The sequence below is a fragment of the Linepithema humile genome, chromosome 7 (assembly GCF_040581485.1).
Source record: "Linepithema humile isolate Giens D197 chromosome 7, Lhum_UNIL_v1.0, whole genome shotgun sequence".
In the NCBI taxonomy this organism is placed as follows: Eukaryota; Metazoa; Arthropoda; class Insecta; order Hymenoptera; family Formicidae; genus Linepithema; species Linepithema humile.
This window is the reverse complement of record NC_090134.1, coordinates 13,739,190-13,811,278: the sequence shown is the minus strand read 5'-3', so window position 1 is coordinate 13,811,278 and position 72,089 is coordinate 13,739,190. Positions and strand designations below refer to the sequence as shown.

General features: G+C 29.3%; 5 protein-coding genes and 5 long non-coding RNA genes across 14 annotated transcripts; 6 read left to right on the top strand and 4 right to left on the bottom strand.

Moving 5' to 3' along the window:
- Positions 1-806: 806 nt before the first annotated feature.
- Positions 807-2,739, top strand: LOC137000992 (uncharacterized). The gene is made up of 2 exons (XR_010891134.1): positions 807-1,697; positions 1,816-2,739. It is a non-coding gene; the product is annotated as an uncharacterized lncRNA (long non-coding RNA).
- A 1,213-nt stretch (positions 2,740-3,952) lies between these two features.
- Positions 3,953-10,055, bottom strand: LOC137001106 (uncharacterized). Its single transcript, XM_067359206.1, has 9 exons — positions 9,999-10,055; positions 9,702-9,905; positions 6,129-6,450; positions 5,486-5,630; positions 5,324-5,412; positions 5,101-5,178; positions 4,806-4,970; positions 4,578-4,724; positions 3,953-4,491 (listed from the first exon to the last, which is right to left on the bottom strand). The coding sequence occupies exons 1-9, from the start codon at positions 10,014-10,016 to the stop codon at positions 4,196-4,198; spliced, it is 1,464 nt and encodes a 487-aa protein (XP_067215307.1). The 5' UTR covers positions 10,017-10,055; the 3' UTR covers positions 3,953-4,195.
- Positions 10,056-19,585: 9,530 nt separating this feature from the next.
- Positions 19,586-22,694, top strand: LOC137000973 (uncharacterized). The gene is made up of 3 exons (XR_010891109.1): positions 19,586-19,726; positions 19,807-19,986; positions 20,577-22,694. It is a non-coding gene; the product is annotated as an uncharacterized lncRNA (long non-coding RNA).
- Positions 22,695-27,431: 4,737 nt separating this feature from the next.
- Positions 27,432-32,123, bottom strand: LOC137001184 (uncharacterized). Its single transcript, XM_067359549.1, has one exon. The coding sequence runs from the start codon at positions 31,866-31,868 to the stop codon at positions 28,611-28,613; it is 3,258 nt and encodes a 1,085-aa protein (XP_067215650.1). The 5' UTR covers positions 31,869-32,123; the 3' UTR covers positions 27,432-28,610.
- Positions 32,124-45,505: 13,382 nt separating this feature from the next.
- LOC105677007 (putative nuclease HARBI1) lies at positions 45,506-47,116 on the top strand. Its single transcript, XM_067359553.1, has 4 exons — positions 45,506-45,818; positions 45,942-46,228; positions 46,306-46,870; positions 47,000-47,116. The coding sequence occupies exons 1-4, from the start codon at positions 45,580-45,582 to the stop codon at positions 47,007-47,009; spliced, it is 1,101 nt and encodes a 366-aa protein (XP_067215654.1). The 5' UTR covers positions 45,506-45,579; the 3' UTR covers positions 47,010-47,116.
- A 337-nt stretch (positions 47,117-47,453) lies between these two features.
- On the bottom strand, positions 47,454-48,897 carry LOC137001187 (uncharacterized). Of its 2 annotated transcripts, none has more exons than XR_010891301.1 (3): positions 48,498-48,897; positions 47,964-48,145; positions 47,454-47,872 (listed from the first exon to the last, which is right to left on the bottom strand). It is a non-coding gene; the product is annotated as an uncharacterized lncRNA (long non-coding RNA). The 2 variants fall into 2 exon arrangements; XR_010891300.1 differs by having other exon boundaries at positions 47,955-48,145; positions 48,498-48,638.
- A 2,012-nt stretch (positions 48,898-50,909) lies between these two features.
- LOC137001186 (uncharacterized) lies at positions 50,910-51,952 on the top strand. Its single transcript, XM_067359555.1, has one exon. It carries the CDS (start codon positions 50,940-50,942, stop codon positions 51,840-51,842), a length of 903 nt encoding a protein of 300 aa, XP_067215656.1. The 5' UTR covers positions 50,910-50,939; the 3' UTR covers positions 51,843-51,952.
- An 866-nt stretch (positions 51,953-52,818) lies between these two features.
- Positions 52,819-56,309, top strand: LOC105667589 (uncharacterized). Its single transcript, XR_010891299.1, has 4 exons — positions 52,819-53,360; positions 53,434-53,769; positions 53,841-53,921; positions 53,987-56,309. It is a non-coding gene; the product is annotated as an uncharacterized lncRNA (long non-coding RNA).
- Positions 54,520-60,254, bottom strand: LOC105669385 (uncharacterized). 3 transcript variants are annotated; one of them, XR_010891304.1, is made up of 6 exons: positions 59,203-60,254; positions 58,375-59,126; positions 58,103-58,220; positions 57,720-57,801; positions 57,076-57,466; positions 54,520-56,653 (listed from the first exon to the last, which is right to left on the bottom strand). It is a non-coding gene; the product is annotated as an uncharacterized lncRNA (long non-coding RNA). The 3 variants fall into 3 exon arrangements; XR_010891303.1 differs by having other exon boundaries at positions 58,103-58,593; positions 59,030-59,126; XR_010891302.1 differs by having other exon boundaries at positions 58,103-59,126.
- A 196-nt stretch (positions 60,255-60,450) lies between these two features.
- Positions 60,451-69,120, top strand: LOC137001185 (uncharacterized). Of its 2 annotated transcripts, XM_067359551.1 has the most exons (9): positions 60,451-60,743; positions 63,437-63,695; positions 64,633-64,836; positions 64,931-65,252; positions 65,328-65,472; positions 66,302-66,378; positions 66,610-66,816; positions 67,364-67,536; positions 67,659-69,120. In XM_067359551.1, exons 1-8 carry the CDS (start codon positions 60,451-60,453, stop codon positions 67,519-67,521), a joined length of 1,665 nt encoding a protein of 554 aa, XP_067215652.1. In that variant the 3' UTR covers positions 67,522-67,536; positions 67,659-69,120. The 2 variants fall into 2 exon arrangements, with proteins under 2 accessions (XP_067215652.1, XP_067215653.1); XM_067359552.1 differs by lacking the exon at positions 66,610-66,816.
- The last annotated feature ends 2,969 nt before the right edge of the window (positions 69,121-72,089 follow it).

The window sequence follows — 72,089 nt, the reverse complement described above, 5'->3', positions numbered from 1 at the left end:
TTTGTAACGGTAAATAGAGTATAATTTTATTATTTTATTATTTATTATTTTTTTAGTAATATTTCCAAAGCTCAAATATAAAGTTATAAAAATTAATAAAATATGGATTAGGTCGAATAAACACTGAGTTAAAGCCTATCCAGATAAACTTGCATAAACGCATAAGCATATATAGTATATAAGGTATTTAATTGGTCCATTTCTTTATGCATTTTTTTATGGACCAATCCATTTCTTTATGCATATAAAGAAACAGTTTCTTGCCATTACCTGCCACAAATGAAACTTATACTAAATGAAAACTCGCGACAAACTGAAAGATATTATGCAATACCCAAACTTGTCAGCAAAAACCTATCTTGTAAATCCTAAAAATTTATGGAATTCCTAAAAATCGGTTCCAAAGCTGGTTTCCAATAGATTTAATGACAAATTTTCATACTTATATTTTTTAACATTTTATTAAATTTTTACATGTATTTTTATTAAATTATTTTATTTTATATACAATAATAATTTGATATATTGTGCTGTAAAATAAAGTTTATAAATAATATCCAACATATCATATAATAATATATACATATATACATATTAGTGCATTCATATTATTTATTTATTTATCATTAACTCCTTGAACATTATAATTACTTATTTTATATTGTCTTTGTAATTATATAATGAGATTTGCTAGATATCTATACTTATATTTCTGAAATTTAAATCACAACTAAACATAACTAAATTCTATTTGTAAATCAAATATTCTCTATACAGAATCCGTTTATAAAATTTAAAAAACTTGTACTTGTAATGGTTAATTTAAGCAAATATAAAACACTGGCTTGATTTTAATTTATATTCTCTGAGAAAAGAAATAAAATAATATATCCAATAAAATAATATATCCAAAAAATTCACGTTGCAATAAACATGAAAAAATGGAAAAATGAAAAAAAAATAATAAAAAAGCGGGTAAATAAGAGAATATGAAAATCTCGTAAAATAAAGAAATCTAAAAAAAGCGAGAAAGCGTGAAATAAAAAAAGTAATAAAATAAAAATATGTGAAAAAATAAGAAAAAAAAATGAGAGAATTGCAGATAATTACTTTGTACTTTTAAAAAAAAATATATGTTAAGGCTTGTGCATGAGTGGAAAAGATTTTTTTAAGTAGAAAGTAAACACAGCTCTGAATAAATATTAATAATATTCATAAAAGGGCCCGAAGGTAACTATAGAGCGGTGACATTATCAACTGATCCAACTGTACTGGAAGTACACAAGTATTGTAATTTATCACTGTACTGTTTTATAATAGCTTCGTCGGTGATAGTCATCGGATCGAAAAGAGGTTATTCAATCTGAAAATCCAAATGTCTGCATGTGATAACAATGTGCAAGTTTGTTAAAAAGAAGACTGATTTCACGCGGATATATCCGATATTCTGAATTATCACGAATGTATTTAATAACATCGTGAAGTGCATAATTTAATTCTGATACAACGTGACTTATATATTGTACAGTGCATACGTAGTCACTTTTAACGGAAAAGAAGTTCAATGAATTAACAATAATTCTTGGTGTTAATTGTTGAATTATATGAACTTCAAATAAAAAATTTATTCCCAAATATGTGGGCAAACACCATCCTTATTGTATTTATCAGTATATGTACAGCGTTATTGGATAAAGGTAAAAAACATAAAAAGCAATATTTTCATAAATGTATTTATAAGTTGAAAAAAAAACAAAATAATTTATTTAATTTATTTATTTGTTCTAATATATTTATTTTATATATATTGTTTAGGTTTGACATGGTTAATGGTGTATAGAACTGAAAAATATCAAAAATTAAAGGCTGAAGTTGAAAAGCAGAGTAAAAAATGTAAGTCTACAAAATATCTATAAAGTATTCAAGATATTTATGAGGTATTATATGAGGAATTGTATATACAAAAAAATATCTGCATAAAGTGATTTTGTTTGCCAGTAGAAAAAAGAAAAGAGGCTCATGATGACTCTTTGGACAAGCAGCAGAAGAAGAAGATAGAACGCGAAGAGGAAAGATTAAAGAATAATAATCGAGTGGCCTTCACTTGGACACAGTTCAATTGAACACGTTGCATTTGGACACGGTTTATTTGGACACAGAAAGTTGCGCACGGTTCAATTGGACACAGTACAATTGCGCACCGTTTACTTGCGCACTGTTCATTTGGACACAGAAAGTTGCGCACCGTTCATTTGGACACCGTTCGTTTGGACACCGTTCGTTTGGACACCGTTCGTTTGGACACCGTTCGTTTGGACACCGTTCGTTTGGACACCGTTCGTTTGGACACCGTTTATTTGCGCACTGTTCAGTTGTGCATCGCTCAATTGTGCGTTCGCTTGGACACGAAAAGATACATATACCATTCGTTTTGATATGTAATATATGGAAATAAATTAAGAATAATTTGTGAAAAATATAATTATACAATGTTTTTATTGAATTTTATACCGGTAAATAAACGTGAAGTGTGAAATTGTAAATATACATGTGACATTAAAGATTATTAAAGGTTACTTCCCAGAAAGTGAAATAAGACGCATGCGATATATGTACCATTCGTTTTGATATGTAATATATGGTGAGAAATAAAGAACAATTTGTAAAAAATATAACTAAGTGTGTTCATTTAGTGTTATACCGGTTAATAAACGTAAAGTGCGTGAAATCAAAGAAAAATGACATTGAAAGGTTAGGTTAGGTTAGGTTAGATCTGTCAATGTAAAATGTAAGAAAAATTTATCGAGACATGAAAAAAAAAGTTTTATTATTTAGGTAGAAAAATGTTTTATTTTTAACAATTTCTGAACTTTTTAGCTTATAACTGCGTCAGGCATAAGCAGCATTCATATAAAATATTTATTTACATGTTACAAGAAATAAATGTTTTACAATATTTATACTTTTGAAAAAAAATACAGCACGAAATTACAGAGCAATTTACATTATTAAAAAAAGTAATAAAAGTATCTCGACATTTTGTACATTTGTACAATGTAAAATCTCTATATATTAACTTGTATGTCAATCGTAATTACTTAGAGTAATTATATCAGCGAATTTTTATAACAGTACGTTTCTGAGAAAATATAAACGGTTTTCTCTAATAAGACGTAATGAAGAAATGAATGCGAAATTGTGTGTTGCCAATCAACTTGTAGCTAAATATTCGCAACGATCGGATATAATAAATAGTAATCATCCCAGCTATGACAGTCAGATATAACGGTACATTTCATCGATTACATATGAATTAATTTGTGCAAATGTGTGAGATACCAAACGTTCTCTACTTATATTCAAATGAAAACGAAGCACTGATACTAAATATATAAAATGCGGCACACTATATTTTAAATATTTATTTAAACAATAGTTTAAAGTGAAAAATAAGAATTGAAATATCTTTGGCTCAAGAAACATACATTTGCAGAAATTAAATCTGTATCTTCATATAAATGACCTATATTACTTAGAAGTATAAAACTATCACAACACTTAGTACATATTCGTAACAGTATTACAGAAAAAAGTAAAAGTATCTTTGGCATCTTATAGCTTTGCACAAATTGGAATCTCTAATTACGTTATATGCGAAAGATACATTTTTCTTAGAATATAAAATGCTGCCATTTCTATAATGATACGTCTTTTGAAAGATATAACTCATAGTCATTCTTACTCATAGTTATAAACAGGAAAAAAATTAAAAAATTTGACGTCATCCATCAATTTGTAGCTAAATGTTCAATGCGATTGGATAAAATAAATTGTACGTACCATTATAGCAAAGACATTCCGGTACATTTAATTGATATCAACTTCTCAACTCTACTTATATTTAGGCAATAATCAATCTATAGATGTGTATATATGTATATATATATATATATATATATATATATATATATATATATATATATATATCTTTCCAAAGTAAAATTACACAAACATCTATCTCTATCACAGAATCTTTTTGTCATCAATATTGATATCATTCGAGTAATATTGATATCAGTGTTTTTGAAACTTAAATTCTCGAAACTCATCAAGTAATATTAATATCAGCAATTTTGAAATTTAAATTTTTTACGTGGATAGATATAAATGTTTTATGTAGATAGATATGAATGTTTTATGGTTTTCTAATTCTTACGTAATTATTATATGTTACGTTACATATCGGACATCGATCGGCTTCTAAACGTTCGATGCATAAAAAGCAACAAGCCAAATGACCGCAAGGTATAAAAGCATGTGTACGTTCGTTTATAAGACACACAATACATATGTCTTTCGTACATTCTTCTTCTGATGCAGTTGTATCCTCCAAGTTCCAGTCCACAGGATGGTACGGAATGCCTGAAGTAGCATCATTAGCGTCATTCAAATACGAGTAATCATCATAGGGTACTTCGTAAATCGATTCATCTAAAATGAAAACATTAATAATATATATATTTATGTACTTTGAAGATTAATGTTAATCTTCCTTAAAATATTTGAGCTGTAATTACCTTCATTTATTTCAATATTGTTCTCAGAAGTAATGTCGTGATGTTGTCTTACTGCTTGTGTATTTGCAGGGATTTCTCCTTGCTTATTCCTGGTATCCCATACTTGTTCTATTTCACTAGAAGGCGATTCTGTGTTTACTGGTTCATCTGCAAAAAAGAAGTGTAATTTTTACTATAGATCTAATAATTTATATTATTTCCCTTAAAATAGTTTGATTTATAAATTACCTTCTACTACAATTGTATTCTCTGTCTCTGTGTCAGAAATAATTATTTCATTCTTATTTATTATTGTCTGCATGTCTGAACTTTCTTCATCGTTATCTTCTAATGTATTATCCTCTCTCTGTACATTGTTATGTATGCGTCGAGATCTGCGTCTATTTTGTCTTCCTAAAACAAAAATAAAATAATTGTTTTTAAAACAAGTGTACCATAATAATTATTACGTAATTAAATTTTTGTATTTGTTGTATTTAACTGTGTTCTGTGTGAAAAAAGACTAAAGCAGTTAAATACTTACTTGTTTGTTGAATAGTTTCGTCCAAATCATCTGAAAACAACTCCATGTTTATTTGTTCATCAGTTGTTAATTCAGCATCTGCAAATAATAAACAATTATTAAAGTAGTTCAGAATAGATCTATGTAGTAATAAATTAACATAATTTTATTTTTCAATGTTATAAAAATTGTAACATTATAACATGTATTTATGATAAATATAATATAGATATAGCATATTTACCTTCCATTGATACTATTTGTTCCATTTGTTCCATTGGGAGGATATTATTGTTGGTGGTGAACATTAATAAAAATTCATTCAGTGACAATCTGAAAAAAATTGAAGTTTTAATTCATAATTCATCAAATTTTATTTAATATATAAATTATTACAAAATGTTACCTTTGATTTACTAGATCCTCTTGCGCATTTATAATTTTAGAATCTAGTTCTCTCCTTGCCCTTGTGCGAAGTCGTCGAGATCTAACACCATTGTTTAATCGACGTAAGTCTAATTCTTGATCAGTAATTAAATATGATAATTTATCTGGAAAAAGAGATAAAGCAATGTATAAAATACAAAGCGAGCTAAAAGAATGCAACACAGGAAGAGAAATGTATGAAATAAAGTGGAAGGTAAGAGTGATTGCTCGCGACAAACAAAAAAATCTTGATTTTGACTTACTTTCTGAAAACAAATCTATTAAATTTACTAAATCTATTTAATTTACTTAAAAAGTGGATATTTGAAATTTTGCACAATGTGGAAAAATGTTACATTTAATTTTCATATTAAACGCACGTTTAAAATATAGATAAAATGTGACATGTGTTATACGTATATAATGCAACTACTTTATAATAAAAATATTTTAATCCAGTATTATATATGTAAAATGATACATGTAACTTTTTTTTATACATTTTTATCGTTTCATACAATATACGCATTTCATAAATATGCGTTATTTCAAAAATATATAATAGTCGCGTACACATTATAGAATTTCATACTTGATATAAAATACTTTGACATAAAAATTACCTAGAAATGTCCAAACATTAATATTCCTTGTTCCCAATTTTTGTGCCGCAATGTTATGAAAACTTTCTACTATATTATTAGTACGCACAGGACAACGATAGGTACTAATTTTTAATGCCATGTTAGACCAAGTAAGTCTTAGATATGACATAAATTGTAAAATATCTGGATGTTCATTAGAAAGTTCATCAGCTTTGGTTTGTATTATTAATAAAGCTTCTTGAAACATATCTGGTGGTAATAAAGGCAATGCCATAGTCATTGAGAGTATCTTTTTTGGAACATTTGAAAGACGTAGTTTGCGCCATTTACGCAGTACAGCCTGAAATAAAAAATGTAATTTAATTAATGCAATGCAATTTTTCACATTTACTACGATTTTGATCAATGCAGAAACATAATATTTGTCACGTGTGATACATTCTGTCTGCATTGAAGAACTCCGAAAAAAGATAAACAATACTAACAATACTTTTTAATTTTCAATTTGAATAATATGGGTAATATGAGCACAATAGCTACAATAAAAGCGATATTACGACAAAAAAGCATTTCAGGCGTATATTTGAGCATGATTAAGAATAAAAGTTATGTATCACGTAAAAATCGCGAGGAAAATGCACGCATACGCTGTATTTGTCGGATAAAACACAGAATGATGACAACAAAAGTGATAATATGTTAGAAGCACATCAGACACGTAACGACAAGAGCATAGATAGAAAACTAAGCACATCGCGAGAAAAAGCGCGGGAAACGTGTATGCGTGTGCACGCATTTATCACGTGCCTAGGCCGACATTCATTTTTCAATAATATTATTGGCCGCATTCAGCGGATTCAACAGTTGAATAAGCAATTATTGCTATTGGGCTGTTCTATTATTAAACTTTTCACATAACATATATATATATATATATATTATACTTCAATCACAAATAAAATTTATCAAATATAAAATTTCTTATACTACCCATACATTACTTACTTTGATAATCGAACAATCAAACAAGACAAAAATATGTTTGGATAAGAACTATGTTCTTCTCGCAGAAATATTTTGATATATTTGATATTCTTCTAATTGTTACTTGGACAACATGACCACGATGGTTACGACAAAAGCGGTATTACGACGACAGCATTTCAGGCACATAATGACACGAGCGTAAGATAGATTAAAAGTTATGTACCACGGAAAAATCGCGAAAATCGAGCACATATATGTACTGCATTAATCACATACAAGGCGAGCACAGTAGTTATAAGAAAAGCGGTATTACGACTAGAACATTTCAGGCACATATATTGACAAGAGCATAATATGGACTGAAAATGATGTACCGTGTAAAAATTGCGTAAACGCGAGCTGTTTTATTAGATTTCTCACATATTTTGAATATGTGAGAAATCTAATAGAACAGTTTGCGTTTTAATAATATACTCCAATCAAAAATAATAATTATTAATTATCGATCTCTCATTCAATTGTTAACTCTATTAAATGCGATAAATATACTGTATATAAAGCTGATCTTACATTGTTCTTAATATTATTGTAGCATTGTGATAGCCTACTCATTTTCTTGTTATTCAGACACCCATAGAAATTTCGAAAAACCCATGCGGAAAACATGTTTTAAGTCAGCAGTGCACGTATAATACGTTTTTATCTATTAATTGCTTGCAAGATAGTAAAAAAAAAATTAAAAATGCACAGTATACAGCCTTGCTTTGTAACATACCATAAAAAATAATATTATCAGATGTATTCATAAACAAAATAAATTTTAAAAATGTTTTTACATGAAAAAATTCTTAAAAATTTTTTTAGAGCTTCGTATCTTTAAACTTTAAAATATATTTTTTTAATATTTTATAACAATATTTTTAAAATATCTTTGTATTTATTACTTAAAATATGCAATAATTTTATCAATATTTACAAAAGTATTGATTGTTTTATGGAAATTTTATATGTTCTAAACTCTGTGAAAGTTATGAAAAAATCTGCCCCTTTTCTAAAGATTAATTTCTAAAATTTTCTTTATATAATTATTTATTAATAGCAAATATATATACAGGGTGTCAATTAAGTCCCGGGACGGCTGAATATTTTTTCATGTAAAGTATTTTTGAAAAAGGTCAAGGTCATTTCTGAAGTAATTTTCAACGAGAAATTCAATGGTGACCTTCAATTTGACCTTGAGCTTGACCTTCAAGGTCATTTCAAGGTTAGGTTAAGTTTTTTAAATAGAAACCCCTATTTTTGATTCCAAAATCTAATAGCTGGTGTCAAGGGCTTTTCAAAACACTATAATGAAGTTATTTTTCATTAAGTACTTTTCGAGTTATGAGGCTTGTAAATTACAGTATTTTGACATAAAATACAAAATATCTTGTAAAACATTCAATTTTTGAAAATCTTACCTTAATACTTTTATGCATAAAATAATGAGACAAATCAATTGGTATAAAGAAAACACATAGTTGCTTTCAAGAAAAAGTATGCAATTGCATGTTGCAAACTACATATTTTTTCTTGAAAGCAACTATGTGTTTTCTTTATACCAATTGATTTGTCTCATTATTTTATGCATAAAAGTATTAAGGTAAGATTCCCAAAAATTGAATGTTTTACAAGATATTTTGTATTTTATGTCAAAATACTGTAATTTACAAGCCTCATAACTCGAAAAGTACTTAATAAAAAATAACTTCATTATAGTGTTTTGAAAAGCTCTTGACACCAGCTATTAGATTTTGGAATCAAAAATAGGGGTTTCTATTTAAAAAACCTAACCTAACCTTGAAATGACCATGAAGGTCAAGCTCAAGGTCAAATTGAAGGTCACCGTTGAATTCCTCGTTGAAAATTACTTCAGAAATGACCTTGACCTTTTTCAAAAATACCTTACATGAGAAAATATTCAGCCGTCCCGGGACTTAATTGACACCCTGTATATATATATATATATATATATATATATATATATATATATATAAACACTTTAAATTTATTAATAATATATTATATTTACTGCGTGCATGCACGCACGCACGTACGTATGCACACACAGACAAAGAGAGAGAGAGAGAGAGAGAGAGAGAGAGGGAGAGAGAGAGAGAGAGAGAGGGAGAGAGAGAGAGAGAGAGAGAGAGAGAGAGAGAGAGAGAGAGAGAGAGAGAGAGAGAGAGAGAGAGAGAGAGAGAGAGAGAGAGAGAGAGAGAGAGAGAGAGAGAGAGAGAGAGAGAGAGAGAGAGAGAGAGAGAGAGAGAGAGAGAGAGAGAGAGAGAGAGAGAGAGAGAGAGAGAGAGAGAGAGAGAGAGAGAGAGAGAGAGAGAGAGAGAGAGAGAGAGAGAGAGAGAGAGAGAGAGAGAGAGAGAGAGAGAGAGAGAGAGAGAGAGAGAGAGAGAGAGAGAGAGAGAGAGAGAGAGAGAGAGAGAGAGAGAGAGAGAGAGAGAGAGAGAGAGAGAGAGAGAGAGAGAGAGAGAGAGAGAGAGAGAGAGAGAGAGAGAGACATTTATGTGTTTTATATACTACTAATGATTATATGTAAAAATCTATATATACCTGATTGAAATGGAACCAACATCCAGTTAACTTAGCTCTAGGAAACTTTTTGTTCAACGATTTTACTGCAGCCATTTCAAAGTCGCTCATGATAAACTTGATATTTTGTTCAAGTTGTGGTATCAGTTGTGTAATTTTATCCCATAAAGCGTCATACATAGTTATTGTACGTACATCACATAATATAAATAATGTTGCAATACCCTGAAAAAGTCATGTTACTTATTTTTGTCATCTATTCCTGATACTTGGAAAAATTAAATAATTAAAATTTTAATTTTAATTTTAGTATCTTACCGTATCCATATATCGCATATGTACAAAGTAAAGCTGCGCAATGTGAGGTTTACATGGGAGAACCTTAGGCAAAATATGCAAAATAAAAGTTAATTATTAAATAAAATTAAATAGTAAATAAAAAGTAATTAGACTCTATATTGCTCTATATGTTATAATAACTTGGTTACTGTCACGATTTTATAAACACTTATAAAACTTATATACACTTATATAATTTTATAACACTTATAAAAATTTATATAAAATTTCTTTATTACAGAAAAAGATAGTCATATACTTACAGAAAAAGTTCCATCGACGTAGATTTCAGTAGCAGAAGATAATGCTTGTAATAAATAATTGGTTGATAAAATTATTGCACTTTTTCCATCACTTGTAATTACGTTTTCTTTATAGATATTTTGTATGATATCAGAATTTTGTAAAATGTCATATAATGATGCCAATGTATTAGGTACGGATGGCTGATTTTTTGTTCGTTCACGATGCATACTGCATCTTATAGCTGCAAAACTCAAATATTGTGCTGCATCTGGGTTGCTGAAAAGAAGAGAGATATTGTAAATATAATATAATATTGATAGAAAAACTTTTGTGAAAATACAATTATATAAATTGATTGATTTTTTTCATAATTGTTTAATAAATTTATTCTATTATGACTGATGCGCTGATAAAGTAAAATAGAAAAATTTGTATTTATATAAATTTTAATAAAATTGTTAAATTAATATAAATTGAGAAGCAACATTTGAAATTAGTAAAAAAAACGTAATTAAAGTATATTAGCAAAATAATGTTTCTAATAATATTAACAGAAGTATTCAAACAATTAAAATAAACAATTTAAGTTAACATAAGAAATTAAAAAATTTAGTTGAAGTTTTTAATTTCTTATTTTAACTTAGATTGTTTATTTTAATTGTTTGAATACTTCTGTTAATATTATTAGAAACATTATTTTGCTAATATACTTTAATTACGTTTTTTTTACTAATTTCAAATGTTGCTTTTCAATTTATATTAATTTAACAATTTTATTAAAATTTATATAAATACAAATTTTTCTATTTTATTTTATCAGCGCATTAGTCATAATAGAATAAATTTATTAAACAATTATGAAAAAAATCATTCAATTTATATAATTGTATTTTCATAATAATATATATCTTAATACAGTATCAACTGTTTGTTATACAATATTAATTTTTCCTTATAAAATTTCTTGTATTGTATTAACAATAAAAATGCAAATAAAACACATAAAAAAACAATATATCTAATATGTTAAAGCAAAAAGATAATAACATGAAAAAATATATTGTTAAATTGTACATATTAGTAAACATTCAAAATCATCATTTGAGTTGAAAAATATGGAACATGAAATTGTACTTATTCCAGCAAAATTATGATTGAGAAAACAGTAAATGTATTCAATAATATAATTAAAGAAGATGCAAAAGTTGTAAACAATAATTTAATACAAAACTGTATTAAAGAAGTTTTCTAAAAGAGTCAATTAAAAACTGTAGCTATTTATTTTTTCAAACAATTGTTCACTAGGGACTTATAAGTCAACAACAAAATTTACAAGTCAACAAATGGATTTTTATATTTTATCTTTCTATTAATAAGAAAACTGCTAAAAGTCTGAAACATTTAAATCAAAATCAAAATATTGAAAATCAAAGGTATAAGATATAATTGTTCAAGATATTACAAAATTATTGTGGGTTCTAATATAAAAAAAATTGCTAAGTCCAAAAAATTATTTTTATAATTTTTATAAATTGTTTTATATATAATAATATTTATATAATATACATAGATGCATATCAGACTCTATTTTAAATGTATTATGTAAAAAAGTTGTAGTAAATTATTTAAACTTTAAATGTTAATTATTATCATTTACCATTTAAAACAATTAATTTGGACTCAATCATTTCTACCTGAACGCCTATGTTATTCGATTCATCTAATACAAATAATTCCAATACAGTAATTATTCTTTTGTACAAAATACATAAAATCAAAAAATCTAAGCACATCAAAAATTAAAACTCAAGATGCTAAAGATGTCAAGTTTCAAAATAAAAATATCAAAAAAATTTCAAAATATCAGAAATATCAGAGATATTCCTATAAATTACAACATTTTGATGTAAAAGATATCTAAAAATAATAAAATTACAAAGTTTCAATTTTATTATGTTATAAATCATAAAAATTTCGATGAAATATATTGAAAAAAAGAAAATAATTAAACCTTCTGCATACTGAATCAAAGATTTCTTTTAGTGCAGTATGAGTTTCACGAGAGCGCTTTAACATTTCTTCTTTCATTTCAATTTGTGCTTTGATAAATGGTTTCTTAGGATGATTATGTTTTTTTAAAACAGTTACAATATTATCTTGAAAAGCAACTGAGCCAGGACATTTGGTTGTCCTCCGTGTATTGCATCGAAAGACATTGTTGTAGCGACTGTCTATATAGTACAAATAATCATCATATACGTAAAGAAGTGTCCCCTTCTTTTTTCCAGGAACAGTTTGCATCTACAGTGAAAAAAATATATCAGTTAAATCTTTCATATCGCAGAAATAATGTCAATATTCTCAGTTCTCAATTAATATGTACTTTTAAATTAAATTATTATAAAGTAACTTATTAAAGTTTTAAATATATAAACCTTCCATTAAAAATGAATAATGAAAATAAAAAATAAACAATATTTCTTTAAAGATGCAGCAAAATATTAATTATAATTTTTGCACATACAAATTCTTTATAAGTGAAATTTATATTGTATTGTACTATTGAGTAATTACAGAATCACATTATTTTTAATTTTTTTATATTTAATTAATCATGTTAACAAAAGCAATAAGTAACAGGTTAATAAAATATTTTATGTTGATGAATAGTTGATGAATTTAATCAACAAGAGAAAATTGCATAAAAGAAACATACTGTGTCTGTGAATATGTACATGTCTACTTTAAACATATTGATATGCATCAAATATAAAGTTCTTCATGCTACGGATACTCTATTACTTACTATGATAATCAAACAGACAAACAGGCAAACAGGCAAAATATGTTAGATAAAAACGATACTCTCCTTGCAAAAAATATTTTAGTATATTTTATATTTTAATTGCTACTTGGAGATACAACACGAGCACGATAGTTACGACAAAAGCGGTATTACGACGACAGTATTTCAGGCATATAACGACACGAGCGTAGGATAGATTAAAAGTTACATACCGCGAAAAAATCGCGAGAATCGAGCAATAAAAACAGTACACATGTACTGCTTTTATCAAATACTATACCAGCACAATTGTTATAACAAAAGCGGTATTACCACAAGAGCGTTTCAGACACATAACCACACGAGCATGATATAAAGTTATGTACCGAAATCGAACCGGAAAAACATCGCGAGAATGTTTCTGCACGCGTACGCCGTATTTATCGGATACAATATTAGCATGTTTTAACAAAAGCGATTTTACGACAAAAGCACATCAAACACTTAACGACACGCGCACAGGTAGAAAACTGTAGACAGGGTGAGAAGAAGCGCGGGAACGTGTATGCGCATGCACGGTTTATTACGGGTGCGTTCCACTTAACGCCCGCAACGACCGCGACCACGACTGCAAAATTGCGCGTTCCACTGGCCTAGTTTACACCGATTGTTTAGTACGCGTATCAAATACTAAATCTGCTTCTCCGATAGGTATAAATCGTTTAGTGTAAAATTTACACCAATCAAAGAAGCTGATTTAGTGCTTGGTCCGCGTACTAAATAATCGGTGTAAACTAAGCCAATAGCTCGCAAATGTTGCAAGCGAAAATTTTAGTGGAACGCATTAGACGACCACGGCATCTTCTGATAAATTTACTTCTATAACTGTGTCGCTTTCAGTATTGTAAAAAAGAATTATTTGCGACGACATTGTCAAACACTGTCAAACACCACGAACATTCTAGTTTAAAAACACGCGCGAAAATAGCTAAGATTACGACGACCCACGTTTGAACCACGGACGTCGTGAGCTCGACGCGGTCGCAATGACGTCATTCTATGACGTTTCAAGCGTGACCACAAAGTATTATAAAGCAATGAAATTAACATGTAGTTTACTGTAGCAGCGCCAAGTTTTTTTGCGTTTTTTAATAAATATCTTTTTATTTTGATTAAATTTTTTATATTTTTTTATTTTTTAATTAAATATTTTTATTTTTTAAATATTTTAGTCCCACTTGGTGCCATTTCCTGATATCATATTTTTTTGTAGAAAGTATATATAATAGCTTTTTTGAAAATTTTAATATATACAAGTTTTTTTTTAAAGGTTTTAATATATCTCTTGATAATATATATGACAGGTTTTTTTGAAAGGTTTAATATATACGACAATTTTTTGAAAGATAAAACAATACGGTTCTGTTTTAGTTGTGACAAGATTAGAAGTTACGTACCGCGGAAAAATCGCGAAAATCGAGCACATTGTATGTACTGCATTTATCACATACAAGGCGAGCACGGTAGTTATAAGAAAAGCGGTATTACGACTAGAACATTTCAGGCACATATATCGCAAACAAATATTGCTTCTTCCTAATTGGTCAATTCCCAATCTTCAATCTTTAATCTCAATCTTCAATGCGTCGTCTGATACGGGCTTTATGGAAGTATTGTAAATTGATTAGCTACCGCGTTGTCTTTTGCCGCGCGGCAAGCGTTGTCGTTTTGTGTGCAAGAGTCAATAAATATGGTTTGTTCGTATCGCGTGCCCCAACATGTTCCTACTTGCTTAAATGCGCTTCAATTTATTTGTTCAATCAATTGAAACGCGTTAATCAATTAGAAGCGGGTAAGAGCGTGTTAAAGCATGTAAGAACATTCCGACGCAAACAAACCTAAAAGATGTGGCTTTGTGGTTTGCTACAACAATAATATAACGCAAAAATGATGATTTCTTAGCAAGGGGAGAATAAAGTATAAACTATTTACTAATGCAGCCAATTCAGCCAAAAAAAACAGACCTTATGAAATTGGCCATGCAACGCATGGTCTATATATTATTACGTCTATGGGTTACGTATTCCCGAGTCCAGAATCCAGAATATGACATTGTTGTAGCATGTGTTGTATATTGCTTCTGTAGTATTTTCGCTCGTCGTTTTCGCTTTTGTTGTTTAATTTTCATTTTGTTTTATATATTAGTTGTCAGATATGTCATTTTATGGCTTAAAACAACGTAGGTACTTTATATTATTCATAAAATTTTATATTTTATAACACATTATATAGTATATTGATTAATATTATTTCATAAAATAATACACCAAAAATGTTTCAGAAAATGTGCAGAAAGCTTGTCGAAAACCCAATTGCGATGATTTGGATTGTGGCTTTGTTCACTCATATAAATATTGTTATGAATACCAAAATACAAAGTGTTCTAGACAGAATTGCCCGTACCTACATTGCACCAGCGTCGAGCAATTTCGATACACAGTGACGGGTAAAGCAACAGACAATTTAAAAAGAGAAGTTGGCCGAACGTTACAAAGCGTGAACATATGCGGCGATTTAAAAAAAAATGTATGTAAACGAGCGATTTGTAATCGTCGACATATTCGTCCTGATACACAGCCGCTTGAGTGTCCGATATGTCGAGAAACAATTACAATGAAAACTTTTGGTGCTGCGACGTGCGGACATATATTTTGTTACAACTGTGCCTTACAATTTATAAGTAATGACGAAAAAATAATTATACAATGTCCAATGTGTAGGTTACATGTAACGTACAGAGAATTTATATAAACTTTAAGTACATTCTTTTATTGCTATTATTTTCTTACTATTTACTATTATTGTTTTTTGTTTACTTACATGTTTACTACATTTTTGTTTACTTCTACTATTTACTTACTTTACTTGTTTGTATTTTTATTACATTTTCTTTCTTTTACTTTACAATCTTTATCTTATTTTACCAATTATACCTATTATTTACATGTATTCATCTATTGCATTTAATCGACTAGTTCTTATATAATATTTATTTCATATTAAATTTTTCACTATCTAAATACTTAAATTGGCTCTTTGTTTCTTATTGCACTCCTATTTCCTTCTACTTCTATTCTGTATGTTACCCTTACTCTTTCTCTTTCTTAAAATTCCTCTTCTTATCCTCTTCTTATCCTAATTCTATTGTTTTGTCTTTAATTTTTCCTTTTTTTCTTTTTCTTTCCATTTTAGCCTATTTAGAATCTTTCCCTTTACCTTATCTAACTCATCACTCCAAACCAAGTAAGAGACTGACTATGAAATTTAGGCGAAAATCAAAGGTAAGACATAAGAATGTGTTCTATGTACACTGAATAAAAATTAATCTGAAACAGATTATATTGATACACAGATTAGGAAGTGAACAAAAAGCAAAAGTAACCTTGCGATAACTCTGGAAGTTTTTTATTTCTTTATACAATGAAATTTTATTATTTTTTTCATACTCACATAATGTAACTTTAACTCTTATGTTATGCATTTAACTAAACATTGAAGAAATTATTCTTTATTGTTATCTAATTCTGTATTTCTTTATCTAGAACCATAACAATAAGATGCTTTTTGCATATTTCAAATATCTTGTTTCGTAAATATTAAATTTGAATACAAAGATTTAGACGTAAAGTTTTTATAAGATTTGTGCAGTATCAAAAAACTTATGCTTTGAATATACAAAACATCTTTTGAATAGATATAATATATATTACTGTATTGTATTCTTAATTTTTATATTAAATAATACAAAGAAAATAATACAATAAGAAAAAAATAGTTTAGATATGATATGTAGAACATATATTCTCAATATTATATATTTCTTTTGAATATTTAATTTGTGCAAATAACTGTTTCTTACATAAACAGTATATACAAAGTACATAAACGCAAAAAAAGGACAAAAATAGTATTGATAAAAGATTATACTTGAAGTTCATATAAATTTTTTGTACTTTACGTGTAGCTCACATATTCGACATTTTATGCTAATTCCTTCCTCATCAGGACTTATAAATTGTAAGGCACAGTTATAACAAAATATATGTCCGCAAGTCGCCGCACCAAAAGTTTTTGTTACAATTGTTTCTTGACATATCGGACACTCAAGCGGCTGTGTATCATGACGAATATGTCGACGATTACAAATCGCTCGTTTACATAAATTTTTTTTGAAATCGCCGCATATGTTCACACTTTGTAACGTTCGGCCAACTTCTCTTTTTAGATTGTTTGTCGCTTTACCCGTCACTGTGTATCGAAATTGCTCAATGCTAGTGCAATGTAGGTACGGGCAATTCTGTCTGGGACACTTTGTATTTTGGTATTCATAACAGTATTTATATGAGTGAACAAAGCCACAATTCAAATCAGCGCAATTCGGTTTTGGACAGAAAGCTTTCTGCAAGACATTTTCTGAAAAATTTTTGGTGTATTATTTTATGAAGTAACATAAATCACTATATAATGTGTTATAAAATATAAAATTTTATGAATAATATAAAAGCTATAATTACCTTGTTTTAAGCCATAAAATGACATATCTAACACCTAATATATAAAACAAAATAAAAATAAAATATATTTCCGAAATATTCTCACAATATTTGCACAAAAGCAAAAAAACGACAATAATTAATAACGAAAACAATAAGAGCGAAAACAACAAAAGCGAAAACGACAAGAGCGAAAATGTTATATCAACAATATGCAACATACGCTACAATATGTCATATTCCGGTAGCACCATAGACGTAATATAGACCACGCGTTGCATAGCCAATTTTATAAGTTTGTTCTTTTTGGCTGAATTGGCTGCATTAGTACACAGTTAATAATTTTTTTCTCTTCTTGCTAAAGGCCATTGCACGTAAAAAAATTTTAGCATTATCCGTAAGAAATAAACGAATCGACCAATCATAGTGAGCAATAACGCGAGCGCAATCTTAATTGCTCAGTGTGATTGGTTGATTTGCTTATTTTTTACGATTAATACTAAAACCTTTTTTGTGTGCAATAACCTTTGAGAAATCATCATTTTTGCGTTATATTATTGTTGCAGCAAACTACGAAGAGCCATCTTTTAGGTTTGTTCGCATCGCAATGTTTTTACATGCTCTAACACGCTCTTACCCGCTTCCAATTGGTTAACGCGTTCCAATTGATTGAACAAACAAATTAAAGCGCATTTGAGCGAGTAAAAACATGTTGGGGCACGCGATACGAACAAACGATATTTATTGACTTTTGCACACAAAACGGCAACGCTTGCCGCGCGACAAAAGACAAAGCGATAGCTAATCAATTTACAATATTTCCATAAGAGCGATTATCACGGTTCGGTTATCACGTCGCTTCTTGCTGCACAGCAAGCGTTAGAGCTTATCCAGACAAACTTACATTGTCGCATAAACATATGCATAAGAAAATTGATTGGTCCATTTCCTTATGCATTTGCTTATGGACCAATCAATTTCCTTATGCATATGTTTATGCGACTATGCAAGTTTGTCTGGATAGGCCTTTACTGCGTCCTGTGTGCAGAAGCTATATTTCTGCTTTCAATAAAATATCATTTATTTGCTACTATAGTGAAACTTAGCAGTTTCCTATAACATTGACATAACTCAAATATAATGATTTCTTAGCAAAGGGAGAAAAAAAGTATAAACTGTGTATTAATACAACCAGTTCTGCCAAAGGAACAGACTTTAAGTGCATGTCAGACTAAAGATTAAAAAATTGTGATTATGAATTGGAGATTGTAATTTGATTAATTAGTATAAAGCAACCTAATACTGTTATACAGGGTGTCCCAGACTTACCGTATCACCCGTTAATGGCAGATTCCTGAGGTCATTTGGAGACGAAAATCTTAATACCAAAATGTCGAGGCTACTATAGTATTTGAATGGGAAAGGCTTAAAGTTTACCAATCAGCTTGTCAGAATTTCGCGCGCTCAGGGACATCGCATTTCGAAAGAACCCTTGCACAACACTTTATTCAATACGTTTTATTTACTTCACTCAGCTCTTATTATTTCTTTATACTAATTGGCTAAATTACAATTTCTAATTCGCAATTTCAATCTTCTAATCTTTAGTCTGATACGGGCTTTATGAAATCGACCATGCAACGCGTGGTCTATATATTATAATGTTCATAGTACTATCGGCATGCAACTTTGGTATAGGTTATATTTGCTTGTGTCGTACATTTCGCTATTGTCGTTATTTTCTGTCTATTATTATTTTTGCTATTGTCGTTCTTTTATTCCAAAAATATAAGTTTTAATTGCAAAAATGATTTGTCGTGATTATATGATACGCGTGTGTTATAGAAAGCCTTGTAAAATGTATCATAAAATCATAGCCTGTAATAACGAATCATGCAACGGCAATAGAGTGTGCAAATTTGTACATCTAATGGAAGATGAAATAATTGAAATTAATAATAATATACGATCGTTTCGTGAAACGGTGTACAATGAAATGAAACGTTTAGCTTTCATTTTAAGAGAATCTTATCCTACAGAATTAAGAGTACACACCTGCTCATTATATATGCTGGGAGAGTGTGTGTGGCCGTGCTTATCATGCGGAACAATTTCCAACAACAGTAAGTCTTCTTTAACTGTTTAAAAATTTTAATTATTAATTTAAATTATTATGATAAATTAAACGTATTTTTAATTTCAGTAAATACTCCCCCAGTATGTAGCAAATGTTACATAATATTAAATAGGGATATAGAAGCATTGAATTGTGGCCATGTATATTGCAAGTATTGCATGGAACGACTGCAATTTCGCATAGATGGTGCCTTGCCAGCATATAATTGCGTAAAATGTCATATGTGGGAAATGTTTATCACGTTATGTAAGTATGAAGAAAATAAATTTCTCTTTATCTCTATTTTTAACAACGTATCGCTAATTTGCAACAACAGTGACTCAACAATTTGTCACAACAGTGATATAATTAAGAAGTAATGATTTTCCAGAAAATAAGTTTCAATGTTACAATTTATTATAATTTTTATATTACAGTGAAGCAACTTTCTCATAGAGATATTTAATATTTCACTTTTGTTCTACTAGTAACAAGCAAAATCTGTTCTTTTCTATATGAGTGACTCAAAGTTAGCAAATTTTGAATTATGTCATTGTTGCAGCAAATGAGCGATATATGAAAAATGGAATTGGAAGCTTATGCTTTTTGTATATCTTGAAAAAATTTTTTTTGCTATATATATTCATCATATGTTAAAAAAATGTTAAACTTGTACTTATGTTCTGTACATTGCCAAAGAGTATTTCAATTTTAAAAAAATATTCATTTTTAACATTTTTTAAATAGATTATGTTAAAAGCAACACATTTAATTTTATTTTTATTATTTTATTTAAGAAAATCTATTTTAAAAAGTATAAATTTATATATTCTAATAAAGATAAAATATGTTTACAGATGGAACAGAAGAAACAATTTAAACATAGAAGAAAAGATGGAAATATTTATATTTACTTTTATATTTGGTATATAACGCATTTAATCAAATATTAAAAATTATTTCTTATTAAGGGAAAAAATTAGTAAAAACATACCGTATCTATAAGACTGACTTAAAAACGCATTATCTGCATAGCTTTTTCGAAATTCTTTTGGGCGTATATATAACAAAAAAAATGAGCCGGCATCTCGATGTTACAATAATTTAACAACCAATGTAGGACTAGCTTTGCAGTACATTGGTCGCATTTAGCAGAGTCAACAGTTGAAACACAGTAATCAGTAAATATTATTTGTGATTGCAATATACTATTTGATATACAACTGTTATATCTGCTAAATGTGACTAATAATATTGAAAAATGAATATCGGTCTAAGCATGTAATCAGTGATGCCAATTTGAGCTCGCTGGTACCATGGGTATCCCCTCCACTACGGTACCAATGGTACCAGCGAGCTCGAATTGGCATCACTGCATGTAATAAATGCGTATATGAGCATGCACGCTAATTTCCCACTTTTCTTTGTGCGCAAGCCGCAAGAGGGGAGAACCTTCGGAGCCACGCCATATTTGTGCGCTTTTTGCCATGCCATGTACAATGGGCGCGTTCAGCAGAACATGGTTGCGTTCCGTTTCGCACATTATGCGCACGAATTACATAGAAAACGTTCCGTTTCACTCAATGCGCGCATGAACAGCGCTTAGAATTCCCTAGATTCCCACCACCTGCAGCGCATAATACACGCATCAGCTACCTCAAGTTTGAGTTGCAGCAGCTTATGCGTTCCATGCGATTGCGTAATTGCATATGGCGATTGATAGCGATATTATAAAAAGTGTCAAAATAGGAAGAGTCATAATGGAAGAGTCATTGATCGAATTCCCAGTCTTCATTGAAGAAACGCAGAGTATCATTACATTTATTGTGGAATCCATTTTGATTTTCCGCTTCTAATGCGTTCAATATCGTTCCGTTTCAAAGCATGTATCATGCGCATAATGAAACGAAACGCAGCCAATGCGCTAAGCATTAGCGATGCGAACGATGCGTGCTATGCGCAAAACGGAACGCAACCCAAATCGCTTGGTAGCAATCGAACGTGATTGGCTCTTACTTTTAGAACCAACAAATCAACGTTAAGTGATGACTAGACGACAATTCAGCAGTTGTTCTGCTGAACGCGGCCAATTTTCCACGAGTTGTTACATGTCTGATGTGCTTTTGTCGTAAAATCGCTTTTGTTATAACGTGCCAACGTTGTATCTGATAAATGCAGCGTATGCGTGCATGTTTCTTGCGATGTTTTTTCGCGGTACATAACCTTAAATCTATATTATATATTATATATATATTATGCTCGCGTATGTCGTTATATGTGCTTGAGATGCTCTTGTCGTAATACCGCTTTTGTTATAATTACCGTGCTCGTGTTGTAACTCTAAGTTACAGAAGAATATCAAATATACCGAAATATTTTTTTACATTGTTTTTATCCAAGCGTATTTTTGCCTGTTGTCAACATTCCGTTACAAATGTAAGTAAAATAGTACTTAAAGAAAAAACTTTTTACTTGCTATGTATTAATGTATTCAATTCTAGTTTGAAGTATCACGTACATATTCATAAACAATAACTTTTTCTTAAGAAATTAGTTTTGCCGTTATATATACAAATGAAAAAGTTAACAAATATATCGGTTGCCTACAGACTGTAAATTTGTGGACTACATTATTTGATTACGATGAGTTGACAATTAATATGCGCCAGCAAGAAGATGAGTCTTATCGTGAATTATTGTCAAGAATTCGTATTGGTTTATTAACAAAGTCTGATTATGAAATTTTGGAAAATAGGAAAATATCTTTTACAGAAGATTCCTTCGAATCTAGATTAAATGAATTATGTGATTTTATTAACAATTTGCCATCAGATACCGTTTGTTTATTGCCCACTTGTCACATGTGTGACGTTTTGAATGCTGCAATGTTAAGTCGTATTGCTTCGAAAGAAATATTATTAATTGCTGAAGATACAATCGAATGTATTCCATATATAAAAAAGAAAATATTAAAAGTGTTGGAAAATAATGATGATGATAATTCTAAAACAGCTGGGCTTTCGAAACAAATTGTTATAAAAATTGGGGCAAAAGTTATGATAAGGCGTAATATTGATGCTAGTTTGGGTCTTGTTAATGGTACAATTGCTAAAGTCATTTCAGTTGTACAAGATATTTCTAACGGTTATATAGAAAAAATTAAGCTTCTTTTGCCATCAGGTTTAGAATAATTAATCAAAAAGAGTAAATGTCAAATTTGCGGTGATGGAGAAAGCATATGTTATTCGAAAACAATTTCCATTGTGTCTAAGTTACGGAATTACTGTTCATAAAAGCCAAGGCCTGAGTTTGCAGAATGCTATTATGGACATAGGTAATTCTGTATTTAGTCACGGCCAAGTTTATGTTGCATTGTCACGAGTAACATCTTCAGATGGATTGCATTTGATCAATTTTGACCCTTCATCTATAGAAGCTAGTGAAGAAGCTATTGTTGAATATAATCGATTAAAACGAATACACAAATCCAAAACAGATATAATTTCTGTTTCAAAAGAAAAGTATCGTAAAATAAAAGATATTTTATGGGTACAACCCAAAATAATTAGTTCTGTTCAAGAATCACATAAAAAAGTTCGGAAAAATATTACTTGGGTCACGCATGGTTTTCAAAATATAGATAAGGGTTCGTGTTATGCAAATGCAGTATTGCAATGCTTTTTACATTTAAATGTTATTAGAAAACTAATATTTGAGTATGATAAATTAAGTATTTTAGGTATTTTAATAAATCAATATGAAAACAAACTGCCTAACTTGAATACATATGTAATACGACAAAGTTTAGGAGAATTTTTCTCCAAAAATGTTAAACGAGATGCATGTGAATTTCTTATAGCTCTTTGCACGAAATACGATTATATAAAAAATGTAGTTGAGCATCAAGTCACTTCCATTAAACGATGTAAAAATTGTCATAATACGACGACTATTGTTAATAAAAATATCCTTCTTTCAATTCCTGTTAATAAACGGAAGAAAAAAAGTTTTGATCTTAATGAATTATTAAATGTAACATTTTCTCGTTGGTGTCAATTACACAACGAATCATGTGAAAATTGTACAGGAAATGACATATTATGTAAAAGTGAATTAATATTAACCGGAGATATAATTGTCATGCATTTAATAGCAATTCAAGACGGTATATCAACAAAAACAGATAAGTTTACTTTACGTGCTATCCCAACAACTAAAATAAATATTGCTGGACAATTCTACAAAGTTATGAGTGCTATATTCCATCATGGATCATGTATCGAAAATGGTCATTACACAAGTATATGTAGAGAAGAAATGTCAAATACTTGGATTGAAGCTGACGATGCGCAAATTAGAAAAAGACAATGGCCTAGAGGCGCTAAAGATATCTGTATCATTTTCTTACAGAAAATTGATAAGTAATTGGTGGTATTATTTGATCATATCTTTTGATAATAAATGGTAAAAAGAATTGTCATATATAATCAAATATTTTATTAAAATATGTTCACTGATGACGAAAATCTTTATAGATAATCAAATATATGTAAAAAAAAAGAAAATAAAGAAAGTTAAGCCAATGACGCTTAATTAGACAAATACAATGGCCTAGAAACGATTTGTTTGATATTTACATAATTATATATAACTTTGTATTATTACAACATTAATCAAAGAGGACCGTTTTATATGACGGGGGTGGTGGTGGGACTCTTTAGTAAAATCTAATTATTTCACAATTGTTTTGTTATTTCACTCTGAAATATCAATATAAAGTTTATATATTTAGTAATATTTTTACTGAAAAAAAGAAATGATATCCATTAATCAACAAATTACCTTTTTAAAAAAAGGTAAAAAAAAGGCGCCAAGTACACGCAAACCTTCCAAAAAAAAGTTGTTGTATACACGCAAACCTTCCAAAAAAAGTTGTTGTATATATAAACACGCAAACCTTACAAAAAAGTTGTATATTTTATTACTGAAAAAAAGAAATGATATCCATTAATCAACAAATTACCTTTTTAAAAAAAGGTAAAAAAAAGGCGCCAAGTACACGCAAACCTTCCAAAAAAAAGTTGTTGTATACACGCAAACCATCCAAAAAAAGTTGTTGTATATATAAACCTTACAAAAAAGTTTCAACAAATTACCTTTTTAAAAAAAGGTAAAGAAAAGGCGCCAAGTGCACGCAAATCTTCCAAAAAAAAGTTGTTGTATACACGCAAACCTTCCAAAAAAAGTTGTTGTATATATAAACCTTACAAAAAAGTTTCAACAAATTACCTTTTTAAAAAAAGGTAAAGAAAAGGCGCCAAGTGCACGCAAATCTTCCAAAAAAAAGTTGTTGTATACACGCAAACATTCCAAAAAAAGTTATTGTATACCAAAAAAAAGTTGTTTGTATACACGCAAACCTCCCAAAAAAAGTTGTTGTATATCTAAACCTTCCAAAAAATTTATCTTCCACAAAAAAATGTATATATATTAACAAATAACAAACCTTTCAAAAAAAGTTGTATATATAACCAAATCAAAAAAAGTTGTTGTATATATAACCAAATAAAAATTTGCTATATATTCTGCCTATAAAAGAGGTGATATCAGAAAATGACGCCAAGTTTAAATAAAAAACCTTTCAAAAAAACTTGTATGTATATATTTTAAAAAAAGTTGTATATACCAAATAAAAATTCGCTATATATTCTGCCTATAAAAGAGGTGATATCAGAAAATGACGCCAAGTTTAAATAAAAAACCTTTCAAAAAAACTTGTATGTATATATTTAAAAAAGTTGTATATACCAAATAAAAATTCGCTATATATTCTGCCTATAAAAGAGGTGATATCAGAAAATGACGCCAAGTTTAAATAAAAAACCTTTCAAAAAAACTTGTATGTATATATTTAAAAAAAGTTGTATATACCAAATAAAAATTCGCTATATATTCTGCCTATAAAAGAGGTGATATCAGAAAATGACGCCAAGTTTAAATAAAAAATCTTTCAAAAAAACTTGTATGTATATATCTTTAAAAAAGTTGTATATACCAAATAAAAATTCGCTATATATTCTGCCTATAAAAGAGGTGATATCATCAGAAAATGACGCCAAGTTTAAATAAAAAAACCTTTCAGAAAAACTTGTATGTATATATTATATATTACGAAAAAGGATTATATTTATTGCGCTTATTGCGCTTACAGCTTTTTAACCAATAAGCATCGATAAGATTGTATTTAGTTATTTTTGCATCTTTATCTAGTTATTTATTTAAAAATTATATTTATATCTACAATTAGTTAATTTTTTTTAAGTATACATTTTAAAATAATTGCATCTGTATCTAGTTACTTTTGCTTCTATATCTAATTATTTAAATTTAAAAATGATATTTGTGTTTATATCTATCTAGTTAATTTTTCTTAAGTCTGTATCTAGTTAAATAAAATTTTTATATCTGTATCTAGTTAAATAAAAAATTTTTTAAATAAAAGTATTTAATTCGAAAATAAAAAAATTTTTCAAATTTAATCAAAATAAAAAAATATTACAAAATTTCGCAAAAAACTTGGCGCTGCTGTACTGAACTATTAACTTACATAAGATTCGCATCGCAATACTTTAACATGCTCCTAATCATTCCAACATACTTTAATCTATAGTATATGTGACGTAATACTATAGTTTAGTTTGGAGTATTAGAGCGAGTAGGAGCATGTTAGAGCAAGCGATGCAAACAAATTTCGGCTCAAACAGACTAGAGCGACGAAGCGGCAAGTGGCGATGCTATAGCCAATCAACTTACAATTTTACCGTAAGAACAAGAGTTTAATTGGCTATCGCGTCGCCGTTTGCCGCTCTGGTCAGTTTGAGTCATTATAACACTTAATCATGTAAATTGTAAAATTATTGCTCATTTTCATTCTCTATAATATTTTAAGATGTATTTAACATGTAGTTCAGTACAGCAGCGCCAAGTTTTTTGCGAAATTTTGTAATATTTTTTTATTTTGATTAAATTTGAAAAATTTTTTTATTTTCGAATTAAATACTTTTATTTAAAAAATTTTTTATTTAACTAGATACAGATATAAAAATTTTATTTAACTAGATACAGACTTAAGAAAAATTAACTAGATAGATATAAACACAAATATCATTTTTAAATTTAAATAATTAGATATAGAAGCAAAAGTAACTAGATACAGATGCAATTATTTTAAAATGTATACTTAAAAAAAAATTAACTAATTGTAGATATAAATATAATTTTTAAATAAATAACTAGATAAAGATGCAAAAATAACTAAATACAATCTTATCGATGCTTATTGGTTAAAAAGCTGTAAGCGCAATAAGCGCAATAAATATAATCCTTTTTCGTAATATATAATATATACATACAAGTTTTTCTGAAAGGTTTTTTTATTTAAACTTGGCGTCATTTTCTGATGATATCACCTCTTTTATAGGCAGAATATATAGCGAATTTTTATTTGGTATATACAACTTTTTTAAAGATATATACATACAAGTTTTTTTGAAAGATTTTTTATTTAAACTTGGCGTCATTTTCTGATATCACCTCTTTTATAGGCAGAATATATAGCGAATTTTTATTTGGTATATACAACTTTTTTTAAAATATATACATACAAGTTTTTTTGAAAGGTTTTTTATTTAAACTTGGCGTCATTTTCTGATATCATCTCTTTTATAGGCAGAATATATAGCAAATTTTTATTTGGTTATATATACAACAACTTTTTTTGATTTGGTTATATATACAACTTTTTTTGAAAGGTTTGTTATTTGTTAATATATATACATTTTTTTGTGGAAGATAAATTTTTTGGAAGGTTTATATATACAACAACTTTTTTTGGGAGGTTTGCGTGTATACAAACAACTTTTTTTTGGTATACAATAACTTTTTTTGGAATGTTTGCGTGTATACAACAACTTTTTTTTGGAAGATTTGCGTGCACTTGGCGCCTTTTCTTTACCTTTTTTTAAAAAGGTAATTTGTTGAAACTTTTTTGTAAGGTTTATATATACAACAACTTTTTTTGGAAGGTTTGCGTGTATACAACAACTTTTTTTTGGAAGATTTGCGTGCACTTGGCGCCTTTTCTTTACCTTTTTTTAAAAAGGTAATTTGTTGAAACTTTTTTGTAAGGTTTATATATACAACAACTTTTTTTGGAAGGTTTGCGTGTATACAACAACTTTTTTTTGGAAGGTTTGCGTGTACTTGGCGCCTTTTTTTTACCTTTTTTTAAAAAGGTAATTTGTTGATTAATGGATATCATTTCTTTTTTTCAGTAATAAAATATACAACTTTTTTGTAAGGTTTGCGTGTTTATATATACAACAACTTTTTTTGGAAGGTTTGCGTGTATACAACAACTTTTTTTGGAAGGTTTGCGTGTACTTGGCGCCTTTTTTTTACCTTTTTTTAAAAAGGTAATTTGTTGATTAATGGATATCATTTCTTTTTTTCAGTAAAAATATTACTAAATATATAAACTTTATATTGATATTTCAGAGTGAAATAACAAAACAATTGTGAAATAATTAGATTTTACTAAAGAGTCCCACCACCACCCCCGTCATATAAAACGGTCCTCTTTGATTAATGTTGTAATAATACAAAGTTATATATAATTATGTAAATATCAAACAAATCGTTTCTAGGCCATTGTATTTGTCTAATTAAGCGTCATTGGCTTAACTTTCTTTATTTTCTTTTTTTTTACATATATTTGATTATCTATAAAGATTTTCGTCATCAGTGAACATATTTTAATAAAATATTTGATTATATATGACAATTCTTTTTACCATTTATTATCAAAAGATATGATCAAATAATACCACCAATTACTTATCAATTTTCTGTAAGAAAATGATACAGATATCTTTAGCGCCTCTAGGCCATTGTCTTTTTCTAATTTGCGCATCGTCAGCTTCAATCCAAGTATTTGACATTTCTTCTCTACATATACTTGTGTAATGACCATTTTCGATACATGATCCATGATGGAATATAGCACTCATAACTTTGTAGAATTGTCCAGCAATATTTATTTTAGTTGTTGGGATAGCACGTAAAGTAAACTTATCTGTTTTTGTTGATATACCGTCTTGAATTGCTATTAAATGCATGACAATTATATCTCCGGTTAATATTAATTCACTTTTACATAATATGTCATTTCCTGTACAATTTTCACATGATTCGTTGTGTAATTGACACCAACGAGAAAATGTTACATTTAATAATTCATTAAGATCAAAACTTTTTTTCTTCCGTTTATTAACAGGAATTGAAAGAAGGATATTTTTATTAACAATAGTCGTCGTATTATGACAATTTTTACATCGTTTAATGGAAGTGACTTGATGCTCAACTACATTTTTTATATAATCGTATTTCGTGCAAAGAGCTATAAGAAATTCACATGCATCTCGTTTAACATTTTTGGAGAAAAATTCTCCTAAACTTTGTCGTATTACATATGTATTCAAGTTAGGCAGTTTGTTTTCATATTGATTTATTAAAATACCTAAAATACTTAATTTATCATACTCAAATATTAGTTTTCTAATAACATTTAAATGTAAAAAGCATTGCAATACTGCATTTGCATAACACGAACCCTTATCTATATTTTGAAAACCATGCGTGACCCAAGTAATATTTTTCCGAACTTTTTTATGTGATTCTTGAACAGAACTAATTATTTTGGGTTGTACCCATAAAATATCTTTTATTTTACGATACTTTTCTTTTGAAACAGAAATTATATCTGTTTTGGATTTGTGTATTCGTTTTAATCGATTATATTCAACAATAGCTTCTTCACTAGCTTCTATAGATGAAGGGTCAAAATTGATCAAATGCAATCCATCTGAAGATGTTACTCGTGACAATGCAACATAAACTTGGCCGTGACTAAATACAGAATTACCTATGTCCATAATAGCATTCTGCAAACTCAGGCCTTGGCTTTTATGAACAGTAATTCCGTAACTTAGACACAATGGAAATTGTTTTCGAATAACATATGCTTTCTCCATCACCGCAAATTTGACATTTACTCTTTCAATTAAATATTCTAAACCTGATGGCAAAAGAAGCTTAATTTTTTCTATATAACCGTTAGAAATATCTTGTACAACTGAAATGACTTTAGCAATTGTACCATTAACAAGACCCAAACTAGCATCAATATTACGCCTTATCATAACTTTTGCCCCAATTTTTATAACAATTTGTTTCGAAAGCCCAGCTGTTTTAGAATTATCATCATCATTATTTTCCAACACTTTTAATATTTTCTTTTTTATATATGGAATACATTCGATTGTATCTTCAGCAATTAATAATATTTCTTTCGAAGCAATACGACTTAACATTGCAGCATTCAAAACGTCACACATGTGACAAGTGGGCAATAAACAAACGGTATCTGATGGCAAATTGTTAATAAAATCACATAATTCATTTAATCTAGATTCGAAGGAATCTTCTGTAAAAGATATTTTCCTATTTTCCAAAATTTCATAATCAGACTTTGTTAATAAACCAATACGAATTCTTGACAATAATTCACGATAAGACTCATCTTCTTGCTGGCGCATATTAATTGTCAACTCATCGTAATCAAATAATGTAGTCCACAAATTTACAGTCTGTAGGCAACCGATATATTTGTTAACTTTTTCATTTGACAAATCTTTAAAGACAGAATCTTCATGTACAGGAGGCAATTGAAGCAAATCTCCAAACAAAAGAATATGCCTTTTACCAAACCAGCCATCATCACAATCACTTGAATCAAATATTTCAGACAATCGAAGATGTATGTACATTAAAGTCAAATTAGATATCATTGATACTTCATCGATTATAAAAAGAATAACATCTTTAAGTTCCGCTCGTAAAAGTTTTAACACATGATCAGACAATCGTTTATATTTAGGAGTATTACCATGTTCAACAGGTAATTGAAGCAATCTATGAACTGTCAAACCGTCTATATTAAACGCTGCTATGCCAGTAGGTGCTGCTACAGCAGTATCTTTTTTGAGATTTTGTTTTATCCAGCACTTAACAGTTTTAATTAAATAACTTTTTCCAGTACCACCTTCTCCACTAACATATAATCGCAATATTGATTTATCTGACTCTATAATAGTAATAACTCTATCGAATACTCTTTTTTGATCTATATTTAATTTCGCAATCATTTCTGATACATCAATATCTTTAATATTTTTATCACCGAGATCCTTAAAATCTTGCATCGCTTCACCAGCTTCTATATTTTGAACACCTATTGGATTGTCAGGATCATCTTGCGACTCATGTTTTTGTACTTCATCTAAATGTTGCTGCACTAACTCTTTAGCATTTTCAAATGCTTTTTGCAATTCTTCTAGTTTTTCGTGATATTGTAATGCTTCTGTTAAATGTAGTTTTACCTTGTGAAATGATTCTGCATAAGTATCACATCCATTTCTAAGCTCTTCTAATTCTCTCCACGGTTCGAACAGAAGTAATAACGCAAAGAAATACTTTTCCGGTTGTGTATTAACATTATATCTATAATGATTAATAAGATATCCACGCTGTCGTCGTCTAAGATATCCATTTTTAAATTTATAGAATTCAACAAACTTATTTTGTGGTTTGATTTTTGTAATATCATACCATTTTGCAAACTCATAAAGAGACATACATTCTAATTCTTTTGGTCTCTGTGGATAGTGGTTATCTATCAAAGATTCACAAAATATATCTGTCGATTGTTCATCAAGTACTTCAATCTCTTTACGAGTTTTCAATTTTCTACATCTTATTCGATTAACATCTAACCATCTAATAGTTGTATTTGGATCAGTTCCATATAAAGCAATACCCAGTAATGTATCAGCAGCTTCAAGAGCTCCACATTCTCTATTACTCGTGAATCGCAAGGCAATACTCCAAAGATAGCTCATCAATGATTTATTCGTATTATTTTTAGTATTAATAATAGTATCAGACAACTCACATTTTCCCGCTTTATTCATATATTTAGTAATGTACCAGGTAAGCAGTGACGACTTTTCGCCAATAAATTGTATATCCATATTTCCTTCCCATGCAGTAAGAAAAACAGGATTATAATCATTTATATTACTTTCATCTTCAGTTCGCGGAAGATCATAAAGCCTGCTTCTATGTTTTAATTGCTTTCTACCTGCTATGGCAGTTGTGACATCTCTTATACTTAACGTCTCAGTGACAGGACGAGGAAATCCAAAACGACATCTCCGAACAACTTTACGTCCAACTTTTTTAGAACGGAGACAGTAATCATTATGTTTGTGTCGTTGATGCGTATTAACACGTCTGTACAATAATGGTGAAATATTTTGATCTGGCATTTTACAGCTTATATATTGTAAAATAAATTTGGAAACTTCTTCAATAGAAGATTCACCAAGAATTGGAGCATTTTTTATCCAAATTAATAAATGAAAATGTTGTATGCCTCTACCTTGGTATTCTCGTCGCCAAAAATAATGAGTGACTTCTCCGATCGGATGATCTTTGGAACAAATAAAGTCAAGCATCGCACGAAACGTATTATCGAGAAATCTCGATGTTGACACAGGATCTCTAGCAACAAGTACACTGGTGCATGCCGAAGAATCGCACCATCCATTTACTTCACGAATATATTCACCTAACTCTTCCCATAACCATTCAGCGGGACTTAATGTTAGAAACCATGTTGCAGGTCCGTAATGTTGTGTCATACAGTTTAAATTATTTCGCGGTTTACTCCAGAATTGTTCCGTATTCCTTAGTGTCAAAAATATTGTGGTTAAATCGGATTCTAACAATTCTTTGGACATTGCTTCTAAATATTCCGCAGCCGTATAACGAACTTGTGGATTAGTTACATTCATCTTATGAAAAATTCCACGATTTAATTGACGGATATTCGTATTATTTAACAAAAAGAATAGGTATTGTTGATTTAATCTATACTGTGGATGTTTAGACATCAAACGACATTTAACAAATTCATGATCATGAAGCTTGACCTGCCTAGTTTCGTGCTGTCCATTAATACCAAAAGAATATAAATCTGGAAAACATAACAAATCCAAACATTTCTCACGATTATCCAAAGGTAAATCATAGACTTTTAACATTTGATATAAAGCTGTTGCAGTTTTATTTGTTCTCTTTTCATATAATGGATATATAGTATATTGTTCATAATAACCATCATTTTCATCATTAATAACCTGAGTTAGCATTGCCTCATGCTGATTGAATGCAGCATCTCCAAGATTTTTTGTTCCCTGTATTTCAGTTTCTAAATTATTACTTAATGACACATGCTCCTCATCCAATACATCTTTTGCAACATTTTCATCCTCTTGCATCTGGAATTCCAGATTATTTAATTTTTCCAAAGATAATTCATTATGACTATTTGGTAATATTATTTCAGAATACAAAGGATTATTATTCTTTAACCATATTAATGCATCAAATACTTTTTTAACATTTACCATCTCTTCCCATATAATTTTTGATTTTGTGGGAATACCTCTGACTAAGATATATAATTCATGATTAATATTTATCGCATCGGTATTAGAACATAATTTGTTTAATGTCTCTTGTATAGGAAGTGGTAAATGAAATGTTCTACCTTTAACTTTTTGTATCATTTGCCTTTCAGGTAATTTTTTGTTCATAACAGTTGTCATTTTAACAACAGTTTGAAATGCTTTAGCTCTCTGTATAAGAATCTTTTCAAATGTATTAAGAGATGATATTACTTCAAGCACATTATTTGTAAAAAGATTATTCAAAATGCAATACGCAGGCATTAAACCTTGACAAAATTTTTGTTTACAATAAATACATATATATTGTGCATTAATTTGTTGTTTCTTCACATGTACCATTAAATCTTTCCAAACTGGATTATCTATTTTTGCTTTAATGATTTCAGAAACATTTTTTTTATAACAAAGCTTTTCGCATGATACACAAGCATAACGCGGTGTATCCATTAGACGTTTTTTCAAGGCTTTAAACGCATTCTTATACTTAAAAAAGATATCATCATCACTTATAATTGCATCGGTTTGTTGATGTTTGTATATATCTGCTTTCTCTTGTGCAGCAATAACAGTTTTATTTAATGCTTCCAAATCAGCACAATTTAATGCTTCATCTAAATTCAACATTTTTTGATACAAATTTATAAGTTGATAAATCAAACGCCTTATATTTCTCACTTTCGGAAAATGGGGCGATAACAATAGAATTGGTAGGAACATCGCTCCACAAATAGTGAAATTAATATAGCAACTCTGTGCATGACCAAGTTTCGTATTTGATGTTTTTACTGTACATGTACGAATACTTTCTATCAATCTAGGAACATTCTTTACAGTACATGTACTAACAGTTTTAAGAAATTTTTCATATCGTTCAATCAAAACTGGATTGTCAATTTTACATGAGGTACTGCACGACCACGATTTTTTTGCTAGTGCTGTTATCAAAGGTAACACATTTACAATTTGCCCTTCCATGTTCATTACTAAAGATTCTTCCAAAATTGCATTACGATATGTAGACTCTACAAAATAATTTTCAGATGATGCTGTGTGTCTAGATATCCCACATAACACATCTAATTTTTCATTAATTCCACAACACTTATCAACAAGAGTCAAGCATACTTCTGATTTCTTTTTAAGTACAGCTAATATATTATACATCTTGCGAATATAACCGTTCCTAATATGTATACACCAACGTATTATTTTCTCGGCTTCTAATTGTTTTTCGATCTGACCTGTAATATTTAATTTATTTGAAATATTTTTAATAATTATTGTCAAAGAAGTATGAAGTTTTATTGTTGAATTCTGACACCGAAAATTTTTATATTTTTTAATAATTTTATTTGCAACATTGCATTTATTTATTACAAATTTGCTTTTATTCTCTTTTCTTCTTTCTTCTCTTTTCTTCTCGTAATATTGTCTGTTACAACATTTACGTTCTAATATTTTTTGTTTACTTTGTTCGTTTTGCATAACTATAGCACAACGTTTGCGTTTTTGTGCGCGTTGTCTTACAAAATCTATTCGTCTTCTTTTTTTAGCGCAATTATTTTCTAAATCTGTATATCGTTTCCGTTTTAGAGTACAAATGTTTTCTACATTTTCTTTATATGGAAACTTTTCTTTTTGATTTTTATGTTTATTTTCATTTTTCTTACTTAAATCGTTTTTAAATTCACGATTCTTTTGCAATCGATTAACTTTTTGTTGTTCTGCCTTATTCTGACGTATGATACGTTTACGATTTGCATCAACTTCTCTTCCTCTTATTATCGCTAATGGAAGCACTTTTTGAGGAACACCATATTTAGAATCCTGAGGGAAATGCTCAATCACATTAGATTCAAAAATTTTCATTAAATGCGAACGCATTAAACTGTGGTTATATCTCACTTTTTCGGGTTTAATATTAAATAACAATGAAATTGCAAAAGCTATTGCAAAAACACCACAATCGTAATCATTCGGTTGACTTTGCACAGTAGGAAATCTAACAGGCCGTTTATCAAAAGGATAAGTTGGAAATAATCGTCTTAAAAATTGTTCATGATCTTTGTGCAACTTTTTTATGTTTAACGAATCATAGATAAATAAGTTTTTTCTATCATAATGACTACATATCCAATGTTTATTTGAACTATATAATATCTGTATATGTTTCTTATGTTCTGATACAGGTTGTATTTCATGAAGAAGATTTAATTTCCACGTTTCAATAGGTTTATAATCAGAACAATTTGTTAAAAGTTGTGCAAAATAATCCATATGTGCATCGTCTAACATGTCGTTTCGAGCAATAATATTTTTCTGATCTTCTTTAAATTCATGATTTTTTTGTAATAATTGCTTTGCTTTTACTTGCTCTGTCTTATTCTGACGTATGATACGTTTACGATTTGCATCAACTTCTCTTCCTCTTATTATCGCTAATGGAAGCACTTTTTGAGAAACACCATATTTAGAATCCTGAGGGAAATGCTCAATCACATTAGATTCAAAAATTTTCATTAAATGCGAACGCATTAAATTATGGTCATATCTCACTTTTTCGGGTTTAATATTAAATAACAATGAAATCGCAAAAGCTATTGCAAAAACACCGCAATCATCACCATTTGGTTGACTTTGTACAATAGGAAATTTAATACGCCGCTCATGAAAAGGATAAATTGGAAATAATCGTTTTAAAAACTTGTCATGATCACTGTGCAACTTTTTCAAATTTAATGAATCATAGATAAATAAGTTTTTTTTATCATAATAACTACATACCCAATGATTATTTGAGCTAAATAATATCTGTATATGTTTCTTATTTTCTGGTACAGATTCTATGTTATCAGGAAAATACAATTTCCACGATCCTTCAGGTCTATAATCAGAGCAATTTTTTAAAAGTTGATTAAAATGATCCATATGTTCATCATTTAACCAGTGACCTTGAACAATAATATTTTTCTGATCTGGTTTCAACGCCATCTGTTTTTCTGTTTCTTTAGACATTTTTGTCTTATTAAAATAAATATATATATTATTTTCTATTATATATCTTTATAGGCGCACAGCAGCCTTTTTTTATAGGCGCACAGCAGCCTTTTTTTATAGGCGCACAGCAGCCTTTTTTGCAGGCGCACAGCAGCCTTTTTTATAGGCGCACAGCAGCCTTTTTTTACAGGCGCACAGCAGCCTTTTTTTACAGGCGCACAGCAGCCTTTTTTACAGGCGCACAGCAGCCTTTTCTTGCAGGCGCACAGCAGCCTTTTCTTGCAGGCGCACAGCAGCCTTTTTTGCAGGCGCACAGCAACCCTTCTTTTTATAAGTGCACAGCAACTCTTATATATAAAAAGAAATATACCTACTTAAACCTAAACTCCTCTTCTGGAACGTTCTGATCTGGAAATCTAAAAATCTACAAAATAAACATATAATGATGGTTACACAATCTTTTATTTCAATTTTCAACGTTACAGTAAAATAATATGAAAAGAATTAATAAATTGAACTATTTTCTATTTTTTAAATTTTAAGTACCTTAATAATAATTAAAAGTTCTATTTCTTTTTCCTTTTGTTCGTCCTCTTCTCCTGTGTCTGGCTCTCTCTCAATCTTTCTCCCTCGCTTTTTTTCTTCTTCTCTCTCTTTCTTCAATAATCAGTATCTGTAATAAAAATTAATTTAAGCCACAAATAGTAAAATGAACATATATTGTTGTATTTAATACAATAAATTTTTAAATCTTAAAAAAGGCAGGAAATTAGGTAACACGTTTCAGCACTTCATATTAGGCCATCTTTAATGTACAGTTTAGTTGTTCAATTCAGTCATGATGTTGCTTCACATATTAGACCATATCGTCACTATCATGATCATATTTAATATGTAAAGCAATATTATGACTGAATTGAACAACTAAACTGTATACTGAAGATGACCTAATATGAAGAACCGAAACATATGTTAACCAAGAATAATAAACTTAAATTACAAATAAACAACTAAAACATACCTTAGGTAATATACTGATGCAGTTTTTTTTCTTCTTTTTTCTATAATTTCTATAAAAACGCCGCAAAAATCCACTCCTTCACCGTAAATACAAAATAATACGACATTTTATATCAACTGTCAGTCGACAGCCATAGTCACATTTATAAATGACTTACAAACTGTGTTACGCTTCCAAAGGATTCAATTGGTGTTTTCCGTAAACCAATCTCGTTTATAATGGCAGTTGACAAATCGCAATGCAGCATTTCCATTTTTTACTATGACAGTGATGCAAATCTTAGGCCGCTAGCACAATCGGTGCTCTTAATGGTGGGGATCGCAGTGAAAATTACAAAAGTGAACAAACTTACTAGTTATTGACCAATAAGATCATGAATATTTTAGTAAATTTGTTCACTTTTGTAATTTTCACTTTATTTCATGCTACACAATCGACCCCCTGAATACATCAATTATCTTTTTCGAACTTCCGAGCAGCGGCGAGAACACGAAGTAAAAGTAAGGAGACGTAACTAGATAGCGTATAGAGAAAAAAGTTGGTCACGAAAAATGTTCCACGAAGGAGGAGGTTTGCCGAATGGAATAACTTGCAACATTTCGTCGCCATCTTAAATCTGTTCTTTTTTAGCTGTACCATGAGGAACATGAACTGAACTGACTGCACTAAGAGCAAGAGCAAGTAAAAAGCTTACTTTGTGCTTGTGAAATATTCGTATGCAACGTGGTATGCAAATAATTTTAATTAAACATTTATATAAGGTATATATTTCAAGATTATAAATTTTAAAGTAAATGTAGTTTAACATTTAACATTTTATTTTTAATTGTTTTGCAGAAAATTAGAATTTATTGTAGTATTAACTTTTAATTTTTATAACCTAAAATTGTTGCATGTTAAATCAATTAATATTTCGCTATAAGCAATATCTTTTAATCTATCTATCTATTTATCTATCTATTAATAAATCAGCATAGATATATTTTCTAAGTATGTCCAAATATTAATATAAATAATTTTTAGCAATATATTAATATTTTCATTTTTTTATTTATAAGATAATTTAACTGCATTTTATTTTTAAATATTTTTAATTTTTATTATAGATATAATAAATTCTGAAGTAATGGCCTGTTGTGTCAAAGGTTGCAATTCAAGGGGAGATAAAAAAGGATCAGAAAAAAGAAGTTTGTTCACACCTCGTACTGTAAGTATTTATGTTGGTTTTATTTTCAGAAATCATTATTGTATTTATGTTAAGGAAAAATATTTTTATTCAAGTTTTTTCCAAAGTTATCGCGAGTATATATTATAGTATACGAGTATATATATGAGTATATTGTACAAGTATATACTTTATTTAATTTTAAAAATAAAAACACAAAGGAAGCTCTTTTATAATCCAGAGCGGGGATTTTGTAACTTCTAGCGACGATATCGATATTGTTATGTTGTCGTTGCGCAGCTTTTTTGTCATCTATAATATCTGCGCAACGATAACATAACGATATTGATAGTGTCGCTAGAAGTTATAGAATCCCCGCTCTGAACTGGAATAAGATCGCTCAATAAACTTATTTTATTCTTGTACAAACGTTTCGGCGCAACAATTTAGGCCATCTTCAGTGTAATCTTAGTTACAATAACAAACCTACAATAACAACGTAGATAATTATTCCAGCTCAGGGTCTTAAAGAGCTTCCTTTGTGTTTTTATTTTTATTAATTGTTTAAAGAATAACCCATAATATTTCTTATTAAGAATTATTTAATTTTTTTATAGAATGATATGTTTATTTCTTGGTCCAATATTATGTGTAATAAAGATATAAAAATAAAGAAAACTAGCAGAATTTGTGAACTGCATTTTAAGCCTGAAGATATTATTAAAGAAGATGCATTTTTACAAGAAGATGGATCAGTCATTTATGTGCAAAGAAAAAATCCAAAATTAAAAGAAGAAGCTATTCCTACAATTTTTCCAATAAAAAAAAGTATATCATATTATCAACAGATAGAACATAAAAGTGACAATGATGTTATGTCTTCTGACAAGTTTTCAGTTGAATATGAAACTTTGGAAACAGTTTCAACAGAAAAATCAATTCCATCTACATCATGTGTGATAAATAAAGTATTGCAAATCAATAAACCTTTGCAAGAAGATGTATCTTTTATGTCAAGAAAAGAAACAATTGAATTTTCTATTGAAGATATCAATATTGCTAAAAATATTAAAGTCCCAACAGTTTATTGGTTTACAAATATTAACAATAGCTGTATGATGTGGACATGCTGGACAAGAGATTTGCATAATATTTTAAGACGTGTTATTATTAAAGCAAATATGAAGGTTCAAGTAAATATAATTCAATAAAACAATATTATTTAATATATATGTACATTTATACCAATAATTTATTAAAATGTTGATATATAAAATAGGTATTTATTGGAGATAAAGAAATTTCTTTTGACACAAAAATAATTCATAACATACAAGAAATTGAACAAATTTTGAAGAAATTAGAAAATTTTTTTCCTTGCCAAAAAGTTAATAATGAAAACAGGTTTGTGCATTGTTGAGGTTGTACGGGATTCAAAGAATGCACAGTATAAAGGATATAAAGTTTATTTAGCGCACACTGGTTGTACAGCGTGATGACACGGCGAGCTACACATGACACATACAGAAAAACCAACCCACAAGAGGGAGGACGGAACAGGAAACCGGATGCATGCGCATGATGCTACCGCACACATTACGCGCCAGAATATAAAAACAAAAATAGAAACGCGCTATGTACTAAAGTAGAAGACAGGGCGCATTGATTAATTGAACCTTACATTCTAACACTCCTCCTATCAATGCGTCCAAAGGAACAAAATAAAAAAAAACATCATTACCTCTTAACTTTCTATTCTTATTTTAATCCTAACAACTTTACGCATTCTTCGTGCTTTGCTTTGGTCAAGGGTTTTGTTAATAGATCTGCTATCATTCTATCGGTAGGTAAGTAACTTAAATTAATTTCGCCTCTTTCTCTAATTTCTCGCGAAAAATGATATCTAATGTCGATATGTTTACTTCGACCATGAAATGTATGATTTTTATTTAACTCTATCGCGCTTTGATTATCGCAATACACTTTTGTTGCATCTGTTACACAAGACTTGAATCCCATATGTTCTAACAAACGTCTTAAGTATACTATTTCTTTACATACTTCCGATAAAGACATGTACTCAGCTTCCATCGTGGATAGTGCTACAGATTTTTGTTTCTTTGATTTCCAACTAATTGGGCCATTAGCCATTATAACTACGTTACCACTACATGACTTACGATCTTCTACATCACCGGCCCAATCCGAATCTACATAAGCTTGCATTCTTTTACAGTCTTTAGCATATGTTATGCCGTAATCGATAGTATGTTGCAAATACCGTATTACCCTTTTTGCAAGTTTCCAATGAACCTCCTCGGGATCCGTGCAGAAACGACTTAACGCATTGACAGCAAACGCTAGATCCGGACGCGTTGCGTTAGCCAAATAGATTAAGCTTCCTATTAATTCTCTGTAAGGTCTACGTTTCATATTCAATCTCTCTTCTTCTGTGCTTGGTTCCAACCTTCTTACAAGCTTTTGGTTTGCTTCAAGTGGAGTCGATATTGGTTTACAATTTTCCATTTTAAACCTTTGTAGTATATCTGTAATATATCTCTGTTGTGTTAACTTTATTTTTCCTGTGTGCCCATCCCTTTCTATGTTTATTCCGAGAATGTCATTTACAGGACCTAAATCATTCATCTGAAACTTGTTACTTAAAGTATCCTTTAGCTTTTGTAATTCATGCATGTCTTTTGATGCCACAAGTAAGTCATCTACGTAAACTATTATTATTACTCTATTATTCTTATTAGTACTTACATAGACGCAAGGATCCACATCATTATTTAACATGTTTATACTTCTAAAATAAGTATCTAGTTTTTCATACCAACATCGACCTGCCTGTTTTAAGCCGTAGAGTGGTCTTTTCAAGAGACAGACTTTCTCCTCCTGTCCTTGGACTTCAAAAGCTTCAGGTTGCATCATATAGACTTCGTCCGGCAAGTCACCTTGTATATAAGCAGTCTTGACATCCATTTGATGCACATGCATCTCTTCTTGAACACATCCGGCGAGAAAAGCGCGTATTGTCTCATATCTTGCTACAGGTGCGAATACCTCTTCGTAGTCTACGCCGTGTTTTTGTTCACAGCCACGTACCACTAAGCGTGCCTTATACTTATCTATTGACCCATCTTGTTTCCTTTTTATTTTGAATACCCATCGATTGGACAGTACTTTCTTCCCTTTGGGTCGTGTTACGAGCTCCCATGTTTTGTACTTCATGAGGGAGTCATATTCTAATTGCATAGCATCTAGTCATGCTTGTTTGTCGATTCTGTTTTCTATTTCTTCTATATTAGATGGCTCAGCTGATGATCCTTCATTGTGTCTCATTTCATGATATAATTTTCTTGGTCTACCCCTTTTTCCAGTTTTCAATATTTTTGGTCGGCCAGGACCTCTTCTTGAAATTTTCGGAGTATCTATTTGTTCTTCATTCGTCTCCTCTTCATTTTCTTCGCTTGATTCTTGTTCGGAATCCATGTTTTCGCCTATTTCTTCGTTTGTTTCGTGAACGGTAGATGGATCCACTGGCTTGGTACTGGGCAATTCCATTGACTGGTGCCAATCTGGATTTAGGAGGACCCTGAAATTTTTCTCCAAACTACTTACTTCACCTTCCAAGTCTTCAGTGAATCTCACATCACGGCTTTTTATTATCGTGTTTGTATGAGGATTCCACAATCTATAGGCCTTGGACTCCTGTGAATAACCAACCAGTATATACTCCTTTCCTTTTGGGTTAAACTTACCTCTAAAGGGTTTCTTTTCGAGCGCTATGACCTTGCTGCCAAATATACGCATAAAACCTACGTATGGTTTTTCATTCGACCAGGCTTCTATGGGTGTTGAATGTTCTAATACCTTTGTTGGGCATCTATTACGGATATAAGCCGCAGTGTTGACGGCCTCACCCCACAGACTATTGGGAACTCCAGACTGTAATAACATGCAGCGTGCCATTTCTACCAAGGTTCTGTTAGCACGCTCAGCGATACCGTTTTGTTGAGGACAGTATTCGACGCTCAGTTGTCTCTTGATCCCTTCTTCTTCAAGAAAGTTACTAAATTCTTTGGATAAATATTCTTTCGCGTTATCTGTACGAATTTTCTTTATTTTGCAACCGGTTTCTTTTTCAGCGCGCCTTTTGTAAGCCTTAAAGGCTGTTATAACGTCTGAACGTTTTTTCAACATCACGACTTCTACATGTCTAGACATGTCGTCGATAAATGTTACAAAGTACCTTGCTCCACCTAATGAAGGGACGTTCATGGGACCGCATATGTCGGAATGTACTAGCCCGAGTCTTTCTTTTTCCCTCTTAGTTGAACTTTTATAAGGAAGTTGGTGAATTTTACATTTGTTACAAACTTCGCAATTAATTTCTGTGGAATTACCTTTCATATTTAGGCCAATTACCATCTCCTGAGACTGTAACCTTTTTAGATCTCTTAGATTTAGGTGGCCAAACCTTTGGTGCCAGCGTAGAAGATTATTATTTCCGACATCACGCGCAGCCAGGGCCCCCGATTGTACAGCTTCATCTACAACATACAACTGCCCCTGTCTTTTTGCAATTAACGCCGTAGAACCATCGTGTCGATTTACGAACGCGCATTTCTTATTAAATGTCACCGTGTAGCCATTGTCGGTCATACAAGATACTGACAATAAGTTACTTCTAAATTGTGGCACTAGCATCGCGCCTTTTAACTTAATGTCGTTCATCTTACTGTTCCCTAATCTCACTTTCATTCTTACATCACCACTACCGCCGGATTCAACAAAATGTTCTGTAGCGGTGTAGACGTCACACCTCTCATCTGCATTTAATTCATGGAATTTTTCCTTGTTGTGACACATATGGTTTGTCGCACCACTGTCTAGGCACCACTGCGTTGACTTTTGTGGTCCGCTATATTGGGCACATGCAAACATTGCATCTTGTGTGTTATTTCCTGTATGACGTTTTGATTTGCTCTTACAGTCTATCGATTTATGTCCGATCTTGTTGCACTTATAGCACTTTCCCGTAAACTTGTAGTTTTTCGTGTATTTCGTATGTGTGTCTTTTGCATTCTTGACGGATCCTTTATTACTTGCCATTAATGCGTTGTTTTCTGAGTCATGATTTTTACAATCATCTTGATCGATGCGTCGCGCTTCCTCTTCAATAAGCTTTGTTTTAAGGAAATCAATCGTCGGTATGTTATCTCGTGACTCCATGGCAACACAAAAGTTCTCGTAATCGGGTGGTAATGAGTTCAGCATTATGATTGATATTAGTTCTTCTGGTAACTTTATTCCAGCGTCTTCTAATTGTTCTACTTTATCGACAAAACTATTCACGTATTCCATCATGCTTTGTCCTTGTCCTTTCTTCATACGATATAAATGCTTATATAGAACGGATTTCCTTACCGGACCTCTGGATTCGTATATGTTTGTTAATTTTTCCCATGCCTCATGCGACGTTGTTGCCTTTTTAACGTGATTTAATTGATTCTTCGAAATGCTCAATAGTATTAACGCCAGCGCTTTTTCATCCTTCGATGTCCAAACATCACTGTTTTCGGGCGTGCGAATTTCGGTTCCACTGGTGTATTTCCATAATTCGTTGCATACGAGTACACTTTTTATTTGAATTTTCCACGACTCGTAATTAGTATCGTTCAATTTTTCAATGTTTTGCGTTCCAATGACGACCGACATGATGATTTCTTCTAGAGGTTATTTTTACAGAACAACGAGACTTAGAACACGCACTCGATTTTTACTTTTCTGCGCTCTGGGCCCATAACCTGTTGAGGTTGTACGGGATTCAAAGAATGCACAGTATAAAGGATATAAAGTTTATTTAGCGCACACTGGTTGTACAGCGTGATGACACGGCGAGCTACACATGACACATACAGAAAAACCAACCCACAAGAGGGAGGACGGAACAGGAAACCGGATGCATGCGCATGATGCTACCGCACACATTACGCGCCAGAATATAAAAACAAAAATAGAAACGCGCTATGTACTAAAGTAGAAGACAGGGCGCATTGATTAATTGAACCTTACATTCTAACATGCATCAAATTATATTTTTACATAAATAATACTAAAGTAATAACAAAAATATTATTTTAGTCTTTTATATTAATAAAAATATTTACTTTTATTTTTTAGAAAGTTTTTATTTAATAAAATTGTGTATTATAATATAGCTTATATTATATGTAATATAAGCTGTATTATAATATACTGTGCACTATACAAATAAAAATAAAATGAAAAACACACTTTAAATAAAATGCACTAACCAATTTTACAGGGTTACAAATTGTCATGGTTTTGTAATTAAAGAGCAATATAGAGGAGAGAACATGAGATGTTTGGCTTGTAAGAGAAATTGGAAAATATTATTAAGAAAAGCGCATAATTTAACACCAATGCAAAAATTAAGAAATAAAAGCAAAAAATTACAAGTGTCAAATTTAAATCACAAACGTCGAGAAAAGAGGCTTCGAAACAAAGTATATTAAATATTTATATATTTTTTTATAACATACAAATTACATTTTTTATTGGAATTTATTTTTTAACTTAACATATTTGTATATAGATTATAAAATTATATAACAAAATAAAATATTTGAAACATAAGTGCACTCAATGTAATGAAAAAATAATCGAAGAAACTATTTCCAAATTACCACAAAATCAACAATTGGCAGTACAAGCTTGTTTTGCAGCAGCAAAGTTAAAAGATAACAGAGGCATGAGATATTCGAATGAATGGGTATATGAATGCATTTTACTTCGGATTAAAAGTGCAAAAACCTACAATCATTTAAGATCTCATAATATTCTAACATTACCTTCAAATAAAACACTAAGGGCCACTTTTTCCAACGTCGGTTAACTTTAACCGACTGTTACAGGATTGCCAACATGAAGAACAAAATATTGTAGTAGAAAGAGAAAATTTCTCTCATAACCTAAACAACTGTTGAGCTGCTGTCATGGATATTATTAATGATAATTGGTTTTCGGAATATGACAATTTTTATAATGATGAAAGTGATGAGTGTGATAATTTAAATAAAAAAAATTTCAAAAAATTACATATTATAAAATTACGCAACAATTATTTTAATATTTGTGAAGAAAAAGATTTTCAAAGAAGATTTGTAATATCAAAAAAAAGTTTTGAAATGTTATTACAAAAAATCGAAAATAAAATACAATATAATACTAATCGGTATAAATAATAATATTTATAAATACAAAACCAAGTAGTATAAAATAAATTTTCCAAAAAAGAAGTGTACACAATTACGTTTCTATGAACAATATTTTAATATCATTTTATGTGTTATTTCAGTAATGCTGCTATTCCACCAGTCATTCAATTATTGGTTGCACTCAGATTTTATGCAACTGGATGCTTTTTAATAACAGCTGCTGATTTTTGTGGAATTAGTGAAACAAGCGCTCACAAAATTATTCATAGAGTATCTCCTGAGATTGCTGCATTACGAAACGATTTTATAAAATTACCTCTTTTATCTGAGGAAATTCGAGAAAATGAACAAAAATTTTTCAAAGTAGCCAAATTTATTCGTGTTATTGGTTGTATGGATTGCACACATATTAAAGTGGAATCATTTGGTATGTAATACTTGAACTTATTCTTAGCTTACAAAATTATATATTTGTAATTAACAAATAATATATTTGTATTTTAGGAGGAGAAAATTGCGAATTATATCGCAATAGAAAAGGCTTTTTTTCTATAAATGTGCAAGTCATAATAAATGCCAAATTAGAAATAATTGATATTGTAGCACGTTGGCCAGGATCAACACATGATTCTACAATTTTTAATCATTCTAGAATTAAAACCTTATTTGATGCACATACATTTGGTGACAGTTTACTTCTTGCAGATTCTGGGTATCCAAATCTACCATATTTAATGACACCGTTGTTACATCCCACAACACCAGAAGAACATTTATATAATGAAGCTCAAATTCGAACACGTACAAGAATTGAAAGATGTTTTGGCATTTGGAAAAGAAGATTTGCTATTTTATCAATTGGAATGCGATGTCGCACAGTTGAAAATACATTTCCTATTATAATAGCAACAGCCGTTTTGCATAATATTGCCCAACAGGAACATAATTCAAACTTAATTAGTAATTCTGAACAATGTGATAATACTATTATACAAATACAAAATGCTGATTTAAATTCTAGAAATAATAATAATGAACGAGAAAAATTAATTTTAGAATATTTTAAAAGGTAATATTGAAATGAATTATATATATTATATATATATATATATATATATATATATATATATATATATATGAAATTATTACAAATAAGATATAATATGAAATTATGTATCTACAAATTTAATAATTGCAGGTTACTTTGAAGCATGTCAAAGAAACTTCAAAAAAACATTAAAGGCAACAATAATATATTTTATTAATTTTTTAAATATAAATAAATAAAAACAGATTATCAACTTAAAGAAAGAAATTGTTATTATTAATAACCTTTTACAAAAAATAATGACATTTTAGATGTATTTATAATAGTAATAACATTAAATACAATAAAAAATACAGCACCTTTATATTATTTTTTTAATATAATGCATTTGTCGTATTTAATAATCTGGTTTATCAAACTCTGATAATATAAACTAAAAATATGTTTTAAATAAGAAATTAAATAAATTCAACTTTTAAATTCAATGAACAAAACAAACATATTTCAGGTACAGAAGATTATCTCTTCAAAGAAACTTAATAGAAATAAAAAATTCAATCTTATCGAGTAAAATTCGAGTAAAAAAAAAACTAATCAATAAAAATATTGTAAACTATAAACTAAAAGTTTATTTTCATATTATTCTAAAGATATTACCTCTTGTTCCTCAATTTTTTGTTTTATCAGTTTTTCTTTTTCTATTAATATTTTTTCTTTTTCTATAGATAATTTTAATAATTCTACTTTTAATTTTTCTGTTTCTAATTTGTTCTTTAACGTTTCCATTTCGTACATTTCTTTTTCTTCTATATTAGCTTTTTTATTACATGCTATTTCAGTATTTTTTAGTTTTGAAATCTTATTGCACTGGCTGATTTCATCATGCTTCCTTTTTTTACCAATAGTACATGTTGATGTTGGTATATCCTCTTCTTTATTTTGTAACGGAAAACTTATTTGTGATTTTAATTTCTTGCTATTCCAAATTGTCCAATCATTAATTTCTTTATTCTTTATTAAATGCTAAAAATTTTAAATGTTTTGTGTTAAATATTATATATTTATATTTTGTTAATAACTTTGTATTATTGAGTTATGAATTTACTGTAAATACTTCAGTTGAATTGCTTTCATCATTTGTATCTTGTAAAATATCATCAACTGTTATAATGTTTTCTTTATTATAAATGAAATCTGAATCATAGGGATTTAATAATCCATTTGTTGCTGTTTCCCCCATAATTTCTTTAGCTCGTTCATATAACATATTTTTTTCTAAATTAGACACACCTCCACCTACAAATTCGATAACAAAGTATAATACTTTTCTAATTTTAACATTAATATAATAATATAATACCATTAATTATATTAATATACATATCGTCCCTCTTATACCAAAATCATAAATGTGCAAATTTTCTTTAATCTCTTTGTGAAATTTATTTTATACTACTTGATAAGGTATTTACAAAGCTAGGAGCTTCAGAGGGGATATTTTAAATATCCTAGGATATTTTAAATACTTAGTTCTGAAGCTTTGTAAATACAAAATCAAATAATACAAAATAAATGTTACAAAGAAAAATGAGATTAAAATTTGCACATTCGTGGTTTTGACATAAAAGGCACGATATAACATTTATACCTGTTTTATAAATTTCTCGCTTAAATGTAGCGCAATATTTTCTTGTTTCTTTTTTTATATTATCCCATAAATATTTTAAATTTTTTTCTGTTCGTTGTATCGTATTACGTGCATTAAATTCCTTTGTAACATTTGCCCACGTTTCATCTTTTTTTAAAATTATATTATTATTGCATTCTTTATTTTCTATTATGTGTCGATATAAAAAAATAATGTCTAATAAACTATTTTTATCACTAGTTGTGAAGTTTCTTGATCGTTGCATTGTTATCTATTTTTAATTGTTAATATATTTATATACTCTTTCACTTTTATATCACTTTCTTTTTATTGTGTATTTAACGTGCCGTCACCGTGCTAAAAGATTACAGGTTAGGATCAGTTAGAATCGATGACGTGTATTTTAGTTACAAGTTTCGAAGTTGGCTATTCTGAAAAGTTAACGGACGGTTAGGCTTAACCGACGTTGGAAAAAGTGGCCCTAAATCGTTATATTAAAATTGTCAAAGGTTGTTATGGTTTTCAATCGAGCACATTTGAAATATTGAAAAAGAAAACGGCAAACATGGAACCTAATGATGTGCGAGGTATACATACAATATTTGATTTACAAAAATCAATTTTATTAATATGCAATGCAATTTTTACGTAATACAAACATAAAACATAAATCGTATATCGATAGATATTATATATTTTAATAGCCAAAAAAATTTTTTTAGGTGTTTTGTTGTTGGATGAAATGAAATTATCAAAAACTTTATATTTTAATAGAACAAATCTAAAAGTTGAAGGCTTTGTTAATTTAGATAAATATACTCCAGAAGAACAAAAGAAAAAAAAGGGGGACCATGCATTGGTTCTTATGTTTCAGCCTTTTAAAGGAACATGGGTTCAATCTTTAGCTTGCTTCTTAAGTGTTGGCAGCGCAAGTGCATCAATTTTGCATAAAATTATTATGGAGTGTATTATTTTAACAGAACAATGTGGACTAAAAGTAGACGCTGTAGTGTCAGATGGAGCATCATGGAATCGATCTATGTGGAATATATTTGGAGTAAAAGAAGAATGTGTTAGTATACAACATATTGTAGATGTAGAAAGACGCTTGTGGTTTATTTCTGATTTTCCACATTTAATAAAATGTCTTCGAAATTATTTTTCTCAGTTTGATCGATATGCAGGAATTTGGGTGAGTTTAAAAATTTGCATCATAAGAAACAAAAATCTAAGTACACATAATTTCTTTCAAATAATTATTTAATTTAATAATTAAAAAATATGATAAACAATTATAATCAAACACTGAATAATTATAAATTATAATATATTTTTTATAATTTTATATTGTTCATATTTCTTTATATTAACATAGAAGCATACTATACATTTAATATGCAGTTGGCATTAAACAATTTCATATAGTTATTCTCCGTTACGTACAGACTCCAGATGGTATAATTTCTTTAAAACATTGGTATGCGATACTTGCCATTGAAAATCCTCATGGTTTTAATTTAAAATCTAGTTATTATTTGGATGAAAACCATATTAAACCTAAGTATTACCAAAAAATGAATGTAGCAATGGCATTTCGAGTATGTAGATAAAGCTATACCGACCCGACAGTTTATTAAGCGTTAAATACTAAATCTGCTTCTTTGATTGATTTAAATCATTTAGGATAAAATCTACACCAATCAAAGCAGATTTAATATTTTGTACGCATACTAAACAATCGGTGTAAACTAAGTCATTATTATAATCATATATGTTATATATATGAATACAATGAAATTAAATGTTTTATGCAATTTTCAGTTTTTTAATGTGGCACCTACCATGCAAATATTGAAAGAAGCAAATATTCATCATGATTTGAATGATGCTGACGGCTCAATTAAATTTTGCAAAAGAGTGAATGCATTAATCACTGCTATGAATAGTCGTACTCCGAAGAACTCATTGCGACCGGATAACAAAATTTACAAGGTAATCATATATAACATAGCAAGTGATTTTATAATATAGTAATTAACATTTAGCGTTGAATTATATAAAATTGTAATCAATTTTTAATTTTATTAACTATTATAATGATTATCCATATATATGTACTTTACAGAATGTCGAAGATTTTTTAAATTTTTTAATTCAATGGGAAAAAGAAGCTAAAAAAATGCATTATAATTTTATAACTGATCAAACTTGTTATGGTTTAAAAATTTCTTTGAAAGCTACTCTTGAGATTTGTTCTTTTTTGATTAATAAATGCAAATTTCAATATTTAATGACATCTAGATTAAATCAAGATAATTTAGAGGTATATTTCGTTTTTAAAATATAAATAAAAAATATTTGTAATGCATAACTTTTTTAAAATATTAATAAAATATGTAATGTATATATAATTTATAATTATTTTTGTAGAAATTTTTTGGGATGATGCGAAATTGTGGTTCCAATGATCATCCTGACTCTCAATTATTTATACAAATATACAGGTTGATATCAACGTATTCTCTTGTAAAGCCCCCTAAAGGTTGTAACGTATCTACTGGAGAAATAATGAACGTTCTTCTCAATATTAAAGATATAGAAGATACAAAAGAAAGAGAAGAACAATGGATAAGTCAGATAGATACTATTTTGGATAGAGGAAGGAATAATGAAATTTTAGCATATGCCCCATCAATTCTTAATGATCATGATTTGCATATATGTACTACTTCAGATTATATTCTGACGTACATTGCTGGATATGTGGCAAGAAAAGGAAATAGGTTTTCTAAAAATATTATTAATAATAAAAATGTTATTTGCGAAGAATGTTTGAAGACGTTGATTTTACAACCAAATGATGTAATACCAGAAAGACATAAATTAATTCAAATAAAAACAAAGGGATATTTAAAAAATCCTTCAATAGCTTTATTTAATTTGCTTTCAATTTTGGAAAAAGGAATAATAGAGGCAACAAAATGTGGAGAAATTAATGTTAATACATTATTTGAAATAATGGAATTAATTGACGAAGAAAAAAATTCACTCGCTCTCATCGGTTGTGAAAAACATAAATATGAATTTACTAAAAATATTATTCGCTTTTATTTAATAACACGGATGTTTTTTTTGGTCAAGCAAGCGAACAAAAATGATAATGCTGAAAGAGAAAAAACAAAGGAAAAAAGGAAATCTTCCAAATTAGTTCAATTAAATATTCCAAATGCTACAAATATGCATTCTCAAATAATTAATGAAACAAATACGGTTGAAACTGTAATACAAATGAAAACAAATGCAAAAAGGCGTAAAATTGAAATAACTTCTTGTAAAAAACAATAGCGTAAAAAGTAAGCGTTAAACTTTATATATATTTTATATACTTACTTTTATATTTTATAAAAAAAAATGTTTATTTTATAAAATAAAAAATAATTTACTTTTTAATACAATTTATTGTCATATTTACAATTCCAATCCCTATTTTTATAAAATTAAAATTCATATATATATACATAATTTGTAATATAGATAGAAAGCTAATATGCTTTCACGATAATAATTTCAAGATATAATAATCTTCTAATATCTAATTTAAATTAAAATTATCAAAATATTTATTATATGCAATCAAATGTTTAAACTATTGTTTGATTTTATAAATATTGTATTATTTTTACAATTTATCAACAATTTTTAAAAATTCATTTACTTCCTCAATATTTTCAATTACAATAAATTTTGAAAAAGAATGAATTTCATTATTTATATAAATATTAATCTGTCCATTTTGCAAAAAAGCAATTCTTTTTCTTACACTATAATCACTTTCTATTTTTTGAAAACCAAAAAACATTTCATTCCCTCTTGAACAACTCCATTCAGTAGAAGGAAATGTAATAAACTCCAAGTTGTCTTGCAAATATTTAAAATTATTGCGTCCATCATTTTTAGATTTCATCTTGTTTCTTTGTCTGAAATGCTAAAAAATAATAAAGTAATATAAATATTATTTTTCTACAACATTAATATTTTTACTTTAAAACTGACTTTTGTTTTTCTTTTTTAATACTACTTCTATACTATATCTATTATAAATAAATACAATATTATATATTATAATACTTTTTAATATTATTACCTTTTTTCTCTGCAGAAATGTGTGTGTATATGTATATTTTATTTTCAATCTTTATTTTCTTGAATACTGATACTGATAAGTATATTCTAAATTATATATATTATCATCTACGGCGTTTTCTTCTCTAAAATATATTTATAATTATATTAACCTTATTTAAGATAAACATAGTTTGTATTATATAAGATTTATATTCTTTATATTCTTTATGTTCTTTAAAAATTTGTAACATTTTTTTTATTTTTTAAAAATTTATTTGTTTATTTCAATTTCATACTTACGTTCCATGCTTTTCTAATCCTTATAACCTTTTCTCTCACTGTGGTCTCATCTGTCATTGACAATTTAAAGATGGCGACGAAATGTTGCAAGTTATTCCACTCGGCAAACCTCCTCCTTCACGGAACATTTTTCGTGACCACTTTCAATCTATGTAGTTACGTCTCCTTACTTTTACTTCGTGGGCGAGAAACATGGTCATGACCCCCACCACCAATGGCGCTAGTGGACACGACCCCTACCTCCAATGGCGCTAGCGACCTAAAACTTGCATTTTGTCACTACTAACAATGATAAACGCCATAAGAGGGCGTGGCTAACAACAATTAAGTGAAACCAAAACGCCATAAGAGGGCATGGCTAACATTAAGTGAAACGTGAAACCAATATGTCGCCGCAGCAAGTGAAGCGAACAACAATACGCAGAGAGAAAAGAAAAAGTAAGTACGAGAAAAAAATTATTTAGTATAATAATTATTTAGTATAATATGAAAAATATTTTATTTTTTACAGAAATGAGCGAAAAAAAGAAAAATACTCCCAATGCAGCGACTTCTGCTGAAAATGCAGAAATCGCTGCATTGAAAGAAGAATTGAGGCAAATAAAAGAAAAATATGGCGATAGCCAAGGGTTAGAACCAATGCCACCGGGGCCGTCATCATCGGTGCCACCGCCGCCATCGGTGCCACCGCCGCCATCGGGGCCACCGCCGTCATCGGGGCCACCGCCGCAAAAGTATTTACCAACACTATTGCAGCAGCCGCCGCCGCCGCCGCCGCTGCCACACGCATCAGCATCACCTTCACCAGTGGTAGATACATCGTATCTACCACCATATATCGTGAAAGGTAATTAACAAAAAATTATATAAAAATATCCGTTTAAAAAAATATAACTAATATTTTATTATTCTTTTCAGAGATCAAGAATTGGCAGCGGCAGCAGCAGCAACAATGGCAGTGGCAGCAAATGGGAGTGCAAAATTACATGCCAGTTCTACGTAAGTTTTATTTTTTATTTTTTACCTCTGAATTATATTTTTATATTTGTTTTTTGTTGTTACAGCACCACGGTGGAGTAGAACAGGAGGAAATCGCGGTCACCGAGGAGGTCGCGGTGGAAATCGCGGTGGAAATCGCGGTGGAGGTGGACACCGGCCGGTCCACTTCCATTTTTAAAACTACTACTGTCCCCGTTGTTGGTTTCGAATATCTCTGGTACTTTAGAATACAAAATTAATGATATACAACCAGTAAATATTTTTTTATTATTAGTACATTAAATTTTTTTTTATTATTAGTAGTATCTACAAATTAGAAACGCAATTGGGTCGATTTCGCGAACAGTAGGATCCATTGGTTTCCAAAATTAGAGAGAGAGAAATGTATTATATCGGTAATATTAAGGTATATCGATTAAAATGAAATTCAAAGTTTGCGTGCAATACTGAAATGAAAATTTATGTCAATATTGAAAGATTATTTTTGAATTAATTTTAATGAAATCTTGTTGAAAGTATGCTCACAAATGTGATGATCTCTGCTTTGAGGCGGTCACAGTGCTTTTACCTTCGTTGCACAAAGAAAACCAACAATAGGGCAAATTAAATTGAGCACTATATTTTTGACAAGTTACAATAATACCAATACAAAACGTTACACGCTCTATCTCGTGCGAATAATTCTTCCCTGCGTTGAAATTAGATAAAGTTTGCGATAGCAATTTATTTGTGCACTAATTGACGACTGTCGATTACTTTATTTGCGCGAAGGAACGGAATGGCGGAATTTTATAACACCAAGGAAGAATCATTAGCACGTCACAGACGAGAAACATACACATAATCACTAAAATATTATATAATAATAAATTGCGTATTATTAGCTGTTACGAAAAAACCTATTCATTTTATTTGTAGCGAGAGATGCGTGTTCTTGTTCGCAAAAATACTTGCTCAATGTCCGCGAGAACTCGTGGAAATTTTTTTTTATTCTCAGCAAGAACCAACACCATTATCGATAAGAATGTAATTTGCTGTGACTCGCATTATCATAATTATTGTATTATTTATAATTTTTTAAATATTTATGTTACTATTCCTTTGATCGAAATTGGCTAGCTTATATAGATCGGTTTTCCGTTAACCATTTGCACAGAATGGTCGCTTACTTACATCGCTTAACGCTATAATTATGATATATTACGATATTATAATATTCTCTTAATCATTCGTTGATTTATCAGACTGCAGTTATGATCGATACAAACTTGTGTGATTTAAGTTCAAGCATCTTTGTAAAAAATACAAAATGACAAATGGCTGTATGACTGTGGTTTTAGCATTTACACTTCATCATTTGATATTGGCCCTGCATATTTTCCTTAGAATCATAATACCTTTTTACCATGATAATAGCGAATAAATAATTGTAAAACATTTCTACGTTACATTATAGAACTCGATTTTGAGCATTGGTGATTTCTCTCGCAGATGCTCTCCAGCATATGACATTTGTATGACATATCGCGTAAGAGTTTCAGTATCTGTCTTGTAATTTTGAAATGTAAACATACTTAGAAAAATAATTATTCGCACTTTATTTACCTTTAAACATTAGACAAACAAAAATATATCAAAAAATTAGAACGTGTTTTAGCAATTTAAAAGAATGATGAAGTCTGAGTAATACTTGCTCAATGTCCGCGAGAACTTGTGGACATTTTTTTTTATTCTCAGCAAGAACCAACACCATTATCGATAAGAATGTAATTTGCTGTGACTCGCATTATCATAATTATTGTGTTATTTATAATTTTTTAAATATATGTTACTATTCCTTTGATCGAAATTGGCTAGCTTATATAGATCGGTTTTCCGTTAACCATTTGCACAGAATGATCGCTTACTTACATCGATTAACGCTATAATTATGATATATTACGATATTATAATATTTTCTTAATCATTCGTTGATTTATCAGACTGCAGTTATGATCAATACAAACTTGTGTGATTTAAGTTCAAGCATCTTCATGAAAAATACAAAATGACAAATGGCTGTATGACTGTGGTTTTAGCATTTACACTTCATCATTTGATATTGGCCCTGCATATTTCCTTTAGAATTATAATACCTTTTTACCATGACTACGTTATATTATAGAACTCGATTTTGAGCATCGGTGATTTCTCTCGCAGATGCTCTCCAGCATATGACATTTGTATGACATATCGCGTAAGAGTTTCAGTATCTGTCTTGTAATTTTGAAATGTAAACTAATACTTGGAAAAATAATTATTCGCACTTTACTTACCTTTAAACATTAGACAAACAAAAATATATCAAAAAATTAGAACGTGTTTTAGCAATTTAAAAGAATGATGAAGTCTGAGTAATGAAAACTTGCGAGCAAACCACGCAACAGTCATTTGCGTACTATTTTCTATAAAAATAACATTGAAACACGAGTCACGAGTTCGTATATATTAGAAGCGAATGTAATTGGCCGTGTAATCCGTATGATAACATTGAAACACGAGTCACGAGTTCGTATATATTAGAAGCGAATGTAATTGGCCGTGTAATCCGTATGATTTTACATTGTTGTTTGTAGTAAAAAATATGTCCCAGGAACATCCTCCACAATTGTGTGTGCTTCACGACCAACTGTGAGCCTTTTTCAGAGAACATTTTCACTACGGTGCTCAATCTTTCAGTCTCGGAGGAAGACCTAAAAAAATTACATTATTACATTAATAAAAAAACTAAAATTAATTCAATATTACCATAATTTGTATATCAATATATAATACATTTAATGCCTGCGTTCAGCAAAAGGAACAACAAATTTTGCAGTATATATCAACCATTAAAACGATCAGTAGAAAGAAGAAGTTTCAAGCTTCCAAACGCTTTTTCTTAAATTAAAACACAATGATTTTCGCGGAGTTACAATAATTTGAAGATTGGTTTCTTTAGCAATTTTTCTTGATCACTTAATTGTTGCGAGTAGTGTATATATTTGAATTGTATTGTACATATATTAATATATTAAATAAATAACATATTTCTAATGATTGAACATGGAATAATGAAGAATCAATTATAGAAAATAAAGTCAGCAGAATAATAAAAATACTGTTTAATATTTACCTTGTTGTAAATTGAGAATGATCCAATCATTAATGTCAATCTTGTGCGATATATAATGGTACGGTGTTAGTGTAGATAGCCAAAAGTAATGTGTCTCGATGTTCATGAGTGATTTCGTCGTATCGTATATACCACGTATAATTTATATTGTTTCATATTAGGAAATTGTATATGTTTAGAATTAATATATGTGATTGATACTAAGTTAGTAAAATAATTTTGTGTCACGTACAGTACAGGATAATGTCCTTGCATTGACCAAATATCGATTACATCTTCTATATTAAAGTTACATATATTACTTGTTGTACCTAAAACACTTTCCACAGCGTTCCAAAATGATACGATAGTAGATAAATTCTCAGTATCTGTCGCGTTTGTCTGATTATGCCTGAAAAATAACATTGCAAAAATTTTTCTTATCATTTATAAAATTATTACATCATTTACTATAAATAATAATTCCTCAATATGTTGTTTAAAATTCTTTACATAAAGAGTAACTAAAAGTAGCCGATAAGTTTAAAACGGTTAGTTCCTAGTTTTGAACAGTAGATGTTGAAGCATGTCATTTGCTTTACTGTTCAAATTTTTTATTTCATTATTATTATCATTGTTTAAAGATATAAAAAGATATTACTCACTGTATGTTTTTATACATGTTGAGACTAGTCCAAAACTTCATATCAGATATTATATGATATAACATGCGCCATATAATAGATGCTGTAACGATTCAAATTGTAAAATATTTGTTGAATAGTATAATGTATTTTTTTTACTTTTAATATAGTATTAATTACTATTGACATAATAGTAATTAATATTTTAAAATAGTCTTAATTTTTATTTTTAATATACTTATAATATGTTTTATATATAAATAAGTTGTATTTTAATCGATTTACAGTTAAGTTTTCTTATACTTTGTTACAAATTTTGTAAATTTACATAGAATTATCAATATTTCAAAATTACATTTTCTTTGATTCTAAATAATATTTTAGTTATATTTGCTTAAACTTACATGTGATATAATAACGGGATAATTTAAATGGCAGAGAATCTGTAGGAAGATCATCGAAACGTAAAGATTCCTGTTGTACTTGGATGTAAAATAAGTCCATCGTGGAATATAACCGAGTCTGTAAAGCGTGACATGATCGAGTAAATATATTTCGAGAGAAGTTTTTTAAATTTTGGCAACACGTATTTAGCGCTGTTGACAGCTGCTATTAACGTTTAGTCGTTTATATTAAAGTATAAAGTAATGTACTAATAATGAAAGTATAAAAAAACCTGATTCAAAATATGTGCTGCAAGAAACGTAATAATATATAAATCCTTCTTTGGACCACAGAAACATATCATCATACCAATAAGAAATCGTTTTACGTGCTATTAAGTTTGCCACTTCCATTTTGCGAACGGGATGTAATGTATAATAATTATTATGATAAATATTAATCTGTTTAATAAGATATGTGGGAATGCCATACTAATTCCCATTTTAAGCATCTGCAAGAAGAATTTCTTGATTAGAAAAAAAAACATACATTTACGACACATGTTATTTATATTCTATATAAGAAGAATAAATATAATATAACAACTATTGTAGTTAGTCGTACTAAAGCGGTGTAAAATTTTCATGAAAAATTAAAAGAAAGTTAGAAGAAAGAAAGAATTATTTGTGAAAATGCAACTCAGTTAGCACATGTTTGTTTCATATACGTTTTCTAAACATATCCAATGTATTCACATACGTTGAGGAAATGTTTATGAAACGAATATGTGCTATTTGGCAATAAGTAAGAGAAACCAATTTTTATTTCTACTAAAAATTACGTTCTTATTACAATATTACAGATAATTGAATAACCTAATAAAAATATAAAAGTATTATATACATACATATAAAGCAAGATAAAAATTATAATTTTTTGCTTCTTACTATAAAAGGACAATCTCGTTGATCAATCAAAACTTGATAAAACATATGTGGCCTGCCTTTTACTTCTTTCTCACCAACATTGTTGAAATGTTATCCTCTATATAAAAGATAAAGTTATCTATATATATCTATATATAACATCCATGTAAAATACAAAATACGACTACGCATACCCATCTTTCTTATTGAATAGAGCTCTGTCATATTGGCGCGAGACACTACCGTGTCTCTTGATTTTAGCCAACCAAGGAAATAAAATCACACCTCGATATAAAATCAACACATATACACTTATACACTTATTTCACTTAATACGAATTTCTAACAAATTTGGTCACTCGCACTACACTGCTCTGGATAAGCAGTCTTATTAAGTGTGCATAGTGCGAGTGGCCAAATTTGTTAGACCGAATTCACTATTATCACTTTTTTTTTATTTTCACACTTTCTGAACTGAAAGGTTATGTAAATAAATAAATGCAAATGCCAACGTAAGCGCGCGCCGCGCGGCTTCTCAGCGCCATCAGCGCACCTAACGTCAGAAATCGGAACATGGACATTTTAGCTGGACATTTTTATCGTACTATTTTAGACATTTCGACTTTGGACTATTATAACTTTTTTTCTACAGCACCTACAGTAAAAACAAGCATACTTTTCTTATGTAATTTGGGTATGCGCTATCGATTGAGCCTAACAACAACTCAATCGGCCCAGCCGTTATTGAGATCCGATAAATCCGATAATCTCGGCTCGTCTCAACTTTCGGGCTCGCGTAAAGATACACGGTCGGTCTTGCGCTGCGCGTGAACTTGGCGCGAGACACTACCGTGTCTCTTGATTTATTTATATGAAATATTTAATCAGCATATGGCTAATTTCAGTTTAATATAGCTTGCTAAGCATAAAACAGATTCTGAATAAATTGCAAAATATTATAGATAATATTCGATAATAGTCGAATATTATTCTATATACTGTAATGTAAATTCAGCTTATGTGGAAAGAAGTTATGCTATTCCAAATTTTATTATATTTTACGTATTGTACTATACTTTTAAAAGAAAATAGCTTATTTTGTAATTTTAATAAAAAAACTATGTGTTAATTTTGAAAATAAATAGTAACACTTAATAGTTTTTGCATTTAAAAAATACATATTAATTGAGTACAGAGCATCTGTGTATAGTGTGAGTGAAGTATTGTTTATATCTATGAGTGCATTTAAGGAGATGCTTATTAATAGTAGTACAGATATGTATGCCATAAATGAATTCTGTGACATTCTAAGAATTTGTGACAAAATGCTTATGTATAGCAAAACTGTTAGTAATTTTAATATAACATTATTATCTAGCAATTTCTAATTCTACTTTTTTAAATTATATTATTAATTTTAACGTTTTTTAATTATTTTTTAGATGGAGGAAATAAATGGGAGGAAATCTGGTACAATAATTTACGTTTATGATGATTATATTTATAACAAGGATTCTCGTAATCCAAATATTTTGAGATGTAATACTCGTCGATCTACGAATTGTTTTGGTACCCTTAAAGTTGATAAAGATGGCAAAATACATTTAGTTCAAGATCATACTCATGTTCCAATAAAATGGAAAGTAAGGCATTTTATCATGAAACAAGAAATGCTGCAACTTTGTCGAGATACATCTTTACCATTGAAAGAAATATTTGATAGTGTCTGCAGAAAGTAAGTATTTTTCAAGTTTTAGTATATTTTTCAGAACATTATATATATATATATATATATATAAATAGTGTGTGTGCGTGTGCGTGCGTGCGTGCGTGCGCGCGCGCGCGCGCGTGTGTGTGTGTGTGTGTGTGTGTGTGTATGCACGCGCGCGCACTACTTTGTTTATAAAATTTGCACAAAATTACTTTAACTTGATTCTTATTTTAACACTCTTTCTTAATTTTGTGTTATTTGCATAATAATTTTTTTTTTAATTTAACAAATTTTGCAGAATTTAATGGATTAATTAAAATGTCTGCTAACATTTCTTGAACAATATTTTAGTTTTATTACTTTATTTTTAATAAATTTATATATGAATCTGAATTTAACATCTATTTTAGATGTTTGACTAGCACTCTATTTTTAATGCTATTGCATTGTGATTGTCTATATGTTTATATATATATATATATATATATTACTGTACATTTAAAAAATGTACAATGATTGCTACAGTGGTTGACTCCTCGTTTCAATCACAGGACTAAAAATTTTTTATTGATCTATTTATGTTGTTTAACTTTTTACTACAAGTATCTCCCTTGCATTTCCTATCATTCATTTTTAATCCTGAAAATCCACTTGTGTAATGATATTTTTTTCTTTTAATTCATTAATATCTTCAATTTTATATGTACTCTAAATATTTTTTTTTGGAGATTTTTTCTTGTTTGATTACATTTTTTTTTTTCTAAATTAAAGATTATAGTAATATTGTATAAGTATACAATCTATATGTCAATCTGGTGTATTACATATTCTTTTAGATCTTTTTAAATTTGTTCCCCAATTTTCTTTGACTGGTTTTTCTTTTTTAATTTCTGTTGTTTTTTCTGCATCTTCCTATTCATTACCTTCATCTTGAACTTCTTAAAAGAGATTTATTTATTGTACTTTTTTTTAACAAGTTTTTAAGCTTTTTTAAATGTATCTAAATTTTACATTTCTGCTATTATTTAATGCTTTTCTTTGTTCCACAATGTATGCCCTATTAATATCCTATAAAGAAATAACTCTTACTTCTCTTATTATATTGTGTGTGTGTGTGTGTGTGTGTGTGTGTGTGTGTGTGTGTGTGTAAAGGTCTTATTGTTTTTTTAAATTAAACCACCAATTTTTTTTATAAATTAATTTTTTTTATATAAATCCATTCATCACATTCTGTGTAAAAAATTATAAGGATGCGGATGTAATGAACAAAAAATGAATAATTTACGAGATATTTTATATCTTAGTTTGACATATTTTTTATAAAATATAAAATATCTCGAAAAATATTTAATTTTCGGTAATCTTATCTTAATACCTTAATGCACAGAATAATGAGGAATCAATTAATTGTGTAAAAAAAAACAGTTGTTTTTAAAAAAAGTATGCAACTGCATGTTGCAAATTACATATTTTTTTTAAAGCAACTGTATTTTTTGCACCAATTGATTTGTCTCATTATTTAGTGCATAAAAGTATTAAGCTTCTCAAAAATTAAATGTTTTTTTTAGGTATTTTGTATTTTATGACAAAATAGATCAAACTAAGATATAAAATATCTTGTAAACTATTTTTTTTTTCTATTATACCCTTATAACTTTTTATACAGAATGTGATAAGAAATCGATTTATATAAGAAAATTATGATGATTCAACTTAAAAAAACAATGGTGACCTTTAAAACTCAAAAAGGTCACAAGTTAAAAAAAATTTTATGTACATTTTATTGGGGACTAAAAACCATATTTCCTTTATTTTCGTTACTTTAATCAGTTATGAGATATTTGTCCGAATAATTAGACGAACACCCTATGTATGGTTACTTTCATTCAATTCATGTTTTAACAAACCTAAGTTTTTTTTTTCAAATGCTCAACATATTTTTATGAGCTTAAAGTTTTAAATACAGTATATCTATTTTATATTGGCTTCTTACAATTTAAAATATTTTTATAAAATATATAGTATAAATAATTTATTTGTTGATTTGTAATGTAAGTTTTTAAATTTTATTAACATTAATATTATAAATACTACAAAGATGATTATAATATTCATTTTTTATTATTTTATTTGAATAGTCATGAAGATTGACAATTTTTATTTACATATTAAAGTAGGAAACAGAAGTTTTTAAGAATTGATTAATATAATGATTTTATTGATTGTTATTTGTGCAATGTTTTCTGCTATTGTTTCTTTTTTTGGTAAATTTAGTACGATTAAATAATGACATTTTATGTCTTATATAAATATATGTGTATATTCTACAAAGAAGTTAAACAAAATTAAATAAAATTAAGGATCAAATATACGAATTTTTTGCAGAAAAACGAATAATTTGTTTACAAATAATTTTGCTCTAAATAAGATCATTTCTCACAAATACTAGTTAATGAGAACAAATTAGAGAACATTTGAAGAAATATTGTACATACCATATAATGTCTATACTACCTACTTGTTCAATTTATTTCTGAATTTTGTACGCTTTCATTTGACTTTAAATATGAATCATAGATTTGTTAAAACATGAATCATAGATATTACATACACTCTTTCTTGAGATATCAATTTTAATTCTGTAATTAATATAAGAATTTATTATTGTTGCTTGTAACTTATATTTGTTGTAATACAGATATTTGTTTGTAATATAGATATCCTGAAGCAGCCACAACATTATCATATGCAACATTGAAAACTACATTGTACCGTGAAAGAATCAAACTTCGCCCAACTTTACCAAAAGATATGGAGACTCTTGCTACGAATTTATCAACTTACCAACCTCTTGAAAAATTTTACAAAGGAAATGTAACTTGCAGCGATGGAAAAAAAGCATTAATATTTACAAGTAATGAGCTATTGCAAGAATTACAAAAATCAACAGAACTTTATGTCGATGGCACATTTAATGTAAGTTTGTATATCTTATAATACACACACAGTATATTGTTTCTATATATGTATATGTATATGTATATGTATATGTATACAATAAAAATAATATATAACGATACTCGGTGTAAACTGTGAGGATAACGAGCCAGAATTGGATGTTCTTTTGTAATAATTAATTTGTTAAAACTCTTAATGTTCATTTATTAAATTTTTGACGTTAAAAACTGTAGATGTTTCGGTCAAGTACGCAACCATTATCAATGCAATAAAATTAGTTGTATATAAAAGTCATGTATGGATGAGTGATCATAAAGTTTTAACAAATTAATTATTATAAAAGAATATCCAACTACTGACTCGTCATCCTCACAGTTTATACCGAGTATCATTATTAATACACACGAGTCTACTATTTAAGAGGTTAAAAGTAATACATTTAAATAATGTTAACTTTGCAGATTGTTCCACGTGTACCATTAATGAATCAAATGTATACACTACATACTCGATATATATATGAATGTAGTAAGTAATAAAAATATATTATAACATGAATTATCACTAGTTAAAATATTGCATATGTATAATATTACTCAATAAATCATTAAAAAAAATAGTATAAAAAAGTTGTAATATAAGTTAATTTATTTTATTAATAAATACTAATTTTATTCTTTTATAATATAGACATAGAAAATGTCAAGTTTAAAAAAAGTAGTTTTAAAAAAATATAATTTAATATTTATTTTATATGTATATTATGAAGTTATAAATTATATAAAAGTATATGATTCCTCTTATTCTTTATAATAAATCTATGAGCCTTTTAAATATGTTTTTTCTTTAAAAAACAATAAAATCATGATTTGAACAATATCAATTGATGCTTTATCCCATACTCTTATTCATTGTTTAATTATAATAGGAATACTGTAATTTGTTTATTTTGCAGGGTATTGCTATGATCTTTATCCTGTGTGAAAGTCGTTCTAGTAATATGTACAGAGCTATTTGGAACAAAATTCTAGAGTTAGTGCCAATGCTTCAACATAATGTAAAATTTATAATGAGCGACTATGAGACAGCAGCCATGAAAGTGATAAATGAACAATTTCCAGCAGCAGCAGCACATGGGTGTTGGTTTCACTATAATCAAGTGTGCATTATAATTTTACATAATTTATTTTTTATGTTTATTCTATATTATTTACATAAACCAGTTATTATAATACATAAATATTCACTTACAGGCACTTTTGCGTCATTGGCGGCGATTAGGCTTAATGGATGCACCAAGAAACATTTTATCAATGACTATGAGTATGGCATTGGTTCCTTCTGATTGTTTTGAGGAAGCACTTTCCTTTATACAATTTGAAGTCGATCAAATTTCTCATGAATATCCTGCTGTTAATGATTTTTTAACATATGTACGCAAAACTTGGTTACTACTAGCATCAAAAGTCAGCGTTTATGATTGTCCTGTAAGGACAAATAATATAACAGAAACTTTCCATAACATAGCAGGAAGAAAATTCAGTAAATCTCATGAAAACGTCTGGAGTTTCTTAGGTAATGTTCTCATTAATATTTTTTTCCATTTTATATATAAAGTAAACAAACTTTGACAAAATAATATGCTTACAGATAATCTGCGAATATTAATAACTGACGAAGAAATAAAACTGAAACGTTTAAAAACAACCGAAACTACTGAGCATTATACAACTATTAAAAACAGAAATCGAGATAATAAAATATTAAAAATGCAAAACTATTTTGCAACAGGCAGGTTAGTTTATATAAAATTCTATAACACATAATCTTTCATCGACGTTTTCTTTCGCAATTTTTAATCTTTGCATAACACATTAATAGCGAATTGATTATACATTATATAATGTATTATGCAAAGACTAAAACAGACTTTAATTTTAACAATTCATAAATTGACGCGATAATCAAGAGCTGTTAGATATGAAATTGACTTGACAGCGAGAAATAATCCGCATCGAGATTCGAGACTTTTGAGAATCGATATAATATAAATTTTTTAAATGAGAAGAAAGTCGACTTATAAAAGCACACAGAATAGCTTTATTTATAAAAAAATTTAATTTATTGTCGTTTTTTCAATTACTTTTTTGTATATAAGCAGTATATTTTTGAAAACCTATTGTGTACTATTTATATCTATTGATTCCTATCATTTTTTAAATAAAAGCTTTGAAAAAAAACAGCTATTTAAAAACAGCTATTAAAAAATAACAATTTACATAATCTTACATTTTTTTACATCAGATAATTACAAGAAAAATTGATGTATCTAAAAGAACAGATAAATGTGTGATTCTATTTATAAGATTACTTTTAGATTGATTTTTTATAAAGATTAATTAAAAATAAATATCAATATTTTCAATTTTGTGTTAAATAATTTTCATTAAAAACGACTAAATTTGCGACTGAACATGAAATGAAGATATTAATTTCCATTTTCGGCATCCTGCATTTATATTGTAAATTTAATATTTTTATATGTTTCTTTTTTATTTCTACATATGTAATACATAGTAGTATATATGCAATACATAGTAAAAGTATTTTTTTATTCTTTTTAGGTTGGATCTCAACAATTTCTTACGTTTTTTCAACGACAAATATGAAAATATGATAAAGGATAAATTACTTTCTAATGGTATGTCTATTATTAGTAATTAATAAAATTTGATATTTGAAGCTTTCGCAAAGTGGAAAAATACTACCCTCTGATTTAAATTCATCTAAATAAATATATACAAAAAAAACTTTATCTTGTAAAGATATTATATTCTTAAAATATTTAATATATATGAAATAAAAATGTTAAATATCTTGATTGTATGGATATATATTTAAATTTAATATAAAAATTATATTTTTACAAAAGATAACATACCTAATTCAACATTTGATGAAGAATATGATCATGTGTATTTAGAAACAAAATCAAATACACTGCATAATATAGAAGATGACACAAAAATTAATACAAAAAGGAAAACACCATTACAAACATTAAATTATGAGGAAATGAATCATTCACGTACAAAATATCACAAAAGAAGACAAAATAATGTGTTAAACACTGATAAAGGTAAACATGTAAATTTTAATATTACATTTGCAAGCATCATACTTTAAAAAAAAGTGAAATACAGTGGTTTGAATAAAATGAAATAATATACTCCATTAAATTTATTTTTATTACTTTTACAACTGAATAACATAACATATATTATATAAATTTATAACAATTCTACTAGATAACAATTTTGTTTTTTTTTGGATTTAGTATTTGACTGTTATTGATCTTATAAAATTAATGTTTTTATACATCAAAATTGATAACGGATATATAATAAGTTATTGTATATATATTCATATTAAACATATCATTATTTATATTCCCTTACAAACACAAATTATAATACAATCTTTTTTGTACATCTAAGATGTATATATTTGTTTATATTAAAAATAAATTTTGCAATTACAGTAACACAAATTTCAGATCCTACATAGAAAAATTTGGACATATATAACCAAATTTTTCTATGCGGGATTTTATGTTTTTAAAAAATATATATCGCTATCATATTATTATAATAAATATATTACTATAGTATCATATTTGTTAACAGAAAACTTTAATAGAGAACACGAAAACACACAAAAACAAGATATCTTAAAATTACCAGAGTTAAAGGTGATTTTACAAAGGATAGATAAAGTATCAAAGGAAGAAATAAAAATATCATCAAAAGAATCATCAAAAAAACGTCGCAGAATAAGAATTTAATTTAATTGCAGCAAGGTAATTATTTCACAGCATTCTACTGATGCAGAATTAAAATAAAATAAAATTTGTTAACTTCGACAAATATTTATATACTTAATATTAACATTTTCTTTTTCTAATAAAAATAAAATATATAGAAAGTACTGGAAGATGAATATTTATATTTAAATTAAGTAAATCATATTTATTCTTTGGATTAGAAACTGAAGGATGATATTAAACTGCATCAGAAGAAGAATGTACGAAAAACATATGTACTGTGTGTCTTGTAAACGAGCGTACACATGCTTTTATACCTTGCGGTCATTTGGCTTGTTGCTTTTTATGCATCGAACGTTTAGAAGCCGATCGATGTCCGATATGTAACGTAACATATGATAATTACGTAAGAATTAGAAAACCATAAAACATTCATATCTATCTACATAAAACATTTATATCTATCCACGTAAAAAATTTAAATTTCAAAATTGCTGATATTAATATTACTTGATGAGTTTCGAGAATTTAAGTTTCAAAAACACTGATATCAATATTACTCGAATGATATCAATATTGATGACAAAAAGATTCTGTGATAGAGATAGATGTTTGTGTAATTTTACTTTGGAAAGATATATATATATATATATATATATATATATATATATATATATATATACATATATACACATCTATAGATTGATTATACATTGTTGCAAGAGGAGTTAATAACTTACTTTAATAAGATAGATAAAAGTTCGATTCTTTTCTCCGATAATAAGTGCTAAACACGTTACACTTTTTTCTATTTGTCTACAGAGTGGTTCTACAGTGCATTGAAAATTTCGGTTTTTATCGCGAAGAATGACAACTTAATAATGGCTTTAACTGAAAAATACTTTGTATTGACTGACAATCAGGCGACAATTTGCGTTGTAGGATCACCCTCAGAATAATAGTTTGTATATTTTGAAAGATGTATAGATTATAGAAATTTCAGCTTTTTTCAGATTTATTTTAAGTCAAAATATAGGTATAATTTATAATCAGATACAGACATTCAATTTCTGTAAATGTATGTTTCTTGCGTCAAAGATATATGAATGTTTTTATTCTTTTTTTGTTACATATAGTATGAAACTGTGATTTTATTTTATACTATTATACAGCCTTAACCAAATAAGGCAAAGTACCTGACTTATTGTATGTATTTTATATATAATACCAGAGATTATTGCCTAAATATAAGTAGAGTTGAGAAGTTGATATCAATTAAATGTACCGGAATGTCTTTGCTATAATGGTACGTACAATTTATTTTATCCAATCGCATTGAACATTTAGCTACAAATTGATGGATGACGTCAAATTTTTTAATTTTTTTCCTGTTTATAACTATGAGTAAGAATGACTATGAGTTATATCTTTCAAAAGACGTATCATTATAGAAATGGCAGCATTTTATATTCTAAGAAAAATGTATCTTTCGCATATAACGTAATTAGAGATTCCAATTTGTGCAAAGCTATAAGATGCCAAAGATACTTTTACTTTTTTCTGTAATACTGTTACGAATATGTACTAAGTGTTGTGATAGTTTTATACTTCTAAGTAATATAGGTCATTTATATGAAGATACAGATTTAATTTCTGCAAATGTATGTTTCTTGAGCCAAAGATATTTCAATTCTTATTTTTCACTTTAAACTATTGTTTAAATAAATATTTAAAATATAGTGTGCCGCATTTTATATATTTAGTATCAGTGCTTCGTTTTCATTTGAATATAAGTAGAGAACGTTTGGTATCTCACACATTTGCACAAATTAATTCATATGTAATCGATGAAATGTACCGTTATATCTGACTGTCATAGCTGGGATGATTACTATTTATTATATCCGATCGTTGCGAATATTTAGCTACAAGTTGATTGGCAACACACAATTTCGCATTCATTTCTTCATTACGTCTTATTAGAGAAAACCGTTTATATTTTCTCAGAAACGTACTGTTATAAAAATTCGCTGATATAATTACTCTAAGTAATTACGATTGACATACAAGTTAATATATAGAGATTTTACATTGTACAAATGTACAAAATGTCGAGATACTTTTATTACTTTTTTTAATAATGTAAATTGCTCTGTAATTTCGTGCTGTATTTTTTTTCAAAAGTATAAATATTGTAAAACATTTATTTCTTGTAACATGTAAATAAATATTTTATATGAATGCTGCTTATGCCTGACGCAGTTATAAGCTAAAAAGTTCAGAAATTGTTAAAAATAAAACATTTTTCTACCTAAATAATAAAACTTTTTTTTTTTCATGTCTCGATAAATTTTTCTTACATTTTACATTGACAGATCTAACCTAACCTAACCTAACCTTTCAATGTCATTTTTCTTTGATTTCACGCACTTTACGTTTATTAACCGGTATAACACTAAATGAACACACTTAGTTATATTTTTTACAAATTGTTCTTTATTTCTCACCATATATTACATATCAAAACGAATGGTACATATATCGCATGCGTCTTATTTCACTTTCTGGGAAGTAACCTTTAATAATCTTTAATGTCACATGTATATTTACAATTTCACACTTCACGTTTATTTACCGGTATAAAATTCAATAAAAACATTGTATAATTATATTTTTCACAAATTATTCTTAATTTATTTCCATATATTACATATCAAAACGAATGGTATATGTATCTTTTCGTGTCCAAGCGAACGCACAATTGAGCGATGCACAACTGAACAGTGCGCAAATAAACGGTGTCCAAACGAACGGTGTCCAAACGAACGGTGTCCAAACGAACGGTGCGCAACTTTCTGTGTCCAAACGAACGGTGCGCAACTTTCTGTGTCCAAACGAACAGTGCGCAAATAAACGGTGTCCAAACGAACGGTGTCCAAACAAACGGTGTCCAAACGAACGGTGTCCAAACGAACGGTGTCCAAACGAACGGTGTCAAACGAACGGTGTCCAAACGAACGGTGTCCAAATGAACGGTGCGCAACTTTCTGTGTCCAAATAAACAGTGCGCAAGTAAACGGTGCACAATTGTACTGTGTCCAATTGAACCGTGCGCAACTTTATGTGTCCAAATGAACCGTGTCCAAATGTAACGTGTCCAATTGAACTGTGTCCAAGTGAAGGCCACTCGTCCCAAGCTGAGCACTCTGCCAGCGTGTGTTGTGCCGAGTCCAGATTGTCGCACAGTGATGGCACTGTGTTGTGCGCTCTTTCCCAATCCTGCACAGGTACTCACCGAAACATCCGTGTCCGGTAAGCACTTGCGCGAAGCGAAATGTGATTCTGTCTCCCCTTTTGCCCACCCATTCAAGTAGGCAGGGCTGGATGACCTCGACGGTACGGCGGCCTGGAAGACTCGGATTGGTTTGGACGCTCAGTTGGTTGCACCATTTTTTGAGCGCCCTCCTCCGTGCTTTCGTCTTTTCTTTCTTTACGGTATGGCATCCAGGGATACACCGCTCCGCTCGAGCTCCCTTGTACGCCGATATGTTACAGCGTACGTTGCAGCGAGGAGATCGAGCGGGAGCGTCCCGGCCAGGACCGTTGCCGCCACATATGACACGGTCTGGTAACAGCGGGCGATTTTGATGGCCATGGGCCTATCCGCCTTGCGCACTAGTGCACTGGCACGTTTATTTGCCATCAGATCGCCCAACCAAACCGGTGCCCCGTAAAGGGCCACCGATCGGACGGTGTTCATGTACAGGTGCCCTACTTTGGCACCTGGACCGCCAAGGTTGAATAGGAGGCGACTCAGCGCGTTCGCCATCCTATCCACTCTGGCAGTAAAAGCCTCAAAATGCTTCGTGAATTCCCAAAGTCTATCCAGGGTGAGGCCCAGATATTTCATCGTGGGCCCCACAGGAATGCGGGATCCGTCGACCATAATTTGGGTTGGAGGCGGTCTCCGCCAGGCTTTACTATAAAAGAAAATTGCCTTTGTCTTATGAGGAGCCACCTCCAGGCCTAGATCCCGAATCGAGCGCACGACACTAGCCACGGCTGCATTGGCGACAGCCGCGGCTTCCCTCCAGTTTCCCCCACGAGCTATGACCAGTGTGTCGTTTGCATAGCAGATAGTGTCACAGTCCGGGGGGAGAGCCGACCGGAGCACAGAGTCGTACCCGAGATTCCACAGCATGGGACCCAGAATCGATTCCTGTGAAACCCCGCAGTACATACTCCTCTCGCACGTTCGTCCCGTACCATCACGGTACGTAAACTTTCTGTCCCGGAAGTAGTCCCAAAGAACTGCCTGAAGGTATGAGGGTAGCTTGATATGCTCAAAAGCCGCCCTTAGACAGGGATGCCATCGGAGCCGAGCGCTTTGGCGGCACCGCCAAACTTGCCCCGGGCCGCGTCCATCTCCTCGAAAGACACCTCGGACTTCTTAGTGGGTCCCACCACTTCCCCCTTGGTGTAATGCGGGGGAGTGGAACGCTATTTTTCCTCACGGGAAAAAGCGTGTCCACTATTTCTCCGAGAAACCCGGGTTTCAGGCTCTACGCGACCGGAGGCGCTTTTGTTCT

What these genes read in the sequence shown, in the direction of transcription:
- LOC137001106 (XM_067359206.1), bottom strand. An exon ending in TAATGTTTGGACATTTCTAG is followed by an intron (nt 5,631 to 6,128) that starts GTAATTTTTATG and finishes CTCTTTTTCCAG; the next exon opens with ATAAATTATCATATTTAATT. An exon ending in CGAAACTATTCAACAAACAA is followed by an intron (nt 4,971 to 5,100) that starts GTAAGTATTTAA and finishes TTTTTGTTTTAG; the next exon opens with GAAGACAAAATAGACGCAGA.
- LOC137001184 (XM_067359549.1), bottom strand. Translation starts at nt 31,868, where the DNA reads ATGGATATACAATTTATTGGCGAAAAGTCGTCACTGCTTACCTGGTAC.
- LOC105677007 (XM_067359553.1), top strand. Translation starts at nt 45,580, where the DNA reads ATGGATATTATTAATGATAATTGGTTTTCGGAATATGACAATTTTTAT. An exon ending in ATACAATATAATACTAATCG is followed by an intron (nt 45,819 to 45,941) that starts GTATAAATAATA and finishes GTGTTATTTCAG; the next exon opens with TAATGCTGCTATTCCACCAG. An exon ending in TATTAAAGTGGAATCATTTG is followed by an intron (nt 46,229 to 46,305) that starts GTATGTAATACT and finishes TTTGTATTTTAG; the next exon opens with GAGGAGAAAATTGCGAATTA.
- LOC137001186 (XM_067359555.1), top strand. Translation starts at nt 50,940, where the DNA reads ATGATGCGAAATTGTGGTTCCAATGATCATCCTGACTCTCAATTATTT.
- LOC137001185 (XM_067359551.1), top strand. Translation starts at nt 60,451, where the DNA reads ATGGAGGAAATAAATGGGAGGAAATCTGGTACAATAATTTACGTTTAT. An exon ending in GTTGGTTTCACTATAATCAA is followed by an intron (nt 64,837 to 64,930) that starts GTGTGCATTATA and finishes ATTCACTTACAG; the next exon opens with GCACTTTTGCGTCATTGGCG. An exon ending in AAACGTCTGGAGTTTCTTAG is followed by an intron (nt 65,253 to 65,327) that starts GTAATGTTCTCA and finishes ATATGCTTACAG; the next exon opens with ATAATCTGCGAATATTAATA.